Source organism: Opisthocomus hoazin, chromosome 1 (genome assembly GCF_030867145.1).
Source record: "Opisthocomus hoazin isolate bOpiHoa1 chromosome 1, bOpiHoa1.hap1, whole genome shotgun sequence".
Taxonomy (NCBI): Eukaryota; Metazoa; Chordata; class Aves; order Opisthocomiformes; family Opisthocomidae; genus Opisthocomus; species Opisthocomus hoazin.
Window position 1 is genome coordinate 128030687 of NC_134414.1, and position 71905 is coordinate 128102591.

General features: G+C 39.3%; 2 protein-coding genes across 2 annotated transcripts; one reads left to right on the forward strand and one right to left on the reverse strand.

The window, feature by feature from the left end:
• Positions 1-1680: 1680 nt before the first annotated feature.
• Positions 1681-26131, forward strand: HJURP (Holliday junction recognition protein). Its single transcript, XM_075412337.1, has 13 exons — positions 1681-1830; positions 3026-3092; positions 4752-4816; positions 5991-6018; positions 10658-10713; positions 12259-12298; positions 15668-15729; positions 17985-18083; positions 18835-18895; positions 19862-21444; positions 22005-22068; positions 23247-23334; positions 25464-26131. The coding sequence occupies exons 1-13, from the start codon at positions 1747-1749 to the stop codon at positions 25510-25512; spliced, it is 2346 nt and encodes a 781-aa protein (XP_075268452.1). The 5' UTR covers positions 1681-1746; the 3' UTR covers positions 25513-26131.
• A 4837-nt stretch (positions 26132-30968) lies between these two features.
• On the reverse strand, positions 30969-37302 carry TRAT1 (T cell receptor associated transmembrane adaptor 1). Its single transcript, XM_075412385.1, has 6 exons — positions 37200-37302; positions 36593-36595; positions 35508-35544; positions 34098-34159; positions 32783-32841; positions 30969-31554 (listed from the first exon to the last, which is right to left on the reverse strand). The coding sequence occupies exons 1-6, from the start codon at positions 37300-37302 to the stop codon at positions 31288-31290; spliced, it is 531 nt and encodes a 176-aa protein (XP_075268500.1). The 3' UTR covers positions 30969-31287.
• Positions 37303-71905: the final 34603 nt, after the last annotated feature.

Consider the following 71905-nt stretch of genomic DNA (forward strand, 5'->3'; position numbering starts at 1 on the left):
TTTAATCCCTGTACTTGCACCTTTTTTTTTAATCTTAAGAAGTTTATATAAGTTTTATATATTCGTATTCCATATTCCATCCATCAATTCAATATTCCATCAAAGTGAATAGCAAGAGAAAGTGTTGAGAGCTTCTGCAAATACGCTCCCAGGTGGGTATCAAGAAAATGAAGACTATGCAGTTAGGTAATCATCAGTGAGATTCCAATTTTTAGATGATTTGTCCTGCATTCCTCCCAGTGGGAGGAGAGTGACAAATGTAGGAGTGGGATCTAGTTCGTCAGCTTTGAATTACCACACTTGTCCTTTCTCTTCCACCTAACCAAAACCAACACTTTGCTACTCTTGTAGCTGGCTCACTCACCAGATACATGTGATTTAACTGCTGAGCACAGGGGTTCATGAAGTGGTGGCAGAAAAAATCGTACCTTCAAAAAGGGTAAGGCCTTAATGCAGAACTTGTCAGCTGTGGAAACTTCACAACCACTTAATAGTAAGAATGCTTAAAAATGAATGAAACTATGTATTTTTCTTTAGTTCTGCTATTTAAAAATATGATTTATTACAACTAAATTAATAAACAGTGAGTGGATAAATACAAATTAGCTTTAGACAAGAAGCCATTATGCGAAACGCATCCATGTCTTTACATTGGCAAAATAGCAAATGTTTTTGTAATGGGAGTCTCCAGGGAACTTGCTGTGCTGATGGCTTTTTTTTTTTTTTATTCTTAATTCATAGAAAACGAATGGTTGCTTGAGGAATATTGGCGAGGAATGGGATGACACCCAAAACGGTATCATCAGGCCTCAGGCCTGCAACCCTATGGGGGACCAGCTGCAGAATGACGGGGTAGCGCACGACTGACAGCGCCCATCCAGCATCAAACTCCCCAGCCCTTGTTCCTGGGCGTTTCCACTGGGTCCAGCGGGAAGGCCGTGTCCCGCACGGCTCCGGCCGGAGCCCCCCGGCCCGCACCAGCCCCCGGCGCGGGGGGGGGCAGGGCCTGCAGCCCCAAGGAACCCCAGCCCCAAGGAGCCCTGGCAAAAAAGAGAGGTGTCGGTTTGACATGAACTGGCTCATACTATATTTTAAACGTTGGCTTTTTGCCGCACCCTGCGGCGCAGGCGGAGCTTCCCCGGTCCCGGCACCGGCCCTCACAGCGGCCACCCGCGGGGCCCCGCGACCACCACGTTCGCTCCAGCAGCGCTCCCGCCAAGGGACCTCTCCTCACAGCGCCCGCCCCGACACGGCCCACGGCTCCAAGGCGGCAGCGGGCGCCCAACGGGGTGAGGCGGCGCCCGGCGGCAGCCGGCGGGAGGAGCTGTCTGCCGCCACCGAGCCCCGCAAGCACCGAGCTCGGCGGGCTGTGCCGGCAGCTGACTCCGCAGCCAACGGCAGCTGGCGGAAGGCCACTATTGCTAGGTAGAACTAGGCGACTTCGCTGCCAGCCCCGTACGCAGCTAGAGAACTGAAAGGAGGGGATGGGCGCTCGGCAGCTCTAAGCAGCCAATCAGAATGAGACAGGCGCCCCACTGCATACGCGGATGGGCTGCGGCGCCTGAACTGACGTGAGCAAGATCCAATCAGAGTTGGGAAGTGGGGCGGAGGCGCTGGGAGGGGGTGGCGCGCAGTTTGAATTGATGTGAGGAGGGCGGAAGCATCCGGCGGTGGCCGGGGTCGGGGCGTGCGCGTGCGGGGCGCCCCCCGTCCCTCGGTGCCGCGGAGCCGGGCGGCCCGCACGCCATGGCCTCCGCCTGGGACCTGGACGAGCGGCTGCGGCGGAGCAACGCCCGCTTCGTGGCCTCCATCAACCGCATCCTGGAGCGGGTGAGGGCCGTGCCGTCGCGTCGCCCCGGCCGTTGGGCAGGGGCCGTGGGCGGGAGCCGCCGTCGCCGTCCTGCGGCGGGCGCGGGGAAGGTCTGCGGGCTGCCGCCGCCTTGCCTGCCCCCTCCGGTGTCGCGAGCGCGGTCTCCTCAGGGTTTCTCTCGCCGGAACGGCGTGTGGCGTGGCTTGGCCGGGCCTGGCCGGCCTTGTGCGGCCCTGCGCCCGCCTCAGCCTGGGCAGTCTCTTCCCTCGCCACCTCTGAGGCCTGCTGTGTCGGTGCTGACAGGTTCAGTTTTCCTTCTGGGCGCCGATGTGCGGTAACCGACACTGAATTCTCTCCGTCAGTCGGTAACTTGTGGTGTCACCAGCTCCTGTTTTTCCCGGCTGCCCCAAGCAGCTGTCACCCAGCGCCTGGTGCAGCTCGGCGGTTTGTGCTGAGCCACGTACGCCTGTGCCTTGGTGGGAACGAGCTAAGAAAGAGCCAGCACCTTGAAAACGTCCATAAATCTTAGATCCTGGATTGCCTGTATTAAATAAGTGACTTAATTACTAAGTCTGAGTTGTCTTTGTAGTACCCTTAACCCAAATTAGCTAGCATTGGCTAAGGTATTTCCAATGAAACTACAGAAAGAGGTGGGAGACTCTCTACTTACTCCTTACTTTAGAGCCATTTTGTGTTAAAGGTGTGGGAATCATACAGCTCTGTCCAGAGATGGATGTATTTAATCAGCGATGTCAGCTTTGCTGTTGAGGGAAATGTTTTGTTCTAATGTCTAAGGGCTGGCATAAGGCTAAGTCTAGTTCTAGAATATTTTTCTCATCTAGCATTAGACTGGATATTTTCATATGTTGTGAGCTGTAGGTCTATGCTAAGTGGCTATCGCAGTTACTGTAGAGAAAGTTTAGAAGAAACTGTAATAGAGTAATTTAGCTACTTTTGAAAACTCTCGGAAGCCCCATTTTGTCAGTGACTGGCTTATGCCTTGAAATTGAATGGGTTACATACATGCTTAAAAAGTGTTTCCTCTAGGAATTAGTGTTTTCAGGTTGCTGACTTGTAACTTCAGCCAGTAAAACAACATACTGATAATGTCATGTTTTGCTCAAAACAAAATTGTCTAAAAACAGTTCTTAAAATGCATGTTAAAAACATTGCTTTAATCATTTATTCTAATCTTTAGTGGTCCTTTTTATTTAGTATAATCATCCTTTCGAAGATGATTTACTTATTTCCATGGAAACTCTCACTTACAATACGCCTGACGGTAAGAATTTGTTCGATCTTCAATACTTACATGCTGTATATTTAGACTTAGTAAAGCATATAACTGTTGGCAATTATATAACATTTAATTGCAACAGATTTTGTCCACTTAGGTATGGCATTTCATATGTAAATTTTGATATATGCATATAATACCTGGAGAGTTTATTTATGTGCACTACTGTAGTCCATTGCATGCTCTGTTTTGGACAACAGAAAAGAGTTATTAGTAAAGTTCAGGATAACAATGGTTAATATTTGAATGTCTTGTAAGAAGAAGAATCAAAAGGGAGAAGGCTGAGGGGAAACAACAGAATGGAGGTATTAGCAGGAAATTGATACGTGTGAGTGGATTTATAGAATCACAGAACAGTAGGGGTTGGAAGGGACCTCTGTGGGTCATCTAGTCCAACCCCCCTGCCAAAGCAGGGTCACCTAGAACAGGCTGCACAGGACCTTGTCCAGGCGGGTCTTGAATATCTCCACAGCCTCCCTGGGCAGCCTGTTCCAGTGCTCTGTCACCCTCAGAGTAAAGAACTTCCTCAGGTTCAGGTGGAACTTCCTATGCTTCAGTTTGTGCCCGCTGGGCACCACTGAAAAGAGATTGGGTGGTTTCATCTCTGCTTAGTGTTCTCAAGGCTACTCTGATAAATTTCTGTTGTGTCAAATGTCAGGGTGGACTGGGGTAAATAGTCTCTTTAATGTTTTACTGAATGTTCATGTGGTTAGTGTAAATCTGTACCACATTATGCCGTCATATTTTTCCAGTGTTTTGTTATAAGCGTTGATCCATTATATCGTTGATAATATTTACGGAGAGCTTATTGTGAAAAAAACCTGTTGTTCTGAAATACACTGTTCAGGGTTTTGGTGGGACTTATGACTTAATATCTTGGTGGCTTTACTGGCAAATGAAATGTTCTGTCCATTTTTATTATCACTAAAGTGAGGATGATGATACAAAAATTGCCATATCACTTCTTGTAAAGAAGAATTTGCTGGACGTATCCATGAAGTACTACCACAATGTCAAGCCCAATGTTATCATTGTACCAAATATGATTTACTTTCTAAAGGCTTTTACAGACTGTGAAGTTTGCATTTTATAGCATTTTTTATATATTGTCCGTCGGGAGAAGGAGGAAACGTGCATACAGCACTGTAATAAAGTCTTGGATTTGTAAAGGCTTGGTTATGCTTGTGATGTAGTAACCTCTATTCAGTCCAGGATGAATATGGATCTCAGTCCTGTAAAGCCATAAGTATGACTGTAAGTAACCTCAGATACCATGTAGTGTGTATGCATTAAATAAAATTTTAAAAGCAAAATAATTTGCTTTTTTTTTCCTTCTTCATAGCTTCTGGGGCTGTAATGCTCTTTGGATTTTAGCTTAGTGTTGTTAGACTCAGCATGTGGTGTGTGGTTTTTTTGGTTTTTTTTTTTCTGTCTGACTTCTCACTTGAAATTACCATATTCTGTTGGTTTCTTTTCCGTAAGTTTTTGTTTAAGCAGTTGTATTGGAGGCTGTTCAGATTTTATAATGTTTTGTTACTGTTTAATATGGTCTTCCTAGATGTTTATGTTTGCTAGTATGATACTTGGTATAGATAGTGTTAAAAGAAAAGCTATGTTTATATTGATATCTCTTGTTATTTCTAGGACCTAAACAATGGGAGGAAGTGTCAACCAAGAAGCTTAGAAAATGGAAGAAGGAAGTACTTCAGGTATTTAATAATATAGTACTATAATGCAGTCAAAATGTAGCAATATTTCTTTTTTCTTATATAATGCATATAAGAGTACATTCTAATCTTGCTGTGCCATATAATATTTGCAAGAGGTATTAATCAATGAAGTCAACACCTGCGTTAAGATAGGATTTTAGGATAGATTGGTGAAGACTGTCAAATGAGATAGACCAAAATAGATGGCCATTTACCAGTGCTTAGCACCATTAGTAAACCTGGAAAAATATTTTTTTTGAAATGCTGCCTGATGGGAACATGTACTTTTGAATCTCGTCATAATATTGTCATTGAAGTTAACATGCATCGAATCAATTTATCTTGGTTCAGGTCATCAGCTTTTTATTTCCAAAGGGCTTACTGGTTTCATCTTTAGATTTTTCTTCTGTAAAATAAAGGTAAAGTAATTAAAGTATCTTTGCAGTCTCTGCACTTTCTGTCTGTGTCAGGCTAAAGCTATTACTGTTGTAGGCATATGATCTCGTTTTTTTATTCTGCATATTTACATTAAAAAAGCAGTCGTTTCTTTTTCTGTTTTCGAAACTCCCCCATAAGAACTCAACAGTAAGTTTCATCAACATCTCAGTGTTTGTTATGTAACTGTCAAAAGTTGCCTTGCTGCTACATTCCTAATATCTGTCTAAAAAGCTAAGTAGCGTCGTGTGCCTTGGTAGTTAACATAGAAGCTGTTCTGAACCCCACAAAGTGAGGGGATGAGGAGTGAAATTCAGTCCTGGGGAACAAGAGTGGATTTAATGCAGACAGAAAAGGGGCTGTATTTCCCTTTCCTTTTCTGCTCCTGGTAATACCTTGTACATCATCTACTAAGCATTGTTGAACAACTTTACAGCCTAAACCCATTAAAGACTGTAAGAGTAATTCTGTGGCTTAGCCTCTTGTATGGGCCAAGGCAGCTATAACTTATGTTCTTGTAGTGATTTTAACAGTAGGACAAGAAGTGAACAATCAGGCAAGTTTTACCATGTATTTGTGGCTTTTCTGGTCAGGCCATGGGAAATCTGAAGGAAACTGAATGGTTGTTTAGAAAGTGCCTAGTTGTGAGATATACCAAAATAAATAAAGGCATCGGTTAAAATAACTTTACTGTTCTAAGATTCTTCTGATGTTTTCTTTTTCCTATTTCTAATTGCAGCGTAATAGAGGAAGTCAAAGGAATGCAGGTAAAGTGTTTAAAAAAATAAGTGCTATAAATTATCTTATCCAGAGATTCTTGACTTAATAGAAGACGTCCTGGTTTTATGCCAAACTCTTTAGGATACTCACTCTTTTTGTGGGGGGAACCACCTGAAAAAACAACAATACTTATATTCATAAGGATTCCAAAATGTAGTTTAAAATGTTTAAGATGAGTAAATACATTGTAATTTATGTTGCTGTCATCACAAGTTGATTAATAATCTCCCCTTATCAATTAGACAGCTTTTTGTTGTATTTGTCAGTTTTGTCAGATGTTCATTGAATCTAAAAATTCCAGTCCTGACTTACGTGAGTGTACAAGTGGAGAAATTTGAAAGTTGCTAGCTTTTTGAAAATAACTAAATAAGTAGGTGTATTAAAAATGTGTGTTAAAAGAATCTCATGAAGTCACGTGATGAGCTGTCAAAAATTTAGCACATTAGCCTGTATACTGAATGAATCAGGCTGCCTGCAGGAAAAAGTAGTGTATAGTTATTTCATTAGATCGATCAGTCATTAGAGATCAAGTATCATGATGGAAGTCAAATCAAGACTGCACACCAAAGTGTAATTCTGAAACTACTTAAGGAGATGTATGACATCTCAAAATTTTCCCATTGTTCTGAAAAGGGAGCTGTATGTCCCAATAAAATATGTGGTTTTACTGGGATAAATGATGGGAGGAAATTATGATGTGTAGTACCGCAATGATATGATGGGCTTTATTTTCTTAAGGTTTTGAGGTGGTGGTTTTGGTGTTGCTTATTTTATGGCATTCATATGAGAAACTTTCATGCTGAACATCTGACGACAAAACACAACCTAGTCTCTCTCTCTCTCTGCAATCCTACCAAAAAATTTGTCCGTACAGGGTTCAGGTATAGACTTTGAATAAGCCTATGAAGTTAAAATGTTGAGCCGGGAAATAAGGGTCTGATACAAAGAGATTCAGAAGGTCCAGACCTTTGCCTCTAATTTTCAGACAACATATGCTGATGGGTCTGAATAGTACAAAAAGTGACTGGCTACAATCTGCAGTAGAAGTCAGACAGAAAGAGCATCCAGCAGTTAGTTTTTTAAAACATACAGTATTTGAAGTCTTTTAGAAGTAATTTTTTGTTAATCTTTGTGTTTCGACCTAATGTCTGAATGCCTTTGAAGTTCTTATTGAAGGAATTTACTTGGAGTGTCTTTAATGCTAAGAAGGCTGGATCTAATTAATATTAAATTTAATATAATGCATTACAGATCAGGTAGAAAAGCAGAAAAATTTTACGTATTTTTCCAACATTTAATATAATTTGAGCAAAGTCTTTATTATTTAGTACTGAAGTTATCCTAGGGAAGAAATATTTAGTTAAATATTGAAGATGGGGGAATAGCACTAGTGTTAACAGCTTTTGTTACAAGGAAAAACCTGCTTTTACAGATTTGTATTTATACATGTATATTTATATATGCTATAAAATATAGAATCTGGTGGATTTTGTTCAACTTAAGAAAATCATCTTACTCTGACTTTATTTGAACCACAAAAGTACATGGAGTAAGCATTTGAACTGACTGGTTGTGATTGGTGTTACCCTTAAAAAACCCAAACAAAGAAAATGAAACAAAACAAAAGCTCAAAAAGCCCCAGCTCAACAACGAAAAAACCCAAAATTTTTCTGGCCAGGGATTATTAAAGCTAATGTGCAAATCATACCTATTCTTGTTCTATACTCGTAGGTGAGCCTAATACGTGTTTTCAATTAGAATACACAATGTTCTGTGCTATTAAGTGTGAACTTTAAAATATCTTTAGAAGACCCAAATACTTATTAATGAACCCCTTCCCTTGGAATATAATTTGTATTCTTTTTTGCAACTCGCAATTCTGAATTTTGCTAGCATGTATTTTTACTGTTTGGATAGAATGTCCAGTACCCATATGAAGTTTTACTGGGCAAAATGACAATCCTTTGAGTGTTTTGGATTTTTTTAATATATGCCAGTTCTGGGTATGGGAAGACCAAGTACGTTAAATTTCAGCCTCCAAGAGCAGCATTATTTCTGTCATATATAAGCCACTTAAAATTCTTTCTTTTCTTGAGAAATTTTTTTGAAACAAAACACCTTCTGTGGTGTTTCATAGATCTTGCTCAGTAATGGATATCAATGGGACATTACCATGTTACTCTGATTTCCTGTGTTCCCAATCCAGAAATGTGCAGAAAGTGCCTCATTCAGCTTCTAAAAAAACAAAAGGCATTGCTAACATATTCGAAGGGAAACATTACTGTAGTTTTTTGCGAAATAGTGAACATAAAGTTCCTGAGAGGCTTACAAGCTGAAGCCAGAGCCTTCTAGTTATATGCTTCATTAACTTTAGATGAGAAAGTGGTTTTATAGCCTGGTTTCCTACTGGTTGGAAAACTGTGCTTAGAATAGTTACCAACGGTCTGTGTCCAAACTGAAGGGAAATATGAGGGATTTTCTTGAGCACTTGTACTGAGCAAATTGCTAGTTTATGCTTTCATTAAGTGAATAGTAAAAGAGGGGATACCCTTAATTAACTCACGGATGATACCAAGTAGGGATGACCACTGTGAAAGAAGGTCCGCAATTCGGGGCTAAAACTTCAGTAAACTTTGAACTTCTCTGCATGAAATAGCACAAAGTAATAGACTTATGTAGGAAGAGGCAGGACAAGGGGCAATGGCACAAACTGAGGCACAGGAAGTTCCGTCTGAACATGAGGAAGAATTTCTTCCCTCTGAGGGTGACGGAGCACTGGAACAGGCTGCCCAGGGAGGTTGTGGAGTCTCCTTCTCTGGAGATATTCAAGACCCGCCTGGACAAGGTCCTGTGCAGCTTGCTGTAGGTGACCCTGCTTCGGCAGGAGGGTTGGACTAGATGACCCACAGAGGTCCCTTCCAACCCCTACTATTCTGTGATTCTGAGGCAATTCTGAAGGCTGGTTGAGCCAACCAAGAATATTGCTCTGTTGTGAAAATAGCGCACACTGGGCTAGAAGATATGCACGGGTGCCTAGTATGTAAAGCACACAAAACAGATTTTCTGCACTGTTCAACAGTGATAAAATTTGTGGACTATTTTGGGTTGTATTCGATAATAGCTTGTCTAGCTGGAATAAGTCAAAAAAAGAAAATAATTACAGAAACCACTTGTGATAGGACTGAATTTGGGGGGGTGGAGGAGGAGAGACAACAAAAGAGAGCCTCTAGGTTAAATATATAAAAGCTTTCCAAATGTAAACATGAGGAAGTTTTGAAATACTTTTCATAGAGGTTATGGAGTTGCTTTTAAGAATGGGCTATGCTTATCCTAAAGGTAAGTTAGGTATAGTTGTGCCTGCTTTAAAATGCAAGAAGGAGTAGATGATATCTTTAGGTTCGTTTCCATATGCTTTAAACCTTTAGAAATCTGGAAGTATTTAGATGTATGCTTGGCACTGTAAAAAACATGAAGTGTTTACAGGGGTAAATAATACCTGTGTCATATAGGAGTAAACAGTACCTATGTTGAGTTAGGTATGAGAAGTTTTCTTACCATTTAACCAAAAAAAGTAAAAAATCGATGTCAAATATGACAAGCTAATCTGGAAACAGAAATGCAGAAAAAAGCAAGGATAACAAATTCTGCATTAAACGGAAACATGTTTAATGACAGTCTTGAGTAGGGTAAACATAGTTGCTAAAGTATACATGTATTATTGTTATTATTTAAGCCTATCACATGCATCTGATCTTGAGCTGTAGTACAAGCGGAGTCATATGTTTTGAGATACAGATCTTCTCTTTTGGGAAAGATTAAATTCCTGTAATTTATACAGTATTAATAATAGTTAGAGATACCAAAACAGTTTTCAGTCTACATAAATTTAGTAGCAACAATACCTGCTTTAGAGGCTAATTGTGAAATAAGCTTATGTGGGAGTCACATTTAATTGAAGATAGCTCCTTCTCTGTGGATCTAATATGTTCTGGGTTTTATTTAAATCCATTTGGGTTGTGATAACTAATGAAGAAAAAAGTATGGAAAGAAATGTAAAAAGGGGAGATCTCTGATAAATTAGGCAGCTCTTACACTCTTTATTTTATTCCTATGAAATAAATAGTGAGGAGGAAGCCACAAAGATTGTGGGTGGGTCATAGCAGTTTTGGAAGGTCCACTTGCCAAAAATCATTAAAAAAGGTGCAGTAGAGGTTTGGGGTTCTACCCAGGCTTCAGGAGTAGTTAGTCTTTTTCTCATCCTTTTCAACATATGTCTGAAAAAATGTACAAAAAGTTTGCAATTGTCTTCCTTTTCTACAAGTGACACCACCTGATAGAGGCAAATTTTATTTTCTGTGGTGCTTCATGGGTTAAGAAGAAAACATGTAATATGGTTCATGTACATCTCTGATCAGAATTAGTCTGCTGTATTTGACTAGAATGTTGTTCTGTCACTTTTCTGTTCTTTGATTCAGCCTTGTGTAAGTTCTCTATTTGCAAAGTGTTTAAATATTTTTCAAAATAAATAAGTATATACAAATGAAGAATTAATGAGTTTAGGTACAGCATTGATCTGTGACCTAACAAACAGGAACAAATTTTTTTTCTCCTCCCATGCACACTAAGAAATGTCAAAGCAACAGACCAGTGATTCTGAAGATGGACATGCAACAGTACATCAGGTATGGGCATCATATTGCATCAGCTTTTATAAAGCCTCTTTGGGAAAACATATTTATGTAGTCAAAAACTAAGAAATTAATCACAAGCAGGTGGTCCTGTACCATAGCTATAAAGTTAGATTTTAAAGATCTGCTAATTGCTGAATTGAATCACTTTATTCTCCTTAAATAAGTACTTCTGAAAAAATTTGAGGGCTTGAAGTATTTTGCTGCAGTTCTTTTGCTTTAGTTCTTCAAACTTTCAGTATCTTATTAAACAATTGCTTTATATTTCCCCTCATGGAGTTCCCCACATGTAGTTGCATTATTTTAGCAAAGATGTGTCTTTACTTCCCAGGTACACATTTGTGTAAAATTAGAATCTGCATGTTCTGGTTAGTGCTGATCATTTAGTGTGCTCCCCCTGATTGTTTCCTCCCCTGATCGGTTCTGTGCTTTGAGGTGGTGACGAATTCAAGTTCCGGACTTTTATATGTGGTGGTCTAATATGTTTTGTGACGGTGGATTCATACAATTTAAAAAATTTTATTTTTCATGTTGTTTCTGTGGTAGGGTTTACATATGTTTTATATAATTACATATCCTCCTTCCCATTGTGATATTTGGGATATCGAATAATAGCTATGATATCAGACATGGATTTCAGCTGAATTCTATTCTCCTTTAAGTTTATTTAAAGGGAGAGATAGCAATTGGACATAGGCTTTAAACCGTCAAGTGTCTTTTCAGCTAGGCAATATGTGTGTCTAACTTAAATTAACACTTATAAAATTTGTTGTCATTTAGAATAACTTCTTTTGACTCCTTTTTAAGGAGAAAATACTCAACATTTGAAGATTGATATGGGCCATCTCACTGGTCACTCCTAATTATTTGTTCTACGTAGATGGTAGTTAGAATTGTCTCGTTTTATTGACGACATTTTAACGCACAATACACTAATTTTGTGATTGAACTAGACAGAATAGATTTAGAATTTTTAAAAAGAAATTCTGAAGAACGTGATGTCAGATGTAGATTGTAGGAAAGGCTCCTTATCCGTATAAATGAGCTTCTTATGCAACTATCAAGATTCTAGAATATAGAGTAAGAAACCCCTTTGAAATATTATATAATGATTATTTGAAGCAGGCAATTAAGAATTGTTTAAAATGGGCAGTTAAGAAAATTTCTATATACATTGGTACACAGAGAAAATCCCCAGTACAAACTGATAAAAATTTGGTGATTAGAATTCATTTGCCAAGTGTTTTTTGCTCCTGTCTAATAGCTTCTCCTTGCATTGTTTGTCTGAGTATAGAAGGGCTGGGAAGAAAATAGCTTTCCTCATTGAGTAATTGGATGTGAATCAAGACAAATTTGTGTATAGATTTGTTAATAAAGATGGTGTCATTTGGACATAGTTTGTGGAATATGACTGGGTATGTTTCACCACCACCATGATCCCCCAAAAATCTGAGCAAGTAGCGAGTGCATAAAATTCTATAGACTAGTTAACATAGCTTATGCTACCAGGTCTTAAAATTCCTTTCATGTGCTTTTAAGGAATCTCCTGAGAACTCTCATGTGGATACATCTGACGTAGGTGGGTGTTTTAATATACTTTTTAGCTACCTTTTTTAAACTTTTTTAAAAAGATTGCAAAGTACTTTTTCATTATTTTCTAATGTGGTAAAAATAATTTTAATACCTGTTCTTTACCCTTTCAGAAAGTAGAGAATAGGAATAACAAGAGACTGAGGTACTGATAGTACTATGAGACCAATATCCACACTCCTCTAAAATCTCAGTCCTGAATCCCTGATATGCTGGGAAGTCAATGTGGAAAATGTTCAATTGTCTTTTTAAATAAAGAAATGAACAGTGAAATCAAAACTTTGGCACAAGTGGCAATAGAAGTTTTATTAATAATTAGAATATATACGTTAATTTCTAGTGGTCTGGGAAACACGGATATTGCATTCAGCTGCAACAATATGTCTTCAGTAGTGTTAGGAACAGTTTCAGTATTGGTCTCGTGGCCTGTCTGCAAGGTTTTAGGTGGTTTTGACCTTGTATTCCCAAATAAGTATTTGAGTGTATTAATTGGTGGTAACAATCTTTAACTGTTTTTAAAGTATTTAAGACTTGTAGTACTCAAGATCTTTTGATTCTTGTGCATATATATACTTACTATTTTGCGTAAGTTAAACTGTGGCTAGGTCGTAACCAGCATTTAATGATTAAGAGCAGTTGCCGCAAAATACGGTTAGCTGATGTTTACATCCTTTGGTATAAATTAGGTGCTTCATACTCATAGCTATCTCCAAGGCAGATGATTACTTCTCTGTTGAGGGAAAACAGCAATCTGAAATTTGCCCTCCTATCATTTGAGAGGATGATTTCAAATATCTATTTTAATGATAAAATAATTTCTGCAAATTTAGAAAGTGTGACTTCATTTTTTCTTAACCTGTGCAATGAAATATAGGAAACAAATTTTAGTGGTATCTGTAGCTTAGCTTCTGTAAGTGTCCTTTGTGTCTTTTGCACTCATGGGATAAATGAGTGATGGAGTTCAGACTCTGGTATCTTCATAGCAGCATACAATAATATGATTATCCACTCCTGCTCATTCTCTTGTGAATGTTCTAGGAAGAGACTGGAGAGGATTTATAACAGCCTCGGTGAGTCCCAGCTATCTCCAAATACAGTAAGACCTAGAAATTAGCTTCATAGACACGTGGGATTGGATTTCTCACTTGAAAATGGAATTCACCTAGGTGTCTTGTTTTTTCTGTTTATTTGGGTTTTGTTTTTTTTAGATATATAAAAGGTTAGCAGTAGGGCATGCTAACTGTCAAGAAAAAAGTGTATCTTTAGCTGCCTTAGCTATAACTTTAGCTTTGGCAGGTTTTTTCCATCTTTAGTATTCATACAGAATGCTTCACTTCTCAGTAAAAGCAGTTTCTTCCAGATATTAGACAATATTTTAGTTCTAAAAGTATGCAAAGCTTATCAACAGCAGGTACAAATAAATCAAAACAGCTCTCGCCTGTACCTGCCCTTGATAGGGAAAATTATTAGGTTTACCTTATTTGGTTTCACAGGAAGTAGCATGGCAAAGTATAGTGATATCTGAACAATTTCTTGTATCTGTTAGGATAGTATCACAGAAAAATGAATTTATTTGGAGAGAAAGGAGAAAGTTCAATCCAAATTGTATATTTATCCAAATGTATTTAATTTTAGAATATCATTTCATAGTCAAAACTTAAAATTTACAGTAACCCCTTCACTAACGTGTTCGTCTTCTAAATAAGGTATATCTTTTAGGTAATGAGAGTCTATTGACTCTCCAGGGAAATATCTTCCTGTATTATAGATCAAATTTTCTATCTTCAGCACTTGAGGAACAATGGTCTTCCCTTTTGGCCCTTAAAAACACGTCAAGAGTCCCTGGAGAAGATACGTCACTTTCTTCTGTTCTGTGCTGTGCCATGGTCTTCTGCTAATAATTAATATTCTAGTGATTTTGAAGTATGACTGATAATACATTGAAGACACATTAATATTACACTTTTGTGAGGCTTCACACCTGGAAGAGTATTCAACTTGTATACAGATCGATCGATTCATTCTATGATACAAGCTATTTTCTAATAGTCTAGTCTGGTCATCTCGGTGAACATTTAGGGAGCAGTCTGCCAGTTTTGTGCCCGATTCTATCGGAGGAAGAAGACTGTGTGTCAGAGAGTATCAGCTATTACAGCAGAAGTTGGAGGCTGAAACTTCTCCAGATTAAAACATTAACATTCTTACTGCTTCCTCCACTGTTGATGCTTAGTTACTGATTTCCTGTGGGTAAAGTGACCACAACTTTGTCTTCCATGTGGGAAAAAGCTTTGATAATCTGGCAGGTAGGGGTTTCAGTTTTAATAAAATAATTCTACTGAGGTCAGATCAAAGCCAACCCTCTGATTGCTCACCATTTTCACCAGAAAATACAAAATTATGTTGTCTCCCACAAAGATAGCATTTCTTTCATATGTATCTTTATCCTATCTCTATGGCAGCAGCTGTCCACAGAGCTTTAGGTGATGATTGCACCGACAGGGAACAAAAAAGGAAAATGGGATTAGCTGGAAAATATTTTAATTCTGTTTTTAGTAATTTAAGAATAGTATAAAGAGGCAGTGATGTGGTAGGTATCATAACCAAGATTTTCTTCACTCGTTTTAATTTTCAGGGTTATTCTCCTCTGCTCTTTCCCCTCCCTGCGGTGAACATGATCATGGGACAAAGATATCAGCCAGTGAAATTCAGGAATCAGGGCTTACAATGCAGTCACATGTTTTATGATCATGAAAGACTGAGGCTTTAGCTAATGATGAATTGGAAAGTCTGACTACATTTAGAAAAATATGTTTTGTTGTGTTTCATTCACAAAAATACCCATAGAATACCTAAAAATTGAGTTGGAATATTTGGACTTGCTTTTTAATGTTCTCAAGTCTATCTTATTTCGTACCTTGGCAGTTCTAAGGCAGTCTTGACAATAAGAAACTAAGAAAAGGAAGCGCGGTAGATAGTCCTTACTGTCTCTGTTGGGATATTTAAAAATGTAGTGGAAGTAAGTGGGAATGATGCATTAATGAATAATAAATCTTGCAGAGCAGTGCTTTGAAAATATTTTACTCTCTGAAATGGTAGCATAAATCTTGAGGAAATGGTGACAAATAAATTATCTCCACTCTTCTTTGTTCTCCTCAAGTCATTTATGAACCTATAAACCATGCTTTTTAGTTGGGCTTGAAATGGAAATGTAATGCAGATGAAAAGTTTTAGTGTAGAAAGCTGTTTTCTAAAATGAAACCAGTTTAGTCAGTAAGTTATACAGTGTGTGTTTAAAAACATTTCTGTTTTGTTTTTGAGTTCAACTAGATTTTATTTAGTATTTATCTTCAAATTGTAGATGAAGAAAGTGATGCCGATATAGTTTCAGTCAGAAGAAAATTTGAAGACATTCACTTCCAGGTAAAAATTTCTGATGTCTAATGTAATGGAATAATTTTTGTATTCAATAGAAATGATTGAGCTATTTGAATAGCTTACACGTGCCTGATGAGTTGATGCACTGTCAGTGGAAGACTCTACGTAGTCTGTGTCTTAATGCACATTTTTAGTAAGTATAGCAAATGAGAGGCTCAAGAAATAAAGTCACAAAGACCAATACGAAGTAATATTATGTCTTGGTGTTATTAGCATAGCAGAGAAAGCCATACAATGTATTGCACAGAACAGGCAATACTGAGAAAGGCTATTATAGGTATGGAAAAAGAATAACCAGATAAATCACAAAGTGAAAACACTTATAAAAATATGATCATTCACCTAAGACTCTAACATAAACAGGTAACATGATTTTAAAATAAAAAGAGTAAATATGAAATAACAGCTACCATAACAAAAGCAGACTGGAATATTCTGCTGTTGTTTCCCAGACTGCGCTATGGGTATCAGGACTGATTCAGAGATCCGGTAAAAAAAGCTAACAGTACAATGTATACTGTTAAGCAGGTATCCTTTGTTGTAGCGCTGGGCACACAGGGGATCTCTTCTCCAAACGTGCGTGCTAAACACCCTGTCATTTCAGGTTAAATACAATCACAGTATATATATCCGTTATATTTCTGAGAAATGTTTATATATTCTTGACTTTTCCAAGAACTAATTAGCATATGTTAATATCTTTCACACATGTCTGTTAGCGTCCTCGGGTGGTCTTTGGGGGCCCTAAGATGAAGGCTGATACTCCTCATCACGGTGACCTTTGTTTCTGTGCAAACTCAGTTCTAAGGTCATGTATACAGTGTCCTTCCAGCCTGTTTTGTTGTGGTCTAGTTGCCCTCTTACTGCCTCTTCATCTCTGTAGCTTGGTGCATCTGCCCTCCCAAGGCCAAGCTGTCTGGAGTAGAATTATTCAGGAGTCTCTTTTGTCCTACAATTATCCCAATTATTTATTAAGGACCAAGACAGACCAAGACTGCTTTTGTTTGACTTAATTATTTTGTCTAACAACTTAGTGATAACTTGTGTCTACATTCATCTGCTACATTCCTTAATAGAAACAGGGATTAGTTACAGCAGTTACATCTTTAGATCACTATGTATGCAGGAACACAAACTGCAATAATAAAAACTACTAACAACTAGAAAATATTATGTAAAATAGTTTCACATTTTTTCTGATCTCTTCTATCAGGACTACCCAGAGTAGTTACATTGATGAGGAAGAGTGCAATACACACTTTGTGTGTGCAGCCATTCTAATCCTGCGTTCTGCTTGCTCATATACAATTACCAAAAATTTATTTCACTTTCCTTACTTGTTTAGCATAGTGCTATTCATTGTGATGTCTCTGATGACAACTAATACAAACTGCATCAGAAAGCGAGTTTCACTGATGAAAAACATTTGCCATTCATCACCAAATGCTTTTAGTTTTTTACGTTGTCCTGGGTTCAGCTGGGATAGAGTTAATTTTCACAACAAGTCATTTGGGCTGACCCAAACAGCCGATCAAATGGGATATTCTGTAGCATATGATGCCATGCTCAGTATTTAAGTGGGGAGCTGGTTGAAGGAGAGCCTTTTGCTACTCAGGAGCAAGCTGAGCGTTGGGTGATGAGAACACTGCATGTTGTATATGCTTTTTTATCAGTATTATCAATTGTTGTTTTCTTCTCCCTTTGCCATTCTGATAAACTGTTCTCATCCCAACGCATGAGTTTTTGCCTTTTTGCCTTCTGATTCTCCTCCCCATCCCACGGGGGAGGGTGAAGGAGTGAGAAACTGCTGGTTCTTTTGTTGCAAATTGAGGCAAAACCACGACAACATAGAGGTGCGTTACCGAGTAGACCTTAATTTGCATATGAATTCGTAGGATGTTAATAATACAAGTAAAGGTTTGCAGCTGTAATTACCAGTGCTTTGCAGCTTAACACTAGGCCTTTTTTTTTGTTTTTATCAGTGCGTCTTCTGAGGCAGTGTGTACTTTTGCCTGCATCAATAAACTAGCTAGTTATCTCTTTATATATCTTCACATACAGTCCTTTCTTGGATTTTTTTTTACATAAAATATATACATTAAAAAGAAGTTTATGCCGTTTGGATATCCTCATCTGGATAATACTAGTTTGAAACAAATCTAAGTAATATGTTTGGGTTTGTCAGTGTCAATAATTTCTGTGTTTTAATTAATGCCGTTTGTTTGTTTCTCCCCTCTAAGAATCTGTATGTAGATGATGGGAAAATTCAAGAGAAAGTAAAAGTTCAAGTGGATGTGATAGTACAAGATCATGCTAGGAAAATTCCCAAGTGGATTACGGTAACATATTTCTCCTATTCTGTTCTAAGTTATTAGCTGATTAGAATAAAGTAAGAACTCTAACTGTGCAGCACAATGAGTTCTAATACAACTTCTCTGCTATTCCATCACTGTTCCTCTCCTGCTTGCTGTCTACATAAATATGACAGTATCTCAGGTCTCTGACAGCAATGATTTGTAAGAAACAGAGCAGATGGTATCCACATATTTCTTTGTTTTTTTCTTTTATACTTTGTTCTTTGAACCCTGATGTGCAAGTTGACCTTCACTTCAGCAATTTTTCTGAGAAGCCTAAATTTGAGATTTGTAGGAAAAAAAGGAGCTTTAGCTTTATTTTGGTTTTGAGGGCGAGCTGGGTTGGGGGCAAAGTGTTATGTTACGTGGTGTGGCTTCTGTTTCCTGCTGGAGTTAAAGGTGTATAGTTTATCCAGGTATAGATATGTCAATGTATAAATTCTCATATTTGGGAGAGGGATTAAAATATGATACATAATGTAGAAGTTGCAAAATATGATAAATAGCTTTCCAACATTAAACTGGTAACTCTTAAAAATTCATACTGAAGTCTTAGACGAGACTTTTTTTCTCCTTGTGTGAAATTTACTAAGCCCCTTAGGACTGTAGCTCTGCACAGAGCTTAATATAGTAAGGAGAGAGTAGGAGTTGTCACAAATAAGGTTTTGATGTTACCTTTAACATGCAAAAAATACAGGATATTAGATTATGTGTCTTTTTTTTCTTTGTTTTTCAGATAGCACCTCAACGTTCATCAGAAAGTCTTCGTTTAGCTCCGCCAGTGCAAGAACTGATTGGTACAACTAAATCTTTTGAGTGTTGGTCAAATATATTAGTTACAAAATAAGCTTGTGTTAAAATTTATTAGAAATAAAGATTTGACTGAAAACACAGAGACACTATTTATCCATTGGAAAAGTTTAATGGCTGGATTCTTGAAGATAAGTTAGATATGATTTTGCTTATGGCAAAATGTATTTGAAAAGTAAAAAACAAATAGCTTTATACATAAAAACAGCTTTTCTTAAATAGCCCCAGGAAAAAAATGTGTATCTACAAAATTCAGCAGCATTAAGCCCAATTAAATGAAAGCATATTTTTTTTTGTTCTGCTTGTTTTTAAATTCAAGGAAAGTAATGAATAGCTTTGGGTCTGCTGGTAACTGGTACTCAAGGTGGTACTTCACTAGTAAACTTTTTTTCTTCAGAAGCTCTCCAGATTTGATGCAAACCTAAGATAGAAATTTGGTGTAAATATTTCAAGCCTAACTACTACAAAAAGCATTATCTTCATCCTGCTTTATGGCAAGCAAAGCTGCACTGGTACTAGCCAAGTACAAAGCTTTCAAGTAATATCGAAATAGAGTAACAAAACCTATAGGATAAGGCTGTTCCTCCTGGTCAGAAATCACAAAGAGCAAAGCAGTTTGCCCTCTACAATGAAAATGTTTTATATCTGTACATTAAGCTATTTTAAAATAAGGAGTTTTTTAACACATTTCATTTCTGTCTTCTATAGTCTGTTAATTCAATATGGTTCGGAAATACCTTTTATTTTTTTCCTAGTGGATTGTATGTTAATGATCCATTTAGCCTGGCAAAAAAAACTTAATGAAATATGCTATTACAGGAAGACTATCTGTACCACATGCAATTGTTTCTAAGTCGTGTCATACATTACTGGAAGTGCCCTAATAGATTTGGTGGTTTTTTTTCTTGTGGTTTTGTCTTGTGATTCATTTGTTTGTTTTTTTTTTTGAATAGACAACCAAGCCGCTGTTTTCAGAAAGAGAGTGGAGTTGTCAAATGAATGTTGTTCATCCAGACCTCTACAGTCACAACTTCCTGGCATTCCCATTTCACCAAATACAGTAGCCATACCCAAGCATCAGCCTTCTCCAGAAATGAATAAAACTTGCTATGATAGTATCTTGGAAGAATACCAGTCTGCAGATGAGGAATGTTCCTGGAGCAGTATAACTATTGCAGACTTGTATCCAGCGATGGTGGAGATACTTACAAGGCTCATGACAAAGCAGTCTCGGAGAAAAGAGTTAAAATACATGGCCAGATACTTAAGGCACAAAAGATGGCATTCTAGAAGACCGAAGCTCAATGTCACTGTAGACAAAATAAGAGGGTTCAGACCTCTTAAGCTGAAGCAAGCTCTGCCAAGCATATGCAGCAGTAGGAGTGAAGACATCCAGAATCAAACTTTTGTAAATGAGAACAGAGAATTTTGTGATGACAAGTGTTCCATTAGTAATTTATCTGGTCTGGTACCTTATTCTTACCTTGATTCAAATGAAATCAAAATGGACTACGCTGATGCAAGTTTAGAACATCATTTGCTATCTGGGAAAGGTCAAAAAGTCTCCAAACAGACTGTTTTTCCTAATGTTATGGCTAGAATGGGAGAGACCTTTGTAGTTGAAGATGAGTTACAGACTACTGTCTCACTGGAGAATTCAAAATGCAAAGAAAGTGAAAACTTGGCTTACAAATGTTCCTCAGAATACCATTTTATAACATCCACTGCCAGTTCAGGGTCAACAGCGCTTCACCTGGTAAAGGAGAGTAAATCTCAGAAGACTGACGTTCCTTGTGGTGATGCCTCAGAGTTGTGTTCATCTCCTTGCAGTTCCTATGGCAATAGTGACACTGTTATACCTGTCACAAACTGCTCTCTTGCAAGAGCATCACATACTTTTCTCATAAGTCCTGAAAGACACATTTCTTTCCAGCACAAACACTCATTTTCCTCATTGTCTGTGAAGCAGAGTCCTTCAAAGATGCCCCAGAAATACGAAGATGCATTTGAAAAACTATACTACAGACTGTGTTCCAAAGAAATCCAAAAGCCTTTGACATTGACAAGACCTCTTTCAAATTCACAGAACCTTGAAGAGAAAGGAAGATTAGTAGTGAAGAGTAGTTTAAGCAGTCCTTTGAGGTCCAATACACTGTACGATAGAGAATTTGACAGGATCTATGAGCAGTTGTGTAGTGAGGCTGTTCCAGAGCTTCATGGGTTTCAGAGAGCTTCAAATTTAAGGAAATATGAAGGGATACACATGTCTGAAACTGTAAATGCTCTTGTTAACTCACCTGTTCGAACTTTATCTGCAATTCCAAGAGTTAAAAGACTAGGAAATTTTAAAAATGATCTTCTTTGTTCACCAGTAAAGCGACTGAAAAATATATCAGAATGTTATTTTCCTTCAACAAAATGTCAACAGATTTCTCACAGAAGAAATGTTAATCTTCAGACGATGGGCATGGATTTTTTGAGCAAATACAATGGCAGTAACCTCAGCTTTTTTGACAGTTACAACTGTCAGAGTCAGGTACTTAAGGGCCTTTTTTTAAAAAAAAAAAAATAGTGTGTACTCTGATGTTTGAAGAAGGGCTTAAAAATGGATTAGAGGTGGAAGCTGTTTAAAGTAGTGACATCATACTTCTGGTCTTCTGGTGCTATTTGGTCAGCAAGGTTTTACAGGTTTTGGGGTTTGGAGGATTTTTATTTGCTAGAATATAAGTTGTATCAGGTCTCCTGGATCATGTGAGAAAGCTCACTATTTAATAACTTTGAAAATGGTTATAAAATGCTCAATAAAAGATTTTGTTAAATTTTAATAGGCTATGTCACTGGTTAAAATAATCTCAAAGAGTGACCCTGTTAATTAAGGTGGCGTCCTTCTGAAATGATGACGTTTTGTTGATTTTATAGATGGACAAGGTGAGGCAAACAAAGCTTTACTGGGTTCCATATGAATCATTAGAGTTGTTGATTTAAATTTTATATTGGGCCCTTACTTCCAGGTTCCCAGTCATTTCTTCTGAGGCAAGCTATGAAATAATACCTGAGTTTTTCCATCAGTGTAACCTGTTGATGCTTTATTTTCAGGACTCTGGATTTCATGCTTCTTCAGATAAAACTTTTTTTGATATTCCTGGTACTTCCCTGCCAGGTTAGTTTCAGAGAACTTATGAATTACTACTTTAGCAATCACAAGCCCTGCTTCAAAGGGTTAATCTACAGAGCTCAATAGACCACTATCTAGGTGACAGCCCTTCTTCCTCAGGATATGTTTAAGTGTTCCTCTAAGTAAGGAATCTGTATAGAAAAGGGTTTCCTATTGCATGTTAACAGCTATTTAAGAAGCTTTTCTGTAGGTTAATTAGGACCTTTCCTTCTGAAGCATTGCTTATTATTCGCTGGTTTTCTCCCTCTTATTTTATTTAAAGTTTTCTGTGGCTTTTACTTTCGGTATCTAGATGTTCAGCAGGAAATGCATAGTTTGTTAATCCAACACTTGAATTGCCAAATTCTTTTGTTTGGATTCTTCAGCTTTACAAAAACTTGCATATGAGTTGTTGCATGGCTACTGTCACTTGCTTAGGTGAATTAGATTATTAATCTGGATAAAAAGAATTTTACCAATTCAGGACAGTAGAATTTTATTATTAAAAAAAACCCAAAGTCTAAAATTTTATCTGCTAATCTTCTAATTTCCTTTTAAAAAACCTGATTTTGGCTGAAGTATGTTTTTAACATAACCTGAACTTTTTTCCCTGCTAAGTAAAATCACCAATGTTTATTTTCCATATTTTATATTCATGAACCTTGTAATCAAGATAACAAGTAACTAACATGTGAAGGAAAATACTGAAGAAGGTGGCTTAAAATATTGTCAACTCATTTACGAGAAGAAAATGGCACTTGTTTGCATGGTTCTTGCCTTGCTGTATTTTCATTACTGATTAATTGGAAAGAATTTTATTATCTGAGGTAGACTTATCCCTTCTGTTGTCTTATGCCTTCCTCAACTTGTACTTTATGTATTACATTTTTTCTGGTATCAACAGTTTCTTCTAGTTCTACCTTTTTCTAGTGGTGATAAATTATAAGCATTTTGAAGAAGCCTGGCTTATGCTTAAATATATTCTGTGTATGAAATTTACTTGAAATTAAGTTTTGCCAGAACCTTTTGCATTAGAATATTTTCATAAGGAAATTTGCTCATTGAAGTATGCCAATAAAGTATTACCAATGTCTTAATAGGCTAATATTTTAAAAACATACTGTAGTGCCCATGCTATTCAGCATGGCTCTTACCCTTTCCATACTCCTGTTTTTCATTACCAGAATCTGGGATTGCATATGTCAACTCTGGTTGGCCTAGGGCAATGAAAAATTACAGCTGTCCTGGAAGTGCACAGAAGTGTCAGCAAAGGTAAGTGTCTTTTTGAGAAAAGAAATTTCAAACGTAATTCTTGCTGCTCTACATCTGTATCAAGGGTATGGAGGTTGTTGCTTAGATGCTTACTTCTAGAATGAAAATGAGCATGGGTGCTTGGGAGAACCCAAGCTCATCAAACCTGCAGACTTGAACACTGGGAGGTAAGTGTCTGTGGACAAAACTAGCCAGACTTCAGCATGGATGGCCAGTGAACACAAGTTAGTAGGATGGCCTAACTGAATAACTACTCCAGTCCTTATTTTGTGTTTGTGTTCATTATAGAAGCATTTATTATTTTGGGTGGAACTAAAGAACTGTTTTGATTCTGCTGTGTGTTTGAGTGAACAAGTTCTCTCAGAAAGGGAAAGTCCTCTCGGCTGAGGAAAGGGCAGTATATTGCCATTTAAAAGGACTTTCAAAAGTCAACTTCAGTGCAGCTGGGCATAGTTACCTGCATTTTGGCTCAGTGTAAGCAAGCAGTGGCTCTGTTTGGAAGATATCCAAGATCCTCTCCTCCTGCTGTTATCACTCTTGGCAATGTATTTAGATCCCTGGAAGGAGAACACTCCTTCCAGCTCCCTGGACACTGGCCTACTACATCTGCTTTTCGTAGAAAATATGTGACTTTTAAAGGATTCTCAAATTTCAGACCTTTTGGATTTTTAATTACAAACTAATTTAATAGGCAGCAGGATTAAAAAGCATTGAAAGTTCTCTGAACAGCTTCTCATTGTTTTTTCCTGAACATTTTGACATGCTTTTTTGCCAAAAAGCCTAATCAGCACCACACGATACGCTGCCTTCCTAAACTCAGTCAAGAAATGTTATCACTGTGCTTGAGATGATCATACAGCTGATAGGAAATTTTTCTGACAATGTTCAGATTAAAACTTCAAAGGAAGCCTGAATGTATTTTTAAACTACTTGTATGGAGAACTTAACCGGAAAAGAGGCTGCATAATTTAAAGAAAAAAGTTTCAGTTTAAGCAAACGTGGAATTAAAACTTGGAGGCTTGTAATATAAATATACAATGATATTGATAGCGACTGAATTTTGATTATTTTTGAAATAATGGAAGACGGGAGGCAAGCTGATGAGTATACAAGGATGTTTCTGTGATGCTGAGTATGCCGACTTAGCTGAGTAAACTTCTGCTCAGTTCTTGAATTCCCTCGTTTTTTTTTTCTTTACTACTTTTTCCTGATTCCATAGACCTGCTTATGAGATCAGTAATTGTTCTGAAGGAAGAGGTTTTCCTTTCCTTAATGCAAGTAAGAGAAACTTGAGAAAGAGTAGGAAATCATGATTTCACAGAGTGCTTTCTTGCCAAGCCATCTGGCATAAAATCTATTTCTTTGTTCTTTAATTACACAAATGCATGTTTGCTGATTTGTAGCTGAAGTGGACTGTCAGCTGGCAAGCTTCCTTGGGCCTGTGGTGTGATATTCTTAGCCTTCTATGGTCCCCAGGAGTGAAGCTCTTCTTAAATGGCTTCAGAGCCCTCAGAAGTTTTATGCCTAAGCCATGTGGCAAAATGCTGTGCGTTGTAATGAATGGTTGTGGAAAGAAAAGAATATTGTCTTCCTGTCTGGAACTTGACTGCTTTTATCTAGAAGATGATTATGAAAGAGATATTTCAGAAAAGGAAATGTTCATAACTAACAGACTTTTCTTCAGCTCTGTGTGAGTGCTGTTGTACAGCTATACTGCTACGCTTAATTGTCAGATATAAACCAAAATAGTTTAAAATAGATGTTAAAAAAATTATGCCATTTCTTGGGTAATATGCAAGGAAATAATTGTGTTCTCACTTGTATCTTTCATTTTTAGCTATTTGTGAATACACTCAAAGATTACATCTCAAAGTTTGGTATATATTTATATAATTTAGGTGAATGTGGTAGCACGACCGAGACATTAAAATGACACAGAATGAAAAGTTTCCTCTCCAGTTGAAAGCGCATGGGAATGCAGACAAGGAGTCCTCCTGGTGTTCACAGTCAAGTTGTTCAGATATCTTGCTTTGGCAGTTTGTTTCAGTTTAATTCCACTCATCAGCGTTTCACCAAGCGTAGTATTTTTGTGTAGTTTACTTTATGACCTAAACAATTCTTTTCTATAGGGTATCCAGAAAACTAAGCTACACTGATGGGGAAAGACCAAAATCCTAGCAATCTCTTGGACAACTTCCTGGTCAAAACTCACCAAGGAGCATTCATGGACTGCTACAGAGAAAACATTGTTTTATAAAGTTTGGGTTTGTTTTGTTTTTCTTTCTTCTTCCAAGAATCAAGGATGTATTATATGTATGTAATATACTGATTTATACTTCCCTGAAATATAAATCTTCAGGATCTGCTTTGTCCCTTCTGACAGGGCATTTCTTGCTCCTTCAGCTTCATCAGATATTGTAGGGAATCAGGTTTCCTTTCTGTGGCTAAGTTTAAATTATGTATTTAGTGGTGTTTATAATAATAGAATGTAATCTGTATTAGCTTTTTATCTGCTAATAAGCTTTAATTCTTAAAGTATTAGTAAGAAGGTAAGTAACAATCTCTTTCTGCTGAATTCTTGTCTATTCACGCTTTATACATACATCAGTACTAAATGAATGAAAAAATGTAAACTGGGCTGGATGATCCAAATGCAATATTATACCCTATGACTTGTCATGTGCCTTCTGTGTAATTTTAATGTTAAATTTTCTAAGTAGCTCACCAAAGTTGATTGTTCGATACAATTTTATCATTTTTAGTGGATTTGATAGTTATATTCTGTGTTCTAATAAAATTTTACCTGACTCTATATATATTCTAAATAAAAAACTATTCTGAACAAATACCTGCTTTCAACGCTTTATTTCAGGTATGTAAATTCCCAGGAGGAGTTTGTATAGCTGCAGCAAATACATAATCATGATGTGGCAGGGTCCCGCAGGTTTTCATTGCTGTTTTCTTTCTTGGCAAGGAGATTGTTTTAGTGGTGTCAGGTCAAGTGCACTCTGTTTGATCGGCATTGCCGCTTAACAGCTTTCTGAGCTCCAGAAAAGGAAAAAATAATTTTCCTTTGGCTTTACTTCATTTCTGGGCACACAGGAGTTTTTAATCTTATTGTAGTTCTTAAAACCAAGATCTTATTATCCTAAGTGTCATTCTTGAGTGGAACAAGAAACCAGCTTCAGTGAGGTTTACCCTGAGATAAGACAAGAACTTCTGCAATATACACACATGCACATGTTCTATCCCTAATCATTCATACATTGTCCTGGTTTCAGCTGGGATAGAGTTAATTTTCCTCTCAATAGCTGCTGTGTTTTGGATTTAGTACGAGAAGAATGTTGATATCACTGGTTTTGGTTGTTGCCAAGAAATCAAGGACTGTTTCCAGTCTCCCATGTTCAGCTAAGGAGCAGGTGAGCAGGAGCTGGGAGGAAGCACAGCCAGGCAGGTAGCCCAAGCTGGTCAGTGGAAATATTCCATACTATGGACATCTGCTCAGTTTATGAATGGGGGTTGGCTGAGGGGGCAGGAGGCTGTCTGCTCTTCTCTTTTCCTCTGTTGTCTGGGAGTTCCAACTTCTTTTGAGGATTTAGTGAAATTTGTGATTTCTGGGGTTCCGTGATTGCTGCTTGGGGACTGGCTGTAAATCGGTTGTTGGGTGGTGAGAAAATTGTGTGTACTTTGTTTTCCATATTCATTATTATCATTAGTAATATCAGTAGTATTAGTAATTTTCCTTTGTTGCCTTATTAAACTGTCTTTATCTCAACCCATGAGTTTTACGAGTTTAACAGATCTCACAAGGAGCAGCTGAGGGAGCTGGGGCTGTTTAGTCTGCAGAGGAGGAGGCTGAGGGGGGACCTTCTTGCTCTCTACAGCTACCTGAAATGAGGTTGCAATGAGGCAGGTGTTGGTCTCTTCTCCCAAGTAACCAGCACCAGGACGAGAGAAGATGGCCTCAAGTTGTGTCAGGGGAGGTTTAGATTGGATATGAGGAAAAATCTCTTTACTGAAAGAGTGGTCAGGCATTGGAACAGGCTGCCCAGGGAGGTGGTGGAGTCACCATCCCTGGAGGCGTTTAAAAAGTGTGTAGATGTGGCACTTCAGGATACGGTTTAGTAGGCATGGTGGTGTTGGGTTGACAGTTGGACATGATAAGCTTGGAGATCTTTTCCAACTTATGATTCTTTGATTCTATGTTTTGTCCATTCTCCTCCCCATCCTGCTGGAGGGCAGGGGAAGAGGAAGGGGAGGGGTGAGTGAGCAGCTGTCTGGTGCTTAGTTGCTGACTGCCGGCTTAAAAGACGACAATAGTATGTTTCCTTCAACAACAGCAACGAAGATTGTCTTTTAGAAATGCTTGTGTGGCTCATTTTCCTTCCTATTCCAGACATGGATGCACTGTAGAGAATATGCTTGATGAACTACCTTCCTCCTGGATCTGTTGAGGTGATTATTTCCCGGCATTTCTTGATTAAACTAGTACTGAGCAATTACATAACTCCATTAATGTCTTGTATTCTAAAGTAACTTAAACTGGAATTGGGTTTTGGACATGTTCTGACTCTAGATATGACTTCTACACAGCAACCTGAATGCAGACTTACCCAGGTAGGAAGGTAAGTTTATTTAAACAACATAGCAGTTTATTTGCATGAAAACTACTTCAAACGAATTTTGACGGGTAGTTCTTGAAAAACCTTGAGGTGTTGGAAGATAAGCTCGTTCAGTGCCACCTTTTTGGTGCTAGCAGTAGCAAAAAATGGGAGAAAGTTACGCAATTATTTTTAGAGTTTGATCTAACGTGCACTTGTGTCAGCAGACTCTTAAAAGTATGATATAGCCAAAAGTCTATGTTGTTTTTCCTAACAACACTCTTTAAACAGATGTATCTGCAGTGATTGTCAGATGCTGCAATGACTACTGGAGTATACCTGTCCTGGACTTACAAAGATATCGTGGTGCTAATTGATCTCTCTTCTGTTTTGAGCTCTCTTCTTCTCCCCTTCCAAACAGTTTTACTTCTTCCACTGTATTTCCCCTTGTTTACTCTTTCTGGACTGTTCCATTGAATGGACGTTGGAGTGCTAAGCTTACTGTTAATAAAAAGAGCTTCACACTGCTTCCTTCTGCTTCAGAATTTTTGTAAAGAACACTGGAAAAACAGGCTAGGTTTCTGAGACAGTATAAACCTAGACCTGGCATCTTCTTTTCTTATTTTATTCTGATTAGTTGAAACTTTCTTTATATATAAAAAGTTTAATATAGTTTATGCATATTTTTCTCTAATGGCTTGAAAATGGAGCAATATTGAACACATTTTCATGTAAGAATTCAGTGGTCATTTGAAAACCATCCCAAAAGGTCACGTAAAAAAAAAAACAAACGTCATTCACTCTTAAGCAGGCAGAGGGTAAAGAGCTGGAGGAGTAAAGCTAAATCTGCACTGTGGCAGCATTGGAAACAGTTGAAAGGCTGTTAAAGATGATCCTGGAGTCTGTGAGAGCAGCAGTGAATAATTTAGTAGAAGCAGTGATTAAATGTAGAAAGGAAATAGATATTGAGGGAGAATATTTACGAAAGTGTCCTGATCTTTTAGCAAGCTATGTTGCAAGCAAGGGAAAGCAGCTGCTGAAAACTGGCGTAAGTAAATAGCTGGACTAAACAATGAAGAGGAAACTAGATGTGCCTATATCCCATGAATTGGTCTTGTTATATGGGCACTCAGTGAGAGAAGTGGGTACTTCATTTCCATTAAACTAGTGGTCAGGCTGAAATGACAGGTTGAATTTGGGTAACTCATAGAAGTCCTTTGACTTTGGAATTTTTAGAGGAAAGGCATTATCAAGAGTGCAAATGCTGTGAGAAAACTGGGAAATAGTAACTTTTGTACAAAGTGTACACAAATTGTATTAAATGAAAACACAGCATCCTTTGTTTGTGTGTGTTGGAAAATAGTAACAAATAGACTCCTGGGCCTGTGCTTATTTGTTTGGGAGATGCTTTAAGAAAGCTTTCTCTTCCTGTCGTCTCAGAGGGCTGAGTATTGCATCTGATAGGTGCCAGCTAAATTGAAATATTCTGTATGAATATTTTACATAATGCTATTCAAACAATTTTGATGTGTGAGGCTAAGCAACAGTGTTGATATGTTTTTTTTATTACTACTTTTGTTCCTACTATGGAACAAAGTATATTTCCTTCCGATCAAATCAGATCAAGTTAATACTTCATGCGCTGATATTTTGGTGTTTAGTTTTGGATCGTTGGCTTTGGATTTGCCTTCCTCCTTTCCTTTCCCTACTTAGGATCTTAGTCAGGGTTGTCTTTTAATATGGCTCTCCATTAAAGTGGTTTTAATCAATTCTTCAACAGTATTTATTTTTGCTTATCCAACAGTAGTTGGTCTAAGACCATGATAACACAGCCAATTCAATTCCAAGTCTGCCTTCTTTCTGGGGTGTGACAGCCAAGCGTGTATTGACTTGATTTCTGCACACAAAAGCAAGTGCTAGCACAAGACAGGCAGTGACACTGGGCAGCTTTGGCTGCAGGGGCTGGCCCCTTCCTTTTGGTCTGGCATAGAAATTAAGGCATGTTGAAGAGGCTCATTACCTATGAGCTAAACTAAACACGAACCAGGCTCTCAAAGAACTGTTTCTTTTACACTGATATTTTTTCTTCATAAATTTGTCCCATCTCTGGACATGTCCGTCCACTTCTGCTCTTCTAGGTGTTGGCTTTCTGTACTATGGGCTTTTTGTTTGGTTGGTTTTTGTAGTTGCTTTCAGGGCTATCTCCTTCAGGTCCTGAGACACTTGCAGGACTCTGAACATGCTTGAGAGTTTCAAGCTCCTTGACACTGTGTTCTGCATGGATTTTAAAGGCACTAACGTCGGGTTTTTGAGAAGGCAGAAGTGTCCAACACCTAGAGGCAGGTGTGTTACATCAGCGTGCCTTACTGTTTCCTGCTACTACTACTTAGTGACTCCCAGAGTATAAAAATAAATCTCCACTCTTATAAAAGCTTACCATCTGATGAGTTTGAAGTCTTAAGGTGAATGTGCATGCAGTATGTGAATTTTTGGGAGAAATAAAAGCTCTTTCTACTTTTGTAAAAGAATTGGTAAAAATGGCAGTGTATAACCCAACAGGAATTTAAACATCACATAGATTATTAGAAGGAAGAAATCCTCCACAGGAGATGTAGTGTTACAAATCATTTGCTGGTATCTTTGTGGACTCTTGAATACAGCTGGATACAACGTTCTGCTAGTAGAGGAGTTGAGATTTGAGATGGATTCTGATACTGCTCACAGAAGGAAACTAAAGATATATAAGGATATCATTAAATCTTGCGAGATGTACAATTACTACTTTAAACAAGCTGTTAAATTATTCTCCAATTAGCTTTAGATATATTGTGTTATAACCACAGACCAGTCACCATGGGAAAGTACACAATGTTGAACAGCAGATGAGTTTTTAATTAGGAAAGCTAAATCATGAAGTGTGCAAGTATGCAACATGATTTCCTTTCAAAAATACTGTTAAAAGCTATAGAGAAGAATAGTTATACTCTGCTAGAGCTCCACAGCCTACAGAGTGGGCTTTTTGGGACTGTTTGAAAGTTGATGGTTGTTTTAAACAAAGGATTAATTTTTACTGGAATCAATACCATGTGAATGCCGAGATACCAACTTCTACAACCCCCTTTCAAAATGTCTTCAGAAGGGCAGGTCCTTCAAAGCGGCAGTCTGGATATTATTTCTTGCTTAGTCCATAAACGTGCTTGGAAGACACTTCGGAACACTTAACTTACCCATTTTATATCATTGTTCGGTACGTCAGTTTGCCAGGATATTACCTCTATAATCATTCACTGTTCCTCCAAAATGAACACATGGACCTCACTTTATCATTAAGCATTTGGTTTGTGAAGCCACTTCAGATGTTCTCTCCTTTTGTAGTATGAATCAAACCCATTAATCTGATGGGATCATCGTGAATGGCTTCTACGTTTGCCATGTTTTCAGCAGCCAGCTGCTCGCTGTTGAGGTAGATGCTAACCTTGGAAGCCATCGTGGTGGGGTTAGATGATCTTTCTTCTTCATCTTCCTTTAATGAAGGGTCTGTCTTTCTCCTTGGTTTTCTGCGTTTTCCCTTGACACTGTGATCAAGTGAGGCATAACACATCTGATTGGCAGACTCCACCTAGAAGGAAATTCACTGCATATTTCACATTCATTGTTATGCTTGCTCTAAAAATATGTCTGAGACTTTGTGTATGTCTGCACTGTAATCATAGTAGCAGCTGAAGTTTACCCAAATTAGCTGTAAATAAACTCATTAAAAGTACAAATGATTAAGCTGTGGCAGTACAGAAAACAGACCAACATAACCTAATGGTAAATGACCCTCATTCTTAGGGGAAGAGCAATAAGGAAAAATTCATCAAAGTATTACTGGAAAGATTCTCTATGGGAATGAGGGTAGCTGGTAGAATCACTCCAAGTTCTTTGAGATGCAAGACATTATTTGTTCTATTTTTGATCCCAGGTTTTTTTTTTAATTAGAATCCAGTTAGTAGCAACAACATTTTTTACAGGCTTTGTGCAGAAAACTAAAGATGGGTGATTCTTGTCTGTATGTGTAATCTCATTTCCAGTGCAAAATGTATAGTTTCTATGTCTCTCTCCTGCCTCTCTGTGTTTTTCAAGCCAAATTGTCAAACACTTTTGACACTGGAATTTTCATTTATTGTTCTGTTTCTGTGAAGTTAATGAAAACAAATGTCTAGATAGAGGGGGGAAGAAAAAGGGGGGGACATTTCCCCCCCTGGAAGTATCCTGAGAGAGGCTGGAAATTGCTACTTATGAAATACCTGGAAATCAACTGAGGAAATTGATGTGAGGAATACTTCAATTACAGACAAAATTCAGCTGAAGCTTGCATGCTTTTAGGCATCCAAGTATCTCAACAAAATACAAATCAATAGAAAAACAGTCGTCTGTCTTTTGTTAAGGCGTATGGATATTGTGTTGGGCAGGAGAGAGTCAGTCAAATTCATGATTATCATGTGATGCAGCTTGGCTTTTTTGCACTTGGTTGATGTCCAAAATAAGTAAAATTAATTATTTATGTAAGCCATAGCAGTAGACAACAGGCTTAATTCAGCCTGATCTGCATGTCTGTTACAGAGCCTTGTCATACCATGTGGATGGCAATGAGCTGTCTATAATTCTCCGGCTCCCTCATTAATCACTCAGAACGAAGGGTCAAGTCTGTGCTTAAAATCCCTGATGAATTGAGACACTAACATATGGTAATTTTCGTGATGCACAGTGTGAAGGTTTTTGTTATATGTTGTCATGGCATAAACACAAGAACTCTGAGCCCATGTTGCTGTAATTCAGAAATCCAAAATTAAAATTTAAAATACCTGTAATTGGTTAACTGGCCTTTGAGGCTGGGACTTCATCTGCTCGTAACAACATTCCTCTATAATTTATCAAAGTAGAAAAATATTTTAGTTAAGACACTACTGAGTCTTAAAAGATCAGATCAACAGATTCTCCCTGTTACAGAACTAACTCCCCCCAGTTTACTTTGGTAGAAGTTTGTTTTGTTTGAAATGACACACAGATCTCTTCCTCTATAGAAGGGCAAATAGCTGAGAAATTCAGACACACATACTGTGAAAATGGAAATAATTTTCTGTTCATATGGATGGGCAGTTTCTCTTTATTCGCTAAGTGGGCATCCTTTTACACTGCTGGGAGGACATCTTGCAGTTAGGGGGTGACCACATGCTGATGTATTTTTCAGCATAGGCAATCTTTGCTTTGGCTGAGAAGAGGCTGTGAGTTGCAGCAGCTGGTGATTAAATTCTGTTCCTGACTCTCAGTTTTCTGTAAATTTAGTGCAAGTTATTTTCTCGTTTTAGCCATCAGTAGAACAGATTACTTCCTTACAGCTTTCAGGCTTTTGTCGTGTCAATGTATTTGAGTGTTGGCTTTGTTGAATTTATGCAAACCCTATATGAAAAAGTTGGGTTTCTTTTTTTTTTTCCCCTGCAGTTCAAGTACTTCAGTTTTGCTTAACCTCAAATAAAGACAGAAAAAAGCTGTGTTCATCAAATACTGCTTTAACCCTGCAAGGGCTTTGAGAGACATAGCCTCAGCATATCTAGCTCTAGCTGCAGTTATACGATGGTGCCTTTAGCGTGATATCTCTCTGCCAAGGACTAACTTCAGCCCAGTAAAGCAGAGAAGCAGCTATGTCTGTCCACCGTCCAGCCACTGGGCTTGTTTCAGCGTATTTATCAATGTCGCTGATGATCTGTGGATAGCCCCAGCAGAGAGCCGGTGTGTGCTTGTTTCTGCCAGCTTCTGTAGGAGCGTTGGCTTTGGACAGTGAGTAAGATGTGTTTTAGATTGCTTTAACATGCACGGATCAAGCTGTTATTTCAACTGGTGCAGCTTTGCATGTAAAAAGCTCTTGTTTTTTGAGATATTTGGCTGAACAGGACTACTTGGACTGTAAAAAATCAAATTCAGCATGAGATCTGGTTTTACAAACAGTAGTGCAGTGTGATGGTTTGCAGTTCTACCCCAAGTAGGTATTAATACAGCAATTGAAAAGGGGTAGATTCTCAAATTTGCTATTTCAGAAACACAGAAAGTGTTGCTCAGGGAGCTTTTAACCATATATTTATTATAACCTCTGAACAGACATGTTCTTAAAGTGAAGCTTACCTAAAATATCTTGACTGAGATTGCCATAAACTGGGTCATCTTCTCTGCAATAGTCATCATAGCTACAAAGGGAATGGAAAAATACTTTTAGTTCACAGAATATGCTTTATTTAGGACACCACGGTTCTGCTCTAAGCACTTTACACACATAGAGCAATAGCAGCTTGAATGTGATTGAATGTGATCTAAAAAACAAGACCAGGGGGGTGCGGAAATATGAGTTCTGCAGAAGGGGAAGAAATGGCGACGTCCATATTCTGAAGAGAGACTTGTTATCTAGCCAAGAATTGAACGCTTCTTTACTGTAACTTAGTTCAGTATAAAGCTAATCTCAAGACTACGAAGCTACTGTTTGATATAGTTCTGGAAATGTCAATGACCGTTGAAGGGAACCCAGTTCGTGTCCTCTGAGACCACTTTGCAATACAAACTAAAGCACTAAGTGAGTCTTTTGGGGAGGTATTCTTAAAAAGTTTACTCAATTCAACTAAAATACTTATGTCGACACAACTGGAGAAGGCAAAAGCAAAGTTCAGCTTTGGATATTTAATGGTATTCTGTGTTTGGTTACTTGGTGTTGCTTAAAAATGTTTTCCAGCATGTTTGTAAAGATGGGAATTGTTAGTGGGAAGCACTGTGTAACCTTGTTCCTATTGCATCCCTATATTGCGCTTTGTCAGGGGAACGAAGCTGTGCAAGCTAACGCCACTTTTTCAGGGGTATTTTTTAACTGAACAGGCAGCAATAGACAAACAGAGACTTCCCAACTTCAAGTTAAACTTGTAACTGAGGCTTGACTGGGGGGAACAGGTGAAGGCTTTTGAATTTTTTTTTCAAGAGCCTTTTATATTTGGATTGAGATGAGACTCTTTCCATCTCTGTTTTGGTCGGGGAGGCGGTTATATGGAAGAAGAGAAACAGACTTGTAACAGATCATGAGCTACCCAGCAGCTGTAAACAGGCTCTGTTTTATTGCTTTTGAACATCGTGTAAAAGAAGGGTATGAAATGTAAATACATGTAAATTATTGCTCCACAAACATTAAATATCAGACTACAATTTATCATTGTTTTCTGAGAGCTCATTTTAATTATAGGTTTATTGAGTTTGAGTGGTAGTAAACAGTGGTTTAGCTCAATATCTTGCACTTCCTTCAGTATATAAAATTATCATATTGGCATGCAATTATTTCATTGTTGATAAGAAGACTGGAGTACATCTCTGCCATCTGAATTATTTTTCCTGTTTTCTTGGAAAACTTTTTTTTCCATAACCAACCTGCTCTCCAGCATTTCCAGGCAGGCTGCGTGAGATATTGGTTTTCCTCTATGCCATCCCTCCAAAGCCATCTGTTATTATTTATTGCTTATTTCACTGTTGCCAGAAAGAACCTTTTTTTATCCAGCTTACCTTCGACTGTTGTCTTCATAGTCTCTATACATTTTAGCTGGAAAATTTAAAAAAAAAAAAAAAAAAGCGAAGAGAGAATGAAACGTGCTGGTTTAGAACACTTCAGATAGTTGTCTTAGCTGTCATGCTTTTGATTTCAGCGTAGAGAGTAAAATTGAAAACTCTTGGCTCTCAGGACCTTCAGTTGTCCCCCTGCTATTCTCAGATACTTTTGACTAATATAAGAGATTCTTCTGTTATGACTCTGTGCTGTGGCTTCAAAGTCTATGTTTGTTTCCAAGACACCAAAAATGTATTGTAACACATGGGTTTATTTGTTGTTTCCTCCTCCTTCTGTTTCTACCTCATTTTTTTCTCTGCCTAGGGAGGTGCATGTGTTTAATATTACAACCTTATAAGGTGAAGGGTTCATTTATTTTACTAGTTCTGTTGCTTGTATCTCTGGAAGAGGGAGATCCTGTGATCCACACTGGTGAAGAAACTGAAGCAGCGAGGCGATGCTACAAAGACATTTATTGCTAGAGCTTGATTAGTAACTCAGGAATGCCTGACTTTCTATCCTCTGTCCCAGGACCTCAGAATTTGCCATGGTAAACTCTGATTCCGTGAACAAAGCAGCATCAGCTAATCTGACCAAAACTTTGCTCAAGGTTAGCTTTGTAAACGACTGTGATTTTTCATCATAGAAATATCAGCCTAGTAGCACTAAAAGATGAAATTAACCAAAAAGGTAACCCCCTTCCTGCAACACTCCAGCAGCTCTTTTAATAACCTGTAATAATCTAATTTTCTTATACTTGATGAGTTCAGTTTATAAGCATAGGCCTTCTGCTTGTGTAGATTATGTGTGTAAGTGTGTTTAACGTGACTGAATCCACCAGTGTTTTCCTGCCCACCCACACGCACATAGCACAGGTGCAGTTCTTCCTGTGTAAAGACTGGTTTTCCCTGAATGGGAGTGGTGGGGATTGTACAATTTCATAACTATGGAATTGTATGTATAAGAGAGGTTTCACTGGCATAATGACTTCTATTAAAAAAGTCATAGTTAATTTTAACCAAAACCAGAGTATGACTGTAGTCACCCTCTAACATAAATTAAACAAATCAGTTCCTTATTGTGAGTGACACATTGGTTTAAGAGCTATATTAGGATCCCATGAAGAAAAGCAATTAGAACTTTTTTTCAAAATAAACCGATTAAGGATAAAATGTGTATGAAATTTGAAATTCAAATAAGCGTTCAGGAATTTTGGGAGGAGAAAATTTTCTCAAATCTTTTTTATATTAGTGCAGCTAGTTATAATAATTTTTAAATTAAAGTACAAATGATAATCAGTTACATGAAAAGTACACTTAAAAAAGGAAATTACAGATGTTAAAAATATACTTTAAAAATTAAAATTTATCCAGAACTAAATTCTTCACCTTGTGCATGTGGTTTGTCTTCAGAGAATGGATTTAGGTTGTTGTTTTTAGTAGCAGATTGAGCAGCTAGCAATCATTCTGTAGTCATACCTGACTCTTCTACAAAATTTCAAAAGTTATATCCTCTCAACCAGAAACATTCTTGCTAGAAGAGAACTTTTAAGATTCAAAAGAATTAATTTGTTGGCTTGAAATCTCCCAACAGTGATGGCTTGCTCTTAAGCACTCAAACTCCATTGTTTACAGAGAGTCAACATTACTTACCTTGCTTCTTTTTCCTATAGTGTGAAATATTCAGCATCAAAGAAACAACCAGAGCCAAACTCAGAAAGGCCAAAATTCCCCAGACAGAAAAATGGCAGTCCATTTCTGTAACTGAAAGAAAATAATCTTATAGTTTGTGCTGTCTAACAGTTTTACTGTGTTCTTTGTGGTTGGCTGATTTTTGCTTTCATAATTCAAGGTACTAGTTTGTTGTTTATTCTGTGATGGACTGTCGTAGTTTAACCCAGCAGCCAGCAACTAAGCACCAGACAGCCACTCGCTCACCCCTCCCCTTCCCCTCCAGTGGGATAAGGAGTAGCAATGGACAAAAGGGGAAACTGGTGGGTTGAGATAAAGACAGTTTAATAAGACAACAAAGGAAATACTACTAATAATTATTATTATTGTAACAACAATAATAATAATATATATGCAAAACAAACTATATACAATACAATTTTTCCCACCACCCAATGACAAATTCGCAGCCAGTCCCCAAGCAGCGATCACAGAACCCTGGAAATCACGAATTTTGTTAAATTCCCAAAAAAGTTCAAACTCCCAGACAAGAAAGGATTCAAATTCACAGAAAAGAAAAAAGCAGATAGCCTCCTGCCCCCGCAGCCAACCCCAGTTCGTAAACTGAGCATGATGTCCATGATATGGAATATTTCCATTGGCCAGTGTGGGCTAGCTGCCTGGCTGTGCTCCCTCCCAGTACTTGCTCATTAGCTGAATAGAAGAAACTGGGAAAAAGACCTTGACTTCACAGCAACAACTGAAACCATCAGTGTTATCAACATTCTTCTCGTATTAAATCCAAAACACAGCAGCTACTGGGAGGGATATTAACTCTACCCCAGCTGAAACCAGGACACAAGCACAGCTATACAAGCTAAATAATGTTAAAACCAGATGCTAAATAATAAGAAAGCAACATCAGTAAACTGTTAGCATAAGCACTGTTTCATAGCAATTCAGGTAAAGGTCAGGCTATTGGTTTGCCTGTAAAATGCAGTAAAAATCATGATAAAGTCATTTTAGTGAATAGCTTTTAAATTTTTTTTGTAACTGTCTTTAACTTGCTACTTGCAGTAAATTTTTGGCTAAATTCTAGAGTTCATTAATGTAGTTCTGAAGATTAAGTCAGTCAAAACTACTTACTTCACTGGAAACGTCTCTGAATAATGGCTAAGACCATCAAGTTATAACAATCCCTGCAACAAATTTCGAAGGTTGCTTATTTGTTCTTTTGCATCTCCTATTAAAACAACTTACTTTATTGATATTCTCACTCTCCTTCCTGAGAAAGCAGAGGACATAGTGGCAAAGGATGAGCAGTAGCTGGGAACCGGTGAACCCCCCAGAACTACTGCAGAGAAAGTCCCATACAGCTCCTGAAGAATCACTAGGTAAAAGGTGGGTCAACTTAACTGAACAAAGCCTCTCTTTGCACTGAGCTTGTGTCTCCTTGGACTCCTGTTAGAAACACAGGAAGGAACCTACACGCACCAAATGTATTTTGTCATTTTATTGATTTTTTTTTTTTTTTTTTAATTAACCTAGGCGATACAAATTTTCCATTAGGAACCATGCCGAAGCAAATAGCCTATCTGTGACAGTCTGATGGCTAAAATGATCAGCGTTGCTGCAAACGGCCTGTGAAACCCTTCCTTGACAGAGGAAATGCTAAGCCAAGTACACGAGTGAAAGGAGCTTGCATTTAGATTTTTCACTTTTCCCTAGAGGCATGTCTCATGTTCTTTCAGATATGGAGTGTCTGAAATAAAGCCTCGTCCTAAAAACTGATGAACTCCACTAATACCACACAAAAAAGTCTAGCCAGAGCAGAGCAGTCAAGGGGAGAGATCAGATGATATTGTCAGAGTGAGATTCGAGCAGGTCCATAATGGTCTTGTTTGGTTTCGAAGTAGCTGGATTCCTTCAGGGGGCTGACATTTTGTTCGCTTCTTAAAGGCAAGCTGAGGTGAAGGCGAACAGGAATTCACATTCCCATGTTGCCGGGTGGGGGTGGTGGGGGGCAATGCATTTGCTCCTGCTGACAAGACAGAGTTTTGTTCCTTGGCTGACAGGCTTCAGCTTGCCTTAGGAACTACTCCCGATGGGTTCTGTTTCCCAATTATGCTGGTGTTGCAAAAGCTCTTGTACTTTTGTTTTATTCCAGGCTACAGATGTTTTCATGGTGATGAAACAAGACAAGATAATCCTTGGTAGTAAAAAATCACAAATCACGTGGGCTGCTGTGATGCAGGTTTCCTTCCTGATCAGAGCTCTCTTTTAAAAGGAACAAAACAGAGCAAATAAGCTGTAACTTTCTGACAGATTTGTAACCGGGTTTTGGACACGATACTGCCAGTGGCCTTTATCCTTCCTTTTAAAGGAAACCTCAAATTTCCATTCCTGTCTTTTCTCCTACCTGAGTTCTCCCAAAGCTGTTTGAGGGTTCTCCATCACTGGAGTACTACTTTTCATGTTGAGAGGCACTTTTTTGTAATGAGATACAGACATTCACGAGGAGAGACAACACCCACAAGAAGCAGCTGTAAGTTATTCAAATTTTTTCAGAGTAGGAATTAAAAGAAAGGGAGATCTCGCCTTGAGAAGATGTTATCGGACCACATCAAGAAACGCCAGTGTTTGGAACCTGGTTACTCTACAGTTAGTCACTCAGCAACATTTGCACCCTACGCAACCTGTCCAAAACTACAAGAAGTCTATGTCAAAGTCAAGAACTTTCAAGTCTTAATGTAGTGCCTGAATAATAACACCTCTCCTTCCTTCTCCTGTCCTTTTATCTTTTCTGAAGTGATTCCTTTCCATTTTTCTTATGTTCATTTCATATTTATTTTCCTACATATTTTTTTCCCTGGGAGCAAAAGCTGTACTGTGGCCTAAGAGAAGAGAAGTACAAGTAACTGTGATTGATAGAAACTACAAGGCCTGTGATTCATTAGAATAAAAAGAGTGAGTAGATATATCAAGTACAGCTGGAACCTAAGTTTGTACCTTTTTCTTGATACTGAATGCTGTTATTTCTCTTTCTGATTCAGGAATCCTATGTTTCCCTGGTGTTTTCATAGTAGGAGGAGAACTCTTAGTTTAAAATTGAGTATTTTCAACCCTTAGTGAAGTGGAGGTGGCAGCTGAATTTTTGATGACAGTTATTTTTTGTGTGTTTCAACCTCTGATTTAAATCGGAATTATTATCTGGAAAATAGTAAAGGTTGGAAAAAGTTGTTTCCCTTTTCAGTTTCAAGTTTAACTTTAACGGTATTTGAGCAATCCCACTTCTCTAGGACTTGAAAAATATTTTAGCAAAACAAAAGGCATGAAACTTGGATTTCTAATAAAATGTACCAGTATTTTAAACCTCACAATCTATAGCTCTAAAACAAGGTTGAGAAAACTGCATGGGTGGGAGGAGATTAAGAAAACAACATTTAAATTTATTCCTAGCTGAACACTACTGGTTTTATTTTTAAATTTATTTCCCACAGCTCTGGCTTTAACATCTGCTTGTATTTCAGTAGAATGTATACAAACGTAAGTGTGACTTCAGTATCTTCTTTTTTAATTTTATGTTTTTGCAATACAAGCTATTTGTTTGTCCGACAGCACTCCTTATGTTTCAGAAACAACAGCAGTTTTCATTTACCCCATAAAACCGTAGTAAAGGCTGTAATCAGAGACATACGAGTGCAGCTCTGGGTGCCCTATGCTTTTCTAATGTCAGTTTCAAGTTAATCTTACTGTCCAGGTACAAAATATGAGAAATTTTGATGTTGTATCTTAGCTTTACAGATATACAACTCCCAGCTTCTTCCCAGGTGTTCTTGTACTACCCTTATAGTTGTTGCCAATATGCTAGCTATCTGCTTTTGTAACTGCGTTATTTAAATATTTACTACTTTGACAACAGCAGCAGTAGAAGGAAAGCTGAATACCTGTGGGAAGAACTGTTTGTCTCCTCAGGTAACTACACAGTTCTCTCTGGATGTATAATGGCAGACACAACCTGTGACAGCGAACTGGTTGTGCTAGAGACAAAAAAAAGATAAGGCAACTGTGGATGGAGAGTGGAAAATAGGCAGAAAGAGAAGTCTATTAGACTAATTATAGTCTCTTCTGAAATACTGTCTTCTATTCTTTAATTTTAATTCTCGTTGAAGTCATCCACTGTCAAATGTAGCAAAAACAGATTTTTTTTTTTATTTTTTTTTTTTTACATATTGTATATTTAGTCCAGAGGACTCGTAGCACTGTGTTCAGGGACATTTGCACAAAATTGCTGTCAAACTGAATATTTTTAAAAGATTTTCTATCTCTTTGGGGAAAAAAAGTCCTAATGGAAAAATTAGGCCCCGGGGAATAGTACACTACGATTCTAATAGAATAAGCTCAAATTCCATCAGGCTTTCTGCAGTGGTCTATGATGGGAAAAACCTGAGTGGTGGTAGTTTGTTCAGAAGAAATCATACTGAAGCTGTTCTTAATGTCCTCCTCTGTGAAAGAAAAGAGCTCATTATATAACCAAAGGTTTCAGGAGAAGGACAACAGTTCTCATCTTACTTTTAGAAGTTGGCATGCAAGTGGGTAAGTACTATATTTAGTCATTTAGTCATTACAAAGATGACAGTATTTTATATATACCTAATACCAGAATCTCTTTAGTATTAACGATACATTCCTATTCTGCTGTTCTTTCACTTCTGTTTGGAAAGAGGGTCAAACTTGGAGTTGGTAATTGACTCCATCTGGATGAAGTTTTTACTTTTTTGACTTTAGGGGTGTGGTTATTCGCCTCCTCTTAGTATATTTTATGCTGCTATAAACCAAGGGTGCTATATTCACACAACAAAATAAAAAAGACTTTCCAAAGACACAGTTAATTGTGCTTTTTCTTGTTATATAATCTATGGACAACTCTCTCCACCAACAGAGACAAGACATGGAAATAAACAGGCTTTTGGTCACTTGTTCTTAGTTTTTCTCTTTGCAGGGTTCATTACACTGTAATTGGGGGCATGTAGGAAGTGGAAGAAGAAAACAAAAAAAACCCAAACAAACAAACAAACAACAGCCCCCAAAACATTCTAATCTTTCCTGGATGAATTTGTGTGATTCAATGTCATTGCACCTCAAAGGATTGGACCTAATCTTGTATTTGCCTTTGGGTAAAGGCACCACATTTAAAAATTCGGGGCTAAAAGTAGGTGTTTATACTCCTAACAGCAAAAGAATAGGTAGCAGTAGTAAGAAGTTTCATTCCTTCTTGTTCTAATGTATTTTATTTAGAGAATCTGTCACAAAGGATAACAGGAAGATATCATACTCCTACCAGGTTTTCCTACTGAAAAGGAACACGAGGTGGGGAATATAGATACCTGTCTAGCAAGAACTGGACATGCCATCTGTGGTATCAACTCATCATTCATAGAAGCAGATTAACTACTTTGGTCACTACCAGATTTAAGATGATAATCTGGAGCACAAAACGGTTTGTTTCTTGTTGTTTCTGTCTGCGAATTTGTCAAAGATGAGACAAAATTAGCTTTTTTTTCCCCCCTCTCCAATTAAATGGTAAGATAAATAATATTATGTACTAATGATCCCTAGAAAAAGAAAACCATTAAGAGACTGATGAACATTAAATTAACATTAAAGATGCTTCCACCTGTGTGAGTTTTTAAGACAGGATTAATTCTCTGGAAAGTATTCCTTAAACTGCAGTTAATTAGTGCGCAACTAATTGCTTTGTAAGATACCAACTTCATACTTCAGAAGGGAAGCAGCACATTGTAAGATAAGAAGCCCCCAGCACAGTAAATATTTAAGCACAAAACTAATACCAATGCTTAGTGTTCATTAAAAAACCTTAATGAAGGTTTAAGCTGTTGATAAGGACTCGTCATCATCATGATGATTACTAATAATTTGACTTCAGAACCCTGAGCAACCTTCTTGGAAGTCAGGTATTCTACCACAGCGTGGTTTTACTGCTCCTTTGTTTATAAGTTTATAATACTGAAAAGATAAGGCTTACCTGTTTTGGTTGTTTCTAGGAATACTCCCCACCCCTTTATCCAACAGGAAATCAGGTTATGTTGGCAGACCTTGGATGCTCTTTTGTTTTGGACCTGGCAGCATGAATCTTCCTCTAGAGTTGCCGTCAATCTTAAAAGTCTCCAGTCTTTTTTTTCACCTGCTTTCTTAAAAACAGGAAATGTGGTTCAGACTTTTACAACCTCACCAGCAAACTGACAGTCTCCTTTAGTGTTTGCCTCCAAGAGAGGAATAAAATATTTACATGTGCGCTTGCATTGATTATCCACCTGTCTTGCCACAAAAGATCAGGAGACCCATACCTGAAGTCTTACTGTTTGTGATGTTATGTTGAATTGAACAAAAGTATTTAGCTACCTCTTGAACTAAACTACAGAACTATTTCACCTAGAAGTGCTATTCGACTCTTCATCTCTTGAGGTTTCTAAACCAGGTCTGAAAGTCCATTGCTGAGAGAGCCTACAGTTTAGATGAAACAGGACTCAGAGACATGATGCAGAAATTATACCCTTGTCAGCTCTAGAAGGTCAGGTTAGGATATCATAATGTTCTTCCGCCATTCTTTTAAAGTCTATGAATCTGGGCCCACAATCCAGAATAGTTGTGGAAAGAGATGGTCAATCAACATGTGGCTTACTGTGTGTATTCGTCTTTAAAATTTAGTGAAACCTGCCTGTGTTTGGGTAGAGAAGCCATTTATTCTCTGAATAGGAGTAGCTTCTTCCAGAGGAAGCTTGCACTTTGAGCACCGTCAAAGAAGCTTTCTGTTAACTACTGAAGGTTTGGGGCCATTTTTTGTAGAGCAAACAATTTTATTTCCAGTTATGCATAATGCAGAAGTGGAAAGGGCTGCTTAAGAGAAAAAGTGAATCACATGACTAAGTTATCCTTTGCAGTATATATTTATTTGGGAGCTTATTACTTTGGAATATTATTTTTAATTAACTACCTTAGATTAATACTTAAGAAATATTTCACTGGATTAGCACCTTATTTGAACAAGAAGGAGCAGGTTAGTCTTGATTAATATAACATAACCTTCTGTTGGAGTCCAAAGGTGAAATAGACTCTTAACTACCCAAAGCTTTATCATAAATGTGAGCTCATGAGAAGAAATTAATATAGAAACACGGAAAATGGTGGGTTGTAATTACCATGATGAAAAATTACATTAAAAACAACACTATTTTAAAGTGCACATAGCTTTGGCATTTGCCAGCAACTAAATTTAGACACACCACTCATAAATATGAGTAGAATCAAAATTTCTCATTGTTAAACCAAAAAGCATAGGTCCATCACACTTCAGTCAAAACCAGGATGTAACACAGGATATATGCATACTGTGATCTGTAGTCTAAACTGTGGCTTTAAGTGAGAAAGAGATCCAAATTTGTGGAGACTGCAATTCATATGTTTGAAAGTTAAGCGTCTGTCATGAGCCTGGGATAGGAGAAGGTCTCGAACAGTTGTAACGACTGGATTTAGCAGTTCCACGCTGTAGGCTCAAGTGAATAGAAGAGTCCTGGGGCCACCTGGTGAGAGTATGCGTCTCAAGAGGAAGCCTCTTGTTAAGAAAAAGAAGTTCCTGAATTGAGAGAGAAGCTGGAGAGTGTGGGAGATATATATTGCAAAAATGGAGACAGTTGCTTACTTTCTCAGCTAAAAGCACGACAAGTAAATCTGAGATCTGCAGAGGATTCAGAATGAAATGCTTATCAGCCTGAACAAGTAGCTTACAAGGAATAAATTCATTTGGAGATAATTCGGGGCATAATGGAAAGGTGAACACTGAGAACGCAGCAGGGGATATCTGGATTTGTAGTCCTGGTGGTGTGTTAATAAATCTGCTCTCCAACAGCAAACCATTGTTGTACAGCATCAGCTTTGACTGGCTGCAGAAGCAAAGTCTGTTGGATTGGACATGAGGTTTGTATGCTATTTTGGGCAGCCTGCAATAGACTTAAAGTTTTGTTAGACGGCAAGAAATTATTTGCTGCAGACTTTAAAATCCATCGTGAATATAAAAGACTTCTTACCTTTTTTTCTTTTCCTTTCTATCATTGCTACGTTAAAAAACTTAGTGAGCCAGTAGTCTGCTTAAAGTGCTGTTATTTGAGATAATAAATACAAGGACAAATCGTGCCTAATTTTAGGAAGACAGGAGATAAGGTAATGCTACTTCATCCACATCTATTGTGTACAAAGACACTTCCTCCTCTTTTGAAAGTCCCTGAGCTATAAACTGCTGCGTGCGTATTCTGGGGAAGTATCTGACTGCTTAGCTGCTTATGTGATCTTCGGGAAATGTGCTGCTGGTGTCTCCAACATAAGAATCTATGTCAAATGGACATCTGACTTGGCTGGCAATAGCCCTTGCTGTTTGATTTCTTGGAGAAGGTAAATGGAGTGAGCACTATTAAATATTGATGTGCACAGATGTATATGAAGGAGTAAATCTGTGCTCAAATGGAGTCAAACAAATAGTACTGTTTGGCAGAAGACCTGGATGATCAAGTGAAGCTGACTGAGAGATCACTTGACAAAGTGAAAAAAAAGAGCTTATAAAGTAGTGTTTTGTTTGTTGTTTTAGGGAAAGACAAGCAGAAGAATCCTGAAGTAGGCATGAAACACAAGTTTACACTTGGAAGGGAAGCTGTACTTAGGAAGGGAGAGAGTGGATATTGAATTTCTTTCTTAGGGCTTAGCTGAGTCTTCCTAAGCTTGATACTAGCGTAGACTAAAAAAAAGAATAAGCAGTACATTATAGATATTAGGTATTTTTTTTGTCTTAAAAATGCATGGTGCTATCTACAGAATGGAATAATTACAAATCCCAGAAGTGCCTACGTTAAGTACTCATGGTCTAGGAAATGGTAACTCATCCTTGCCATGAAGTTCTTTAAACTTGTATGTTTAGGCATCTGTGGTGTATATGGAACTGGAAGGTTTACACTCATTTTTGAGGAAGGAGATAAGTGGTAGCAGCCAAACACATCAGATCTCTATAGCTAATTTCTGTGATGAGATAGCAGACTGTTGCCACAGAGCATGGAGCTAAGGCAGCAGCAAGGAAAGATTATAATATTGCTGAGACCCAGACAGAGGAGGTCAGCAAATTTCCAGAAACAAGACTGTTACCAGAATTTTTATATTTAAAGTGCTTTTCTGCTTCTGGGTGAACCTTGGATGGGACATTTTACTGAGCTTGCTTGAAAAGATAACAATCCTTAGCAGTTCCCAGCAGCCTCTTCCAAGCCTGGAATTTGCTGTGCATGGCTGGAAACTTCAAGAGAAAAGAATTTTCAGCCTTATTGACCCAAAAGTCACTTCAGAGTTTGTACTTTCCCTTTCCTCCATCCCAAGAAATCAAAAATCCCTCTTGAATGCTTCCTCTTTGTTTTCAGGGTAGAAAGTCTTTGCTACGTCACTAAAAGAAGACTTCTGGTGTCTGCCTTAACTGTTTCTTAGAAAATGGGTATCAAAACTAAATGTTATGTTTGTCAAGTGTAGCTGGAGAAAATACAAACTTAACAGGCGGCTGGCACAAGGCTCCAATGCATTTGACTTGATAAACCTGCATCTCTTATTTACTAAAGTCAATTAGTTCAGTACATTTTCACAATGCACGTATACTGCCGGCAAGCTGTACTTTTCTAAGACCGCAGCAAGCATATTTATTCTACCTTCATGAAGAGGAAATAAATTACACAGTTGCCAAGAGAATCAGGTCTCAAGTGCCTACTTTCGCTACCACTACTCAAATTACAACCTTTCTTTGAAAAATTAAGTGATGTTCAATGCTGAGTGGTGTAGTGGAAACTCCCTTGCAAAGAATGAAAGAGAGACTGTTTGTAGTAAAAGTCTTGAAAAGTGTAGGTATTCCTGAAAGATGTAAATGACATTTATTTGACATGAGAATAGATTTTTAATCATGAATCTTTTAAGATTTGCTGGGGAAAGTAGCTACAGCAAAAATGCTTTGAGGGGAGTTTACGCTGAAGCAGAGTCTGCTCTGGTTCTAATCTTGCAAACATATCGGAGAAGTAGAACAACTGTTCTTTGAAGCTCAGCACGTGGCTCTTTGCTTAGATTGCAGGTACAGATGTGGTGCTCCTTATGTAGTGAGCATAAATGAGCAACAATGCTACAGAAGAGAGGTTGGCATAAATAGCTGCCAGAAAGAGTAAGGCCTTTCGAGCCAGCCTCAAATGCTGCAGAGTGCTCTTCTGACTCCTTCAGTGAATTTTGTAGTTGATGATAAAATTAAAAAAACAATCAGTGTCATTTGTGCATTGTAGACAGAGTCCTGAATTTCACTGTTTTACTTCAACCATTGTTAAGCACAATGCTATCTCATTAACTGCCGCTGCAATTCTGGCTGCTATTACAAGCAATATCATGAGTTTCCTGTGGGGAAACCACAGGGGTTTTTTCTGAATGCTGCAAAACCCTAATATCTAGGACTGCAAAGAGAAAACTTCTTATCTTGGTAATTCTGCACTGTCAAAATTTCCATTGAAAGCTAACACTGCACACTTGTGCACCTTTGGGTGTGTGTTTTTTGTGTTGCTTGCTGTGAGATAGCTGAGCAGTCTCTGCGTGACTAGCAAAGAGAAAACAGAACAGATGCCACTACGTCCAAAACCTGCAAGTAAAGTGTGGCCTTTCCATTGACTTCAGTGCATTTTATTTTCTGTTCAGAGAGATGCTGTATCCTGAGAGAGTTGTAATCTCTAGTGGTATTTCTTTCAATAGACACAAGAAGAATGAATTTGCTATTGAAGTAGCTATAATCCACTTACCAGGTTTTAGGACTTTTGTAATTCCGCCTTCGCACACTTATACAAAGAGTGTGGGCAAATATTTTCCCCTGGTCAGCCAAAGACCTGATCCCTCATGTGAGACACCCTAGTGAAGCCAGAAGGACCCACTCTGTGCTTGGTAGCAAGCTTGCAACTCTATCAATTTTGTTTGACCAAAGTGCAAGGAGAATTTGTGAGCAAGGCAGTGTCCCTAAAATACTGAGCTTGTGCTTTTAAAAGTTGCGTGGGACTACCACAAGCATGTCGGTATGGCTCAGTTGAAGCTACTGTAGAAAACCCAAATTCATGTGTACGTGGCCTGGAGCCTTGTGGAGAATCTCCCCAGATCGTGTAAGTTGCTTACTACAGCACTGAGGCTCAGCTAATAAACCTGACTCCTCAACTGTGCTCAGTGCTAAAGTGATTAAGCTGATTCCAGTTCTAGAGTGCATGCTTTAACCAGCTTAGCCTTCACAGTGGGCTTTCTCATCCATTGCTTCTAGCTTAAGTGTTCAGCTAGGAGAATGTCAGAAGGTTGTCTTTTCCCTTGCAATGACTTAAACTTGCTCTGCTTTGAATGAAGTATGGCCAAACACAATTTTGAATGAAAATAACCCTTGCTTTGAGCGGAACAGCACCTACCTCTAGTGAATGACTGGCATTGCAGCTAATGAATTGTCATAACTTGGGCTACCGTTTCTGCGTTTGGACTCTAAGCCTCTTCCACCACTTCTGCAAGCCTGTGTTATCACAGCATGGTTCATGTTGTCTCTTAACTGGACTTTGGCCTATCCCTCTTCTGGACACAACAGAAGTTCTGAGCTCTTTAAAAGCTGCTGGAGACCTAGGCTAGGCTGTCTTGTTGGCGGTTCTTGTTAGAAGTCAGACTCTGCTGTATACGTGTCTGCTTGCACGTCCCTTTGCCATGACAATGCAGATAAAAAGCATTTGAACTACTTTATTTTCTCCCCTAACATCCTTCCTGCATTTTATCCCTGAGAGACACGGTCCCCCTAATGTGAAGTAGTTGCCAGAGGACAGCAGGAGAATGGCAGCACTGGGAGTCAAGGGATGTGTTCATGCTGCAAATTGACAAACAGCGACGAGGAAATAAAAGCACACGTGTGTCTGCCTCACCGCAATCCCTGTGATTGCGTGCATTTACCAGCAAGCCAAGGTATCTCTGCAGTGCAGCTGAATGACCGCTTGGATCCAGTTCCTGTGCATGTAGGTTAAGATGAAGATTTGAAATAATGACTGTGAATCTAACGTCGATGACGCATTGGAGCAGTGAATTTGAGCGGAATCACTCAACTACTGAACCTTTCAGCTTAACAGCGTTGTGGTTGCATCTCTATTTAAAGAAGTATCTGGTAAGCAGATAAAAGTGCTTGTCTCGCCGCACTCATGGCAGTTAAAGCATTGTTTTCTGACTGCTTCCTGTTCGGCAGCGCGTTCAGGCACAGCGAAGTGTTTGCCAGTTTCCTTGTAGTATAAGCTGTCAGTGACTTGTTAGCATTTGCGGAAAGTAAGAGCACAGGTGCATGGAAAATGGCTGTCTTGTCCCACAAAATGTTGTAAGGCTATAAAGTGATTGCTCTATGCTGACATGCACATTTTGGCATTTCTCAGAGGCCAAAATAAATATTATATATGTATAAAGTGCTTGCTTTGGTCATGGTAGACTTGGGTTAAAGTTTCTGTGTGGAGAAGGCAGAACATGGACTGAACTTCTGTTTCCATGCAACAGCTGAAATATACAGTGATGGACCCTGTTAGGTGTTGTGGGCAGCCTTACTCTGTCACGCACAGATGCTACAGTTTTCCCAGGAGAAATGCCAAGGCACATTTCACTAAACTTGCTGGCTAACAAGCTCATGTTCTCTCATAAGTATGGCATTGCTGAAAAACTGATTGTCTCCAAGTATGCTCTGTTGTTGCTACTTCAGATTTATAAACTAGCAAAATAATCTCATTATTTCAATTTTTGCTTTGATTATAATCTGGGGTACGATGGTCTTTCTATTCATGCCCCATGCTTAAAAACTCTTATTTGGAGTCTGTTTGAATTCTTAAGAAAGGTGCTTTTCTCTTTTATGAAAAGATGCTACTTAAGAGTACTTTTTTTCTTCTTTTTTGTGCATGTACAGGTCCCACTTCCACAGCTGATGCTTATGAAAGGGTTACTCTATGTGCTATTATTGGTGCCAATAAAATCTTGTTCTGCCGCTTAGCCAGTACTTTATTTGTAGCACTGTCCAGGGATGCAGGAATACTTGCTTAGGTAGCTTGTCTTCTTTTATAAGCTGAAGAACAAAATTGCATAGTATTTAATGGTGATAGGCAATTGTGTGATTTGATTGCTACTTAGAAATTTCTGTTCAGATGCTGAACTGACAAATAAAACACATACATCCTTCTACATCGCCATTGATGTGTAGGTTCAGCGCTCTATGTCAGATATGGCCAGATGCATGAGCACTGCAGAAATAGAAGGCATTTCTGTCTTTAAAGCTACTTGTGAGTTTAGCAGAAAGTTTGCTAAAACTACATAGCTCGTAGAATACCTTTTAGGCCACGCTCTGCATCTGCTGAAAAGAAAGGCTGATCTAAATGGAGTTCAGAAACTTGATAGCATTCCCTTCAAGCGGAGGAGGCAGCTAGAGCAAGCCATTTTCCAACCTTACCCCCACCTCCCTAACAGAGAGGCGGCGTATGATAAGAAGTGGTATAGGGGGTAGAGGGATGTAGGGAGGTGGATTGTGTGCTGTAGCCACACCTCAGTGGGGGCTGGGGGGGGAAGTACCAGCACCCCTGAAGCTTAAAAATTAAGTGAGGCAAGCAAGGGAAAGGTGTTAGTGTTGCTATTTGATCTTTGCGCACTGAACCTTATTTTCTTCTCAGTACATGACTAAGTGCATGCTTAAAACTGTTCGTCTTTGCTGTGAGCCAAGCACCCCAGATAAAGCATCATTTTTATACCTCACTCCACCCTTTACTTCACAGAATCACAGAATGGTAGGAGTTAGAAGGGACCTCTGTGGGTCGTCTAGTCCAACCCTCCTGCCGAAGCAGGGTCACCTACAGTAGGCTGCACAGGACCTTGTCCAGGAGGGTCTTGAATATCTCCAGAGAAGGAGACTCCACAACCTCCCTGGGCAGCCTGTTCCAGTGCTCCGTCACCCTCAGAGGGAAGAAGTTCTTCCTCATGTTCAGACAGAACTTCCTGTGCTTCAGTTTGTGCCCATTGCCCCTTGTCCTGTCACTGGGCACTACTGAAAAGAGCTTGGCCCCATCCTCCTGACACCGACCCTTCAGATATTTGTAAGCATTTATAAGGTCCCCTCTCAGCCTTCTCTTCTTCAGGCTGAACAAGCCCAGCTCCCTCAGCCTCTATTCATAGAAGAGATGTTCCAGTCCCCTCCTCATCCTCGTAGCCCTCCGCTGGACTCTCTCCAGTAGATCCTCGTCTTTCTTGAACTGGGGAGCCCAGAACTGGACACAGTACTCCAGATGAGGCCTCACCAGGGCAGTGTAGAGGTGAAGGAGAACCTCCCTCGGCCTGCTGGCCACACTCCTCCTAATGCACCCCAGGATCCCATTGGCCTTCTTGGCAGCCAGGGCACACTGCTGGTTCATGGTCAACCTGTCATCCACCAGGACACCCAGGTCCCTCTCTGCAGAGCTGCTCTCCAGCAGGTCTGCCCCAAGCCTGTACTGATGCATGGGGTTGTTCCTCCCCAGGTGCAGGACCCTGCACTTGCCCTTGTTGAACCTCATCAGATTCCTCTCTGCACAACTCTCCAGCCTGTCCAGGTCACACTGAATGGCAGCACAGCCTTCTGGTGTATCCACCACTCCTCCCAGTTTTGTGTCATCAGCAAACTTGCTGAGGGTACACTCTAATTCTTCATCCAGGACGCTGATGAAGAAGTTAAACAAGACTGGGCCCAGTACCGGGCCCAGTTTTACTTGAAGTAAAATTTTATCATGATGCTATAACTCCTAAAATAAAATTGAGAGAAAAGCATAAATTATATTCTGTCATTCTTGGAAACAATTCTGCATTTTAGCTGAGCAGTCACAAGCTGGGTTTTGCAGCTACCCGGGGAGAAAAAAATTGTGGTAAAGGATGACCATTCTGGTTTGTGGCTTTCTCCTACTGAAGGCTTTTGTTCTGTGTTTGAATCATGACTTTACATCGTGGGTCACAGAGGGTCATTTAATGACACAGACATGGCAGGTTCTGACTTGCCTGGCACCATTTTTCTTGGAGTTGTGCTTCAACTCAGGAGCAGTAACAAAACGGCAGAGTGCAAAGAAAAGGTGGAATTTTTCTCCATATGTATGTAATACTGCTTTTCTTTTAAGCATAATTAACATCCAGTATACATCAGAAATTTGCACTGATAGCACTGTTGAAAAAACACACAGCATTTGGTTGACATGAAAAACCCAGAATTTCTTTCTCCGTAGGCTAAGGAGGTTCTTCCAAAGAAATTGTTGATAGTTTTGGGGGTTTTTTATTAATTGAGTGAAAAGGCTTCTGACTGAAGCCATTTGTAGCTCATAAAAGTTTCTATTTTACTGGTTAAACATGTATAATTGTGTATGATTCATATGCTAATGCTGCCACTTGATGCTAACTTTTTTCCCCTGCTATCATATAATGGAATTGTGTACGTTAATGTGCCCATCTGCTCAGCTTAGGCAGTGCTGAAATCCAGAAAGAAGCTATTCAGAAATGAATCTGTATCGAATTGCTTTTTAAAACTTGATATAAAAGACTTCTTACAGGACTGTTTATCCTTGAAACATATCAAAACACTTTATAGTGAAATCAATAAATGCCGTGCATTGTACACAGCATGATTTGCAGTCAGTTCTGATATAGAATACACCTCTTACCCAGCAGCAGCTCTGGGAGATTGTTTAAAGCCATGATGGAAGGATGCCATCAAATGAGGAATGCAGGTTGGCTTCTCCTGAGTAGGGGTAGTAACACACAATTTCCTCCATACACTAAAGTAACTTCTTCTCTGTGTGCGGACAGATCTATGGTACACATCCAGAGTCTTGGCTCCAAATTTCCCCTGAGCATTACTCTATTTGCAAGTTCAGACCTCCAATGACTTGCTGAGAGCACTAATTCATGTCCAATTTAAGTACAGATGAAATCTGGAGGTTTAATGTATTTAAAGCTAAATGTGTCCAGGTTTTCAGGAAGGGCATTCTGCTAGGACTTCTAAAATGCATGGAGGGAGGGAGTTTCTGCCCTACCTAGGTGGCTTGTGTTTTATAGCCTGACTTTAGTATCAACTCAGTAATATTTCCTTGTAGTTGCAGGGAGCCTGACAAAGTAGCTATGAAACACTACCTGTACTTCTCCCTTTGATGCCAGTGTTTTTAAAGATGTCGTATTGATGATTTAGATGGTTGCATTTTAAGTTTGGAGAAGCAGAGCACTATTATAAGGAATATCACTAGTGTGTGTGGCAAGCAGTATTTACAGTACCATCCTTGTATGTCTGTGCTTTCCCGATGTGACACCTGCCACTTTGACCATCCTAGTCCTGAGGTGGATGAGGGACTCCTGCCCTGGGCTGCACAGTTAGTGGTTTGCTATGGGCAAGCTGCATTTTGAGCACTGTCTTTCCTGATATGACCTGCCTCCCTAGCTGCAGTGCTGGGCTGGATCATCTCTCCTGCACTAATTCATGATGTAAAGCTCTAACAACAGTGAAACTCGTGATGGGAGACAATTGGGCCAGGTTGTCTTACCTCGTATAAGAGACTTGGCAGCACTAACAGGAGAAAGAACAGAGGCTTGTCTTCATGCATGAGCCTTTAGCAGCATGTCACTAATGTCTCCTATCAGGAGGTGGAGGAAAGGGCATGCAAATCTTTAAAACTTAGAAAATGCTGGCCAAGTAGTGAGATGTCACCTATGCAATTAATACTTCTAAGAGTGAGCTAGTTTCTTTAGTGGTCAGAAACGTCCTATATTACTGTACTGCAGGGTTATTTTGTACAGATCTGCTGTACTCCTCAGTCCCCTCACCAGTATGCTGAGGCTGCCAGTTAATTGGCAGCTGCCTTGCTGTAGCTCAGAGATGAAGATATTTGTTGTCCTGGAGTGGGATCAATAACTGTGCTGCTTTACTTCCAATGTCTGTGATTTCTGGCAAGCATGATGACTTTTCTGCTATCTTAACCCAAACTATGATTTAATTAGATGATTTTTAAATGGTCAATATGGCTATCTGTTGTGTGCAAAGACTTTCTTACAATCATAAGCTGAGCAGCCAGAACTTCAGAACCTTCCAGCGGACATCTGTGTTAATTTGGGGAGCTCTTCAAGCCTTTTCCTTTCAGGCCAGCTCTGTTGTGTTCTGTCCTCATCTTTCTGCTTTTAAGCACAGAACCAGTCCCATGCCCTCAGCAGGAGCTAGAGTCTTTTCCCAGTGCCAGCGAATTGTCTCATCCTCCTTTGTCTCCATTTCCTCCTCCCATCTCTGTTCCAAGAGTGGCTTATCTTGAGAGAGCAGAGCATGGTGTGAAAACAAATAAGTATATAGGTACAGTAAACATCAGGTCAAGATACATTGATTCAGTTTACCACAGCAGGGTGGCATTTCTGAGACAGTTGTTTAAGGTATGGAAGGGGATTTTCTGGGCTATCAGCTACATGGCTTCTGTTGGGAGAAAAGTACTGGGTTTTTTGTTGCTTCATTAGAATGACAAACAAAAAAGCAGAGTGCACTGAGTGCCAAAGCCGTATTTATCTTCACGCCATATTCAGCACTTTCTCAAGGTGAATATTCTAGTTCAGAAAGAAATTGTGAAAATGCAGACTGCGGCAGCAAGTTCCTAAGTCTCTGAGCATGCTTTTCAGCAACACATTTTGAAGTTGAATTTCTTTCCTCTCAGGAAATTGCTCAGGTTATGGATGCTTGAGTTTAACGACGAATCTGTTACATCAAAGATTGAATGGGAGCATGGGTCTTGCTAGAAAGGCCAGCTGGGTAATAATACTGCAGGGAAAAGAGAGGCAAGATTTAAAATGAGAAGGGGGTAAGGAATAAAGAGGTATGGGAGAAAGACACAGCAGAACTCGAATCTTTTCAGTAAAGGACAGATAACAAAGGTTTCCATGATGCAGGCCGTGCTTCTTTAAATTTGTCAGAGGCATCAAGCCTTGGACGGTGGTGCTAACGTGTCCTTGAAATCTTTGGGAGGCCTGCTACAAGGGCAAAACTGAGTCCTGACATAAGAGTTCCTGAGGGAACTGGGATTGTTCTGTGGAATGGCTGAGGGAACAGGGATTGTTTGGTCTAGAGAAAAGGAGACTGAGGGGAGACCTTATTGATCTCTACAACTACCTGAAAGGAGGTGCAGTGAGGCAGGTCTTGGTCTCTTCTCCCAAGTAACTAGGGATAGGACGAGAGGCGATGGCCTCAAGTTGCATCAGGGGAGATTTAAATTGGATATTAGGAGAAATTTCTTTACTGAAAGAGAGGTCAGGCATTGGCACAGGTTGCCCAAGGAGGTGGTAGAGTCCCCATCCCTGGAGGCATTCAAAGAACATGTAGATGTGGCACTTCAGGACATGGTTTAGCAGGCATGGTGGTGTTGGATTGATGGTTGGCCTTGATGATCTTAGAGGTCTTTTCCAACCTAGATAGTTCTATGTTTCTATGATTCTATGACCGTGCTGGGGCAGGAGGGTGAGGGGGCAGGAGGTTGAAAGCAGGTGATGGACATATAAACCATGTCCATATACATGGAAAAATCTGTGGAAGTGTTGAATCTTGCCACTTGAGAAAGAGGCTCATGTTCCAGCTACTTGCTGCTCTCCCTCACCTGCTCTGGGGAAATACTCCACCTCCTGCCAAGGGCACAGAGCAGGATCTGTACACAATGGCAAAAGGCTGACAGCCAACAAAAAAAACAGAGGAGCTTCTCTAGGTTTAGAAAGGAAGCAGCTGTGGAGGAGCTGATTCTTGAGGAAGTCTTAGTTCTGTCGATGTAGTTCATCGTGGGTTACCTTCACTGCCAGAGATGAAAAGACTCATTCTCAGGCCACTGTGGAATAACACCCTGACCAGGTTTGCTGTGGAGTTAAAATGGTGATAAATGTAACAGATGCCTCCTCGGGCTTTTGGGGCAACTTTTGGGTTTGGTTTGGGGTTTTTTTATTCTGGTGGGAAAGCTGATTGGCAAGCACTGTACTGTATTGCCACCTCAGTGCTGTCAGTGCCACTGTTTGTGGTTTGTGGCCTTGCTGTTGTTGTGGGCTGGATGCATTTTGTGGTACAGGTTAATTCTTTTTTAATAAATCCAGGTCACTTCGTACAACACTGTCTTTAGAGCAACTTCTAGTGTCAGACTCCGCAGGAAGCCATGAAAAAATGAATGCCAGTTGTGGAAGGCTATAGCCTTAAGACAACTAGGAAAGGACGAAGAGTCCTGCACAGAACTGCATCGTTTATAGCACTTTTACGTAAGCATGACAACTTGCTTGATTTATGTGTGTGTATTTTTGGACTTATTTTCTTCCTATTATCCCAGAAATTCTGTTTTGTCACGCCTCTGAGGCTATTTAAAGACTGCATGATATTCCATCACCTGCCTGATTTACAGTAGTGCACTGGAACAAATGCCCAGATGCTCCGTTTCCAGGGGACAAGGGCATCCGTGCCTGCCTGCAGAGATGAGGACAGCTGGTTCTGCTACTGGCTGGATCATGGATGCCTCTGTTCTGGGGATCAGAAAAGGGGCTGATATTTCTGTGAGTTTCCCAGGATGTGTGCTCCCTCATTCTGCACTTGGAAATTTTATCTGAATGAGACTGTTTGGGTTGTTTGGGATTCTGGTAGTCTGATACGAGTAAGTGGTGTTACATAAGCATGAAGGGTGGTTTTGATGTGTCTCCGATGTGTCAGATTTGTATGCTGGCTCTAAACACTGTCCACTCACAAGCACCGTGTCTGGGCTTTGTCAGACGTGGTGTCACTCTGCTGCTCAGCACATTCGTGTTGTGTTGTGGTTTAACCCCAGCCAGCCACTAAGCACCAGACAGCCGCTCACTCACTTCCACCCTGGTGGGATGGGGGAGAGAGTCGGAAGGGTAAATGTGAGAAAACTCAGGGATTGAGATAAAGGCAGTTTAATAGGTAAAGCAAAAGCTAGGCATGCAAGCAAACAAAAGAAGAAATTCATTCACTCCTTCCTATCGCCAGGCATGGATCCAGCCATCCCCAGGAAAGCAGGGCTCCATCACGTGTAACAGTGACTTGGGAAGACAAACGCCATCACTCCAAACATCCCCCTGCTCCTTCCTCTTCCCCCCACTCTGCATACTGAGCATGACGTCATATGGTATTGAATATCCCTTTGGCCAGTTGGGGTCAGCTGTCCCGGCTGTGTCACCTCCTAACTTCCCATGTACCTGGCAGCCCAGGCCAGCATGAGAAGCTGAAAAGTCCTTGACAGCCTAGCAACAACTAGAAACATCAGTATGTTATCAACAACATTCTCATGCTAAACCCAAAACACAGCACTATACCAGCTAACAGGAAGAAAATTAACTCTATGCCGGCCAAAACTGGGACACATGGACAGAAGGATGGAGAGACACCTTCATCGGCACTTACAAAGGAAGGATCATGTTAGTATTTACCGAGTGGTAGACTTCCAGAGAGGCATAGAATTCCTACAAGTACTCTGACTCCTTTGGTTATTTACCATGACAGATTAATCTAAAGTTCCTGGCTGAACCCAGTGAGCACTAATGTGATTATTGTCCAACCACTTTAGAGGGAAGAAGGTCTGCAATTTAAGGAGATGAAGAAGGGCGTGTGGAAAAAATTTCACCTCCAGGCAGGCAAGCACTATTTCTCAGAAGTAACCTGTGACAGAATATGAAGAGCACCATCTACTGATGCAGAAGAAAATGAACCATTTGTATACAAAGCCTTTTTTTCCCTTTTCCTTCTCCCAAGTTGAGATGGTGGCGGCTTCCTGAATGCAGGCTTTAAACTGGATTTTGGTTGTCAGTAGCAAGATGTTTTAACTATTGACTGCCTTTGATTATGGTGGTGATAGAGGAGATGGTGTCTTCTATACATACACGGTCTGTTCTGTCCCTCAGCAATCCCAGCAAAGAAGGGGCCTAGTTAGTACCCTCCACATGCACAGATACGCCTCCCAAATATATCAGATGCCTGTCTAACCCTCATCGTCACGACAGTTTCTTTCAGTATCAGCTTAGAAAAGCATGGCAATCTTCCACAGACTGTCACAGTCTCTTTCCAGTGCCAGCTCCCCTCAGCCTCCTGGCTGAAAGCTGAGCGATTTGTGACAACCTCACCTGACAGCTTTATGTGCTCCATGCTGGAAACACTCCACAAACTTCAGGGACTTCATGCTGACATACTGTGTTGTGCAGGGGAGTGGGTCATGAGGGTCCTCTTACTGTCAGCTCCTCGGCAGACTGCACTATTCACCTTAGAAATTTGGCATCATCTTAAAATGAGGAAAGTATTTCTGCAGTACTCATTGGCTCTCTGGATCTCGGTCAGCCTGGCCTGCCCTCCTCTGCTGTGGAGGAGTATCTGTATTCTCAATCTTGTGTTCTCATCACTAACTGGTTCTCCATCATCAGGGCCTCTTGTTCAGTGCCAGAATGGACATGACGTTGAATCATTCAGAATCCCTATTCCTGAATTTAAAGCATTTGCCTGACTACTCTTTTTTGGGGAGGAGGGTGAGTACCTCACCCATGATCTAAAAAATTTATATTTAAAGATGTTAGAAGCTCCCTTAATCTCTCTGATTGAAAAGTTTGCCTTACATGAGTTCTGAGAGGAATGATGAGACCTTCACAGATACCTGTGTCTCACATGTAGTAATCTCTCTGTCTTGTTACTGCCCGATGATATAGGAAGAGAGAGTCTTGCTTCCTATTTTAAAGAAGCACAAGGCTGCCTTTTTTGTAGTACACCAGCACCACTTAGTGCTGAGATCTTCCAGAGGTCACTAATAGAATAAAAAGTTTATACATGATGGTATTCAGCTTCTAAGTGAAGCCCAAGTTCATGAGGCTTTGTGTTATGCGTAAGTTTGTGGGAGTGCCTAAGTATTTTTTGTTCTATCTGTGCTCTCTCTTTCCTCCTCGCCCCCACTTCGTACAGCTTGCCGCGTCTTTTCCCACTGTTAGCAGTACATCTGTTAAGTACACGGTTTAGGGACTGGAATCTAAGGTACAATTCATTTCTTGGGCCACCCCTTGCCAGTCAATTCCAAAACTATATATCCAGCAACAGTTGCTGTTCTCCATCTTTAAGTTTCTGTGACCTCTAAGGGATATGGACGGATTGAATAAAGTCAGAATGTAAACAAGAGAGAGAAAATCTTAGATTGGTTACCGTGGTTGGGGGAAAAACCCAAAAGTGAACTTCTGAATAGTGAACTGCTACCAACTTGGTTTTTGTTTTTTTTCATCCATTAATCAGCTGGTTTAGTAAGAGGGATTTTCTTCTTACAAACCTTGTTTTACAGAAACAAAACAATCTGCTGGGTTCGGTTTAGTGCAGATAATTAGAGAGAGAAACTGGAGGGTTTGTTTGTTTGTTTTCCTGCTTATATCTATTATCTCTAAACTAGGAAAAAAATTATCTAGAACCACAGTAATATCAAGCAAATCCTTTCCTGGAAGGAAAGGAGAAAAAGGGACAAGTAAAGCTATTCTGAACCATTCAACTGTTCTGAACATGTTCTTCTTGATGTCAGGGGAATGTTATATTTGAATGAAACTACCGCTGCCTTACCTTGCTCGGACTTATAAACAAGCATGAGCAAAAGGAAACGTGTGGATTTTTATGCATTGTAAGCTTATACCAGCTGACATTTCTGTCACCTTACATATTTAAATATGATACTTTGAATACAAACACAAGATGTTTCATAGCTGATTATTTCATCCATTGTTGCAGGTAGCATTTGATGGTTGCTGCTTGACCGAGTGCAGATGAGCTAATGCTTGTCTGCAAACAGCAGTCCTCAAAGTGAGACTGGAAGAGTGCGCACAGGCCGCCTGAACGGAGCTCTCCTACATAATACTAGGGAATGAAAGGTGTTGTTTGTAGCACACGAGGTTCTAAATGTTTGGGCAATGTCCATATGTTTTGATTGCAATTTTCTGAGTGCAAATAATCTTCACTGTCCTCTCCAAAACCTCCTTGACCTGGTACCTGTGTGTAGTAGAAAACAGCGAAGTACAGAGGTGGCAGCTGCGGAAAGACAGCAAGATCTTGGGATCGGGGCACAGGGGAAATGGAAGCACCTTTCATTTAACGTGCAGAGCAGTCATGCAGTCACGCAGTGCGGGACTAGGGCCTGGAAACCTTCAGCTAGTGTGAAAATCTATCAAGCTCATGAGAGCACTGCCTCCTTCTATTTCAGTGTGAAGGGACGGATGTTCAAAAAATACTTGCTATCCTATTATGGAACAGCCCTTATGCTTATCTAATTCTCTCTTTAGACTTACTTTTGACTATCATCGTGCCCTTTTTTTTTCACCCAGGAGCGGAGAAGTGCAGTGATACAGCTGTGTAAAGTTTGTAGGTTTGTCACAGTTATCTGGTAAATATCTAGCAAAGCCTGCCAGACAAAGGCATCATTTGTTTGCTTTGTGCTCTACACAGGCTGTTTTCTTATTTCATTGTAAGATTTCGTTGCAACTTCCTGTTCATTTGCAAGTGAATTGAAAGAAGACTTTGTTGCTTCTTTTTTTCTATACTAAATAATTTGGTTGTAATAGCTGTTTTGTCCATAAAGAAAATCAAACGGAGAATTGGTGAGAGATTCCATAGCTAGAAAAATTCAACATTTCAGAAAAAAATGTATTTAGGACTAGAAACGGGTGTCTAGATAGAAGAGTTTGTGATCTGCATTGCTTTTTGCAGTGAGTAATGCAGCTGTTGCATCTTTGCATACTGACTGGCAGGAAATAATGATATAGTTTAATTTTAAAAACTATTTCATTATCCTAAAAAAATGTGAGTCGATAAAAAAAAAAACACATTTGTTTGGGGGCTTTTGCTTTGAGTTTGGACTTTGTATCTTTCGTCAGGTGTGAAGCTCAGGCAGGTCTTACAGCAGAGATTATGCTTTAAGCACAGCAGTGTGAAATAGTCTGCTTCATTATGCTTTTTTTCTGGTAGAATTTGGGGGGTTGATCTTAAACTGCAAGGAAATATTTAACCTGGAAGATACAACATTCTAACAGAGTAAAGAAATACAGAAGTGTTCTAGTTATTTGTCGTTTGCTCCATGCCAATGACTCTGAAAGACTTAAAATTTTCTCTTGAAACTTGAGTTTTCTCTAGGAAATACCTTTGTTGAACTGTAAATCCAGTCCTGGGAAGTTTTGGGAGCATGTAGGATAGTGAAACTTCATGTGTTGTCTTGGTTTCAATGTTGCTTGTTTGTCTAGTAGTAATTGTAATACTTTTATGGACATTTTCATTTGTATCTAGGGCCAAAAAAAGCCTTCTAGATAAAATGAGCCCTTTCTCAAAGAGTTCCTGGTTGCTGCCACACATGAAGTTTGTGGAAGACTGCTTCTTTAGGTGGATCCCTGCACTGCCTATGAAGGCACAAAGGTGGGAGGGGGAACAGTCGGGGCCCTGACAGATGAAGCAGAGATGAAACCTCTGCATCTGTAGTCAACAGCTGAACAATAGCAGCACAGGGGAGGCAGAACCCCCGTGCTTGTCCTTGTTTTGCATGAACACTGGTACCTTTGTTAGCCTGTATTATCCACTGGGCATTCAACAACTGCCAGCTCTTTCTGTACTGCTGCCGTGACACATCCTTCATCTCTGCCCCATGTGTCCCTGGTGGGGACAACTTGACCTTTCCTTGGGGGCCTGAACTCCTCTGACAGCCCCAGTCAGAGCCCTGTGGCCATGTCCAGGTCAGGCTGGCAGCATGGGTTCTGCAGGGGACACAACCAGACTCTGCCTGGGACCAGCTGTTAGTGCCCTGTGGGTGGTTCTCACTCTCCCAGGTCCTCCACAACCATTGATGGAAGGCAGAGGCAGTGACAGCTCATTTCCCAGCTGGCTGAGCTAGAGCAGAGCCATTTGCGTCTCATGTCCAGCACAAATGACCTTTATAGATGTGTGTACCCATGATAATGCCATTCTTTTGTGACATCAAATTTTATGTTTGTCAATTTTATATTCACCCAATGACTATATGAAAGGCAAGATGCACCTTTTCCTGTTTGAGTAACTTGCCTAGAAAGCTCACAATTAGAGTAACAACATTTACAGTAACAGTTTTCCACTAAAATTTCGCTTCAAATAAGATCTAAAATTTTTGGTAAAAATTGTTTTGATGTTCATTTTGGAAAAGCTTGAGAAAGTGCTTCTTGAAAGTGCCCCTATTTCAGCACCTTTTCACCGTATATTTCTTCCCTTAACAATTGTGGATAAATACTGCTTACTTTTCAGAATCGCATTTTAAATGGTTGAATTTTGTCCCTTTTGGTGTCCATGCTTTTTGAAACCTTGAACTTCTTCAAACAACAAAGTGCATTGTAACTACAACCAGTCAGACTAATGTGCCTTCGCAGTGCTTAGCACAACAGAAACCCTCACTTCAGTGGCACCCTCTGGCTGCTGCTGCAACAATTCCATAATCCATTTTTAGCAAAAGGACTTGGGAAGAATGAACATCAAATGCTCTTCTGAGTTTATTAGCAGAACAAGTATTTATTACTTGGAGTGGGACTACAAGGGAAAATGGGAACACTAAATGGAACAAGGACTGAATAGACAGGAGGCTATGAAATGAAAATAATACATAAATATAAGGAAAGTGGAAAATACGTGGCAAGGAGCAGTAATAAGGGCAAAAAAACCATATATCTAGCCAAGCAATGAATAGCACTGAAATTACCTGGACGAAAGGGGACAGTTCTATAAAAAAGAGGACCCAAAAGTCAAGGGAAAGAAGGATTTGCATTGCTGTTGAAATGAGGTGTGAAGGGATGTAGTGAAAGTGAAGTGTGGTGAATTGATTAGGAAAGGAAGGTTGGTGAAGGAAGAAAAGAGAAATCTTCTGTTGATGCTTTAAGCAGGTTCAGGCAAGCTCTCCAGGGGCTGGAACATTTTCGTCCCTTACCTGTAGCAAGCAGCTAGCAGGTACCATAGCTGGTTAGCGCATATTGAGATGTTGACTTGCTGAAGACTTCAGTGAACTGGTGTCTGCTGCCTCCTCACTGTTCAAAACGCTGCCAGCCTCTACATGGTAATATTTCTCAACAAGCCCAAGAGCACTCTAGTGGAAAATGCTTTTACTGGGGGCATTAAGTAACATGCCTAGCAGTCAGCTTCCAGAGAACAGCTCTGGGACTCTCAGTGGGCGAGAACAGTGTCTCGGAAATCACAAAGGGATTTGTAAGACCAGATTCTGCACAACATGTTGAACACAGCTAGCCAATTTAGAGGACTTAGATAATGGTTAAGAAGATAAATGCCAACAGTATGAGAAAAGGTCATTGACTTTTCATGATATGCAACCCTGGCTAGGAGCGCTGCTGCATAGCGAGTAATCTAGTTTCTTCATCTCAGTTGCCTGACTGGCTGATAAGCCTATTTAAACCTTTGCAATTCAGGCTGACACAATTCATCATACCCTCTTCAAATCTCAATTCAATCCTCTATCCCTGTCCCCTACTTCAGCTCTGTTAGAAATAAGTGAGGCTAAAGCCTGTATTTACATTTCCTGCACAAATTAACGGCTAGCTAACCATACTGTGCAGACTCCTGTAGCAGTGTCTGAGCAGTCCTTTTGACAGCGAAAGCAGCATGTGGCTGGAGATGTGGTGTGCAGGAAAATTAATTTCCTCCTGAGGGTATTGGCAGCATGGTTCCTGTGGGGACAGGCCCCACGTTAATACCTCTCGGCCAGTATCTTGCACCTTGGTCTTTCTCCTTTTAATTCCTAAGAGTAATTTAGGTCAGGGAAGAGAGTGAGAAATCAGCTCCCTTTTGAGGGTCAGGAAGAAAACAACTGTAAGAGCTCCAAGTAAAGCAAGCTCAAACTCATTAACCAGGAGCTGCATAAAGATTTTGAGAGTTGCTTGGTGGGTGCATTAACTAACTGTTAGAGGAGATACCAGCAACATCCATACAAAGAAGGGTTGCCATGGCAACTCTAGGCTAAAAAAGATACCCAATTCAAGAGCCCTTCACTACTAGGGCTTGTGAGAACAGTGTGTGAATCCTGCTTCCTCCTTCGCCCACACTCATTTTGAATGACAATCTGTAATGAAGTAAACTGGCTTGTGGTGAACAGAGCGGGCTCCAGGAAGACTGGTGACAGGATGCCCTTCGCCTGGATGGCTTGAGCAGGACATAACAGGGAAAATGTCCCCTTCAGTGAGCTGTTTTGAACCCAGAAAAGGTGGGACGTGATCCTTTGAAATAGCATATATTAGGGCAGATATTACAATTTCAATCAAACTTGGCCATTATGAGCTCCAGTCATTTGGTCAGTGCTGGCAACGAGGGCCTAATTATTCTTAAAATAGTTCTGTATGTTCTTGTAGTTACAGTTCCAGCATTGCTCTTCTTGGCTGTAGCACTTGCTTCGTTACTGTGCTACTGTAAGCCGGTGCACAAAGAGCAGACTTGCTTTTAGCATCAAGTGATCTTGAAACAGAATTGCATTTGGAGAACACTAGAGTTTACTTCTAGATGAAGCGTACGCATTTATGGGAAAGGAGGGCGGGGGAGGGCAGGGAGAAGAGGTGTGATGCACACAAATCACACGAATATTAAAAATCTGATGTTAAAATGACAGTACTAGCTAAATTCTGGATATTGTGCAAATCAGTTACGCAAGCAGTGACAAAGTTTGGAAATTCTCTGACTGAAGGAAACGGCTGGTTTACCTAATCTGCTCCCTTTCTGCTTTGCAAGAAATATCTGCCTTGTAACTGCAAATTTAAGTAGGTAACTCAACTTGTTTCTTCCTGTGCTGCCTTTTATTCCTTCTCATGCAAGGCTGTCCAAAGAAGAAATGAAAACCTGGATGACTTCTCAATATGTGCATATCCATATTTGTTTTGGATGCATAGCTTTTGTAAGCTACTTCAACACAGAACTAGCTTACAAAACTAGCTTACAAACCAAAATTAGCTTACAAAACAGTCAGGTATGTATGTAGGTTTGGGTTTGGTGGAAGGGTTTTTTCTCACTTCAAGCAAAACCACTGCAAACTGGAGAATGCCACCGTGCCAAAACCGACTGTGAGAAAAAAAGACTTGGTCTTGATGGTCACGTGGCTCCATAATGTTTTATGAAAAATCCTATTTTAATACTCGTGCCTATGTTTTAAGCTTTGTCACAAAACAACTTTATTTCAAAGTTTCCATTACCTTGAACTAAAAGTTATTGATGTTTTGGGGAAGATTCCTTGGACTGACAAAAAACAACAACAACATTTTCCTCTTATTTGCTTAAATTTTTGTGTCACCCTGAGTTTTCCAAAAGTCTTCCTATCCTAAACAAAAATTTTTTACAGAATGTAGTAAAATGCAGTTCCTTGCAGAGCTATCCTTTCAGTAGATTGCTCATGCTCACAACAGTAGATTATCGTACCTGTTGAATTCAAATCCTTCCACATATGAGGGAGATACAACTCCCGTTTCATTGTAGGGATAGAAATTAAACAGATCAATAAGAGTTGTCTGTCTCTTGCTCTGCCAGCTGTTATCATGCTAGAAGGTGTGTAATGTGTCTAGGCTGTCACGGCTCCTGGTCAAGTGACTGAGAAAGAGGCATTGCTCTGTGACATCCAAGAGCAAACCTGCATTGAAGATGATAGTATGGAGTACAGTCCATGGCATGGAATATGCAGGGTAGCTCCATCAAATCCAGGTAAGTATGCAAATTCCTGACAACTTTTACAAATGCTGGCTAATATGAAGCTAATTGTAGAAGCTGGCAGTTATTTCTGGTGCCAGAGAATAACTATTGCACATTAACGGATTGTCTTGCAAGGAGCTATGAGGTTGGTCTATAATCACTATTCTCTTGGGTTTTTAACTATCTCTAAGAGCAGTAATACCTTAATAGAGGTACTAGATATTGTTTGAAGTCAAATGGAAGAGAAGATAGCATCTAATCAAAAGTGTTAATGAATGGAGGCATACTGAAAGCAAACATCCAGCTAGTACTTCACCTGAATGGTAGGTCTAAAAAAGTATGCTGCTGTGAGAAGTGCATACTGGATCAGCTGGGTGCTTGGTGCAGCATGCAAACAATATTTGCACCTGTACTGCTTGAGGAGTTCAGCTTGGGATTTCATAATTTTGACTGAAAAAAAAGAACTCTTGATGGCTTGTTAAGATAATTAGTGTTAGAGCACTTAAAAGGAAAGGCAACTTTTTTTGTTAAAGCCAAAGAACAAAAACCACTCTGAAATCTACAAACGACTTCTAAGGAGGTCAACTTTATAATGAAGTAACTAGTCCCTTTAAATCTATAAGACTTCGGGATTGACTTAATTCCTGTAAACTGCAGTACCCTGTTGGCTCTGAGCTTGGCTTGCAAGTTTCTATACAAAACTAAATCCTAACGCCTTCAATAAAAAACAAGTGAGGCTTATGCCACATGTATGCAGTGCTAAATCAGTAGGGTTTTTTGATACAAAATGCACTAAGTTTGTAACTTTCCTGGCAAGGTAGAGGAAGAATAGGAGAACAACGTCATTATTTTTTTCAGTTCAAGGTCATTCATCTTTCACTCTTGGTATTCAGTCTTCTAGTATTCATGTCCACATATACCAAGGAATCTCTTCATGGCTGTGAATGTGATCTAGTAGATGCAGATTTTCTTTGAAGCTGGAAAGAACATAGAGGAAACATTTAAGTTACTTAATGCATTATTTTGTACTTGCAATGGTAAGGGTACATCTTAAAGGCCTGGAGTTAGACTTTCTTGTAACTAAGTTATTGCATCTAAAGTTTAGGCAAGGATGTTTAAGTTCCTGGGATACCAGAAAGAGCAGTGCTGTTTCAAAAACTAGATGCTGTATATAAGTGACCGTCAGTATTACACTGCTTGCCAAACATTACTGCAAAAACGTGAAAAAAGGAATAAAGGACAAAAATTTTTATATTCTGAATATTGCACAGCCTACCCATGTGACTATTTTGCACCTAAAGTGTTCTGGACTAAAATACACATGCATATGTATATGTATTCACACATATGCATGTATACACGGATACACATTTCTTTACATTTCAGTTCTCAGTGTCAGGCTCCCAGAGTAACTCAGCTGCTTGCATGCACAACTACTATAATATTTATGTAAAATCTTGTCACTGTTACAATTTATTGCTTTTTCTGCCCAGTAGTCTCCTTTCCCTGAGGGCAGAAAGCATCCTGGAGGAGGGACTAAGTTTATCTGTGGTTGCAAAGTGTCAGACACAGTAGGTAGAGCTAAAAATGAACTGATAATAGATAAGTCCTTTGTGTATTGTGTCCCCCTACTAAGTAAAAGCTTTGGGCTCATGGAGATCATGAACAATATCTATTAAGCTATTTTGAAGTTATCTTCTTTCAGAAAGCATGAAGCTGAAGTATCTTTTAGTCACCTTTGTCTTCTTCAACAACACAGCTACCTAGCCTACAAATGGTACCTTTTTCCCCCCTCATGTTTAAACATTTCCTAAAGTTTGAGTGTACTAATGCCCAAACCTGTTCATCTAAGATGATGTTCTCTCTCCAGCACTTAGAATGCAAATGCTGTGAAATAGTGTTGCATTAGCAAGTGCTAATTAGCTCAACATGAAACACTAAAAAGAAAAGAGTGGAGGTAGGTTATCTGATCAACCTACTAGATTTTTCCTAATAACTTTCTCATTGATTTAGAAGCACACCTTCTAGTCTCTCATGGCTATTGTAGGAGTCCTACAATAGTTAAATAATATGAAAAGACTGAATGCTTTGCAGATCTCTACATGGCCACTTGAAGTTATTTAAATCTTATAGATGCTTTTCTTAGATAATATCTTCTGATAATGAAACAACTCCAAGTATTTTGAAAGCTCACCTTTCTTCCTTTTGAACATAAAAGGAGATCAAAACATAGTACTTAATGGGAAAGCAGTAAAAGCTTAAACTATGGAGAGTTCCTGCCTCCCATTAATAAACCAGAGATTGCAACAGGCTCAGAGGGGAGCGTGATGAGTTTTGTGGTTGCCAGTGAGACCCTCCCTGCTTCAGTGATATGAAGGAAAGGGTGATTCAGAATGCTCTAAGTAGTTTCATGTCAAAAGGGATTTTTTTCCCTGATTTTCACCATCAGCAGTAAATAAGAAACATTCCCATTTGGATATTTTAGGATTTGAGATGGACTTGGAACTTTTCAACCATTTTCCTAAAGCTGTCTTAAAATACTATTTCACGTTTTGGTGGAAGATTAGAATAATAGGGTTGACAAGAGAAAGTTGAGCCATAGAGAAAATTGAGGCAACATATCATTCAACAGCTTAGGATCGAGTGGTTTGTAACGACAAACTGCCTGAACTTTCTTCCAGTTCCCCTGTTTTCCCGATCAGAATAACACTGCAAAACAGTTTCATCACACTGAAGTTTTAAGCCACAACTTTAGTTATGTAGCTTACTTCCTTTGCATTTAGGTAATAAGGATAGCAAGAGACAATGCAGCACGATGTCCAGCATGAATATTGCTGGGGTGTCTCTTTGTTCAGATTATCAGGATTTTGGCAAAGAAACAAGACAGGAAATGTGACAAATTCAGAAGTAAAGAAGGGACCTGTAGCAAAAACTGGAGCAATACAGAGTTTGAGTTAATTCATCAAATTCGTTGTTTGCAGCTGGTCACCTCCATGCATTCAACCAAATTTTCCTTAACTTACACCTGAGCTGCATGTAAGAGACATTTGAAAATACATTTTAGACCAAAAAAAGCAGCTGTGCTTAGTAGTATTTGAATTGTTTTCTTTAGCTTGATAAAGTGTTGTTCAGGTCTACCAAGAGTGTTCAGCAATACTTTGTTGAAGACTCTTTGCTTTATGTCAACTTTTATTTTTCAGGCTATTTTGGGCCAAAGTAAGGAGCGTCCATTTCTCAGAACAGCTGTTGCAGTTGTTGTGCCGCAGAATTTACGGCATGACAAATGAATTGCTCAGGAAATTAAGCTACATATATCCATATGCAAAAAGCCATTGCTCAAATTTAATTGGGTAGGATTACAAGCCAAAATGGCCTTCATTAGCATAATGCTATTTTCAGGATACTGTAAGGAATTAGGAGTTTCTCCAGAGAACACGCAGACCACACTCATCAACAGAAAGCAAAAGCAATTCTCACTTCAAGAAACACTTCCGATTTACATAACTAGCCTTGACTTGTGATGCAGGTTTTATAAATTACTTTGTCTATCTAAAAGATGCTTGCTATTCAGATTATGAAGCCTCTATGAGTGCAGGCCCATTACTCTGAATAGAGAGGCCATAAAAACATCAGTAGCTCTGACACAAAACTGATATATTATGTAATAATGTTTCACGTAGAACCTGGAGCTTCATTTATCAGCAATGTCTGTAGCTGGGTTTTGTACAGGTTACAAATGAAACCGTGAATGCTTCAGTCACATCACAGATGTTAATAAAATGCCATAATAGAGAGGCTGAGTGAGATGGATTTGGGATGTAATGACTCTGTCAAGCCAAATGCTCTCAAAGATGAGTGGGGGAGGATGAATGGGAACCTCTGCCTTAGAATGATGCTGAGCATCTTCCTACTGATAGAAAATTGAGCTATCTGCTGTGGGAGCTGCCCAAATAAATAGCTAGAAAGCAGGGTTCCTACCTAACTGTCAGCTTGTGTAATTCAACTCCTTCTAGAATCTTTGACATTTCACTAGTTGCTGATCTTAAACATTAAATTTTCCTACATGTAGATCAAAATTATAACTGGGAAAGTGAGAAGTTAAAATCCAGCAGAATGCGCATTTGGAAGGAAAGGTGAAACAGGGCAGAGAACAAGGTAAGAAAGAAAGGGTGAAAGAGGCAGGGTTCAGAAAAGTCTAAGGAGGATAAATTTAGAGCTAAAATGCAAACCAACCCGTATAACTGAAAACTGCTGCTTTCTCTCTTACAATAATCTGTGTGTGTATTAATAGATTCAGTGACTTGGAGACTAAAGAGTTAAGCTTTCTCAACCACAGCCTGGAGCTGGAAGTCCTCTGACCAAGCCCTCAAGGTTCACTTCTTTAAGAGCTCTTGGCACTTGTCTGCGCATGGGAATAATGCTGCTTGCTGATAGCACTGATTCGTGTCCCTGTGAGCAGTTAACAGTAAGGGAGACTCCTGCATGCAATAAGTCAAGCCTATTTAGTTGCTAGCCACTTGCCTAAGTAAATGCACTCTGCTTTGTATCTGAAAGCAGCTACGACAAAATTAAAGTAAGCAGTGTCTCCTGTGAAGCACACCTGCCTTTGCGTCTCTTTAAATATTCCCCTCCCTGCACTCTTTTTCTCTCCCAGTGCTCTGCTCAGGGGAGGGATGAAGGCTTTTAGAGGTATCCATTACATCAGTATGTCCTTACTTAGAACAGTGTCTTCTGTGTGTTGTCATTTACACTGCATTCAGTCATAGAAGCATCAACAAGGCTGTAACAGGATTATCAGGTAACGTATCTTAATTTTGTTAGGAGGTTGTGTAGATGGATCTATGGGCTCCTGTGCTGGTATGCTTCTAATTAACCAGAAGACAGTGGGGTCTCTTAATATCTCACTATTCAACTTGTTAGAAACTATTTATTCTTAGACTTAAGGGAAGTAGCTATGTAAACTGCAGAGTTCTTGCAAATGTATTGTGTTCCTTTTGAATTGCTTCTGAGATACAATGGTAAATCTTACCTGATGTTTTTGCCACTGTCTAAGGAGAAAACTAGTTTTACTTTTAGCAAGAATGTAGAAGAGCATACAGTTTTATAACTTCTTACATTGAAATCTGAAATTATAGTTAATCCTCTGTTTTTCAAATTTATGCTTTTGATTTCCACAGGACCACAAACCTGCTCCTGAAAGCTTTTCTCTCCCACCTCTCTCATCAAGATCCCACATGCTGTTTTTGAAGGTTACATACCGCTCTTCAAACTTAGAAGGAGATGGAGAAAGAAAGGAGGGGAGAAATCATCGCATTATAAATTGGTGTAAAATGAAATAAGACTTTAAAATGTTACAAAGAAAACATCTAATCTCCCAAAGTATTACAGGAGCAGTGCATACACACCTTCTGAATCCCCCTAATCCTGTAAGTTAACACCAGGAATAAGCAGCTGGCGTAATAACAAATGCCAAATAAATGCTTTCAAACTGCTTGAAAGTATGAGCAAAAAAAATTTGACATGGATATAAAGCACTGGGAGCGTGACAGGAAGCTGGGAGTATACAGCCTCTAGTTTTCTTCATAATGGCTGTCACTCAAATGTGTCCAGTTTCAACTTGGAAAGATGCTCCCAATGGTCCTAAATCTGCTGGAGACTTTTTGATTTGGGTTGATCTTGCATGAATGTTTTTATGAATTTCTGCTTTCTTTCAGTATTTTGATGATATTTCTTTCTCAGCTAAATGAAGCAAAGTGTTTATATGCGCTCTGCAACTTGAATACATTTTCAAGTAACAAGATCATCTGAGTGTGTATCTCTGTTTTCCAATGTGTCCTGTAATTCACTAGGCAAGAACCACAAGGTACTGAGG

Excerpts from the sequence above, each read along its gene's own strand:
- TRAT1 (XM_075412385.1), bottom strand. The coding sequence starts at position 37,302 with ATGGACTGCCATTTTTCTGTCTGGGGAATTTTGGCCTTTCTGAGTTTG. Across the intron at positions 34,160-35,507 it reads TATGAAGACAACAGTCGAAG|CTATGATGACTATTGCAGAG; the intron begins GTAAGCTGGATA and ends TTCCCTTTGTAG. Across the intron at positions 31,555-32,782 it reads GGCCAGTTAACCAATTACAG|GTGGAGTCTGCCAATCAGAT; the intron begins GTATTTTAAATT and ends ATTTCCTTCTAG.
- HJURP (XM_075412337.1), top strand. The coding sequence starts at position 1,747 with ATGGCCTCCGCCTGGGACCTGGACGAGCGGCTGCGGCGGAGCAACGCC. Across the intron at positions 21,445-22,004 it reads GTTACAACTGTCAGAGTCAG|GACTCTGGATTTCATGCTTC; the intron begins GTACTTAAGGGC and ends CTTTATTTTCAG. Across the intron at positions 22,069-23,246 it reads TCCTGGTACTTCCCTGCCAG|AATCTGGGATTGCATATGTC; the intron begins GTTAGTTTCAGA and ends TTTCATTACCAG.